The sequence below is a fragment of the Somniosus microcephalus genome, chromosome 2 (assembly GCF_052327205.1).
Source record: "Somniosus microcephalus isolate GS21.2 chromosome 2, FLI_Smic_1.0, whole genome shotgun sequence".
Taxonomy (NCBI): Eukaryota; Metazoa; Chordata; class Chondrichthyes; order Squaliformes; family Somniosidae; genus Somniosus; species Somniosus microcephalus.
Genome location: NC_140988.1, coordinates 385,978,527 through 386,050,121, shown reverse-complemented (window position 1 = coordinate 386,050,121; position 71,595 = coordinate 385,978,527). Strand labels below are relative to the sequence as shown.

The 71,595-nt window shown below is 52.2% G+C and overlaps 1 protein-coding gene and 1 pseudogene across 1 annotated transcript; one reads left to right on the top strand and one right to left on the bottom strand.

The window, feature by feature from the left end:
- The first annotated feature begins 17,129 nt into the window (after nt 1-17,129).
- LOC147123843 (uncharacterized) lies at nt 17,130-20,647 on the top strand (annotated as a pseudogene).
- Nucleotides 20,648-24,241: 3,594 nt separating this feature from the next.
- On the bottom strand, nt 24,242-71,280 carry LOC147123842 (protein TEX261-like). Its single transcript, XM_085967431.1, has 6 exons — nt 71,265-71,280; nt 46,618-46,697; nt 36,758-36,911; nt 35,426-35,493; nt 25,987-26,089; nt 24,242-24,761 (listed from the first exon to the last, which is right to left on the bottom strand). The coding sequence occupies exons 1-6, from the start codon at nt 71,278-71,280 to the stop codon at nt 24,646-24,648; spliced, it is 537 nt and encodes a 178-aa protein (XP_085823557.1). The 3' UTR covers nt 24,242-24,645.
- Nucleotides 71,281-71,595: the final 315 nt, after the last annotated feature.

The window sequence follows — 71,595 nt, the reverse complement described above, 5'->3', positions numbered from 1 at the left end:
CGTGTCGCCTAGAAACACAAACAAATTGAGTTTTTGTTAAACAGTGAGGATATTGCACCTTGAGATCCAATCCATGTGCTGCCGTCAAAAATGGGTGAATAGTTTAGGGTCTGGTCATTACAAGGACAATGTTGAAGGATAAAGGACCGGCTGAAAGGTTGCTGCTGAATTTAGCAAAGACCAACTTTCCAATGTTGATACCAGGTAAACAATAGCACAAGGCAAGTTTGATTTACGCCCTCCAATTTCTCAGTAGTGCATCAAGAACTTGCATTGATAGACCTTTCACAACATCAGGACATCCCAAAGCACTTTACAGCCAATGAAGCACTTCCTTAAAGTGTAATCGCTGCTGCAATGTCGGAAACGCAGCAGCCAATTTGTGCACAGCAAGCTCCCACAAATAGCGATGAAATAATGACCAGATAATGCTTTTTTTTAGTGATGTTGGTTGAGGGATAAATGTTGGCCCAGGGGAACTCCCCGACCCTTCTTCAAAATACTGGCCATGGGATCTTTTAAGTCCACCTGAGAGGACAGATGGAGCCTTGGTTTAACGTCTCATCCGAAAGACGGCACCTCCGACAGTGCCGCACTCCCTCAGTATGGCACTGAAGTGTCAGCTTAGAGTACGTGCTACCACTGGGCCACGCAGGCACCTAAATCAAACAGCTAGATGATTTTAAAAGCACGGGATAATGGAACAAGAAACCTGAATGGGTTTCAAGAAGGAACTAGACAGGTTCTTATCAACAAATGGGATTCAGGGTTATTAGAAATGCACCAAGGGAATACAGTGGATAGGTGGGCTCATCAGAACATAGGTGTGGTAAACCACTGTTATAGTTATCACTGTATATTGTTCTCACTGTTCTCACTGTCACATCACTACACGAGGTCGCCTCTTGTCGCACTGTTATACCTGGGCTGACCACCTCCGACTCCGCCCATTACCTGCCCAGGTATAAAGGTAGCTGACTGGCTAGTATTCCTCCCTGTTGGATCGGATCACCCACGAGGGTGGGCTCTGTTATTTAGCCAATAAAAACCTTCAGTTACGTTCTTAACTCGTCGCCTTTTATTGGACTAATTGATAGGCATATCAATTTTATTGACTAAATTTTAAAGATGTCTGATAATGAACAGCAACAGCAAGGAGCTCGCCCAGCAGCACAGCAACAGCAGCCTCCAGACAACGGGCCACACCAGCCGGCTTGGCTGCAAGCCTTGAAACCACCATACCTGGATCTAAACCCACAGGCACCAAACTCAGCCAACGACTTCAAACACTGGCTGGACTGCTTCGAATCGTACCTGGAGGAAGCCGTCGTCCCTCAGAGATCCAAACTAAGAGTCCTGAAAGCCCAAGCGAGCCCGAGAGTATATACACTCATCCAGGACATGACTACGTACGACGACGCCATCAACCTACTGAAACAGCAGTACCGGAGCCCGGTAAACTACATGTACACTAGGCATCTCTTAAGATCTCGCCAGCAACAGCCAGGAGAATCGATAGCTGAATTTTCACGAGCGCTGAGACAACTCGGCAGGAACTGTGACTTTAAAGCGGTGACGGCTACTGCGAACATGGAAGACAATGTCCGCGACGCCTTGGTGAGAGGCCTACGTTCCGACTACACACGGCAAAGACTGCTTGAAGCTAAGGACATAGACCTGGACAAGGCCGAAGCCCTCGCCCTCACCCTAGAGGCCACCCAGCAAGACCAGGAAGCGTTTGCCAGGTACTATTCGCGACCCTGGGACTCGGGCCCGACCCCCACCCCACCACCCTTCACAGCGCTGCCCCCGGGACCTACCTCAGCGTCTGCATCACGGATCCGACCGGGCCCGCTAGCCCCGGTACCGGCCCCGACATCAGGCAACCCCGATCGGGCCGCTGGCTGCTTCTTTTGCGGCCAGGAGAAGCATCCGAGGTCGCGCTGCCCAGCCAAAAACTCGACCTGCAAAACCTGCCTCAAGAAAGGCCACTTCTCCAAGGCCTGCAGAAGCAAATCCTCAGAAGCCAGCAGTGCCTCATGCGAACCCTGGGGGCGGCCATCTTTGTGCGGGGCAGCCGAAGCCTGCAGAGCCTCATGGGAAAACCAGGGGCGGCCATCTTTGTGCGGGGCAGCCGAAGCCTGCAGAGCCTCATGGGAAAACCAGGGGCGGCCATCTTTGTGCGGGGCAGCCGAAGCCTGCAGAGCCTCATGGGAACAGCAGGGGCGGCCATCTTTGTGCGGGGCAAACGATTTAAACAGAGCCTCATGTGAACTACGGGGGCCGCCATCTTCGCCGCCATCTTGTCATGACAACGACGCGCTCATCTACACCCTAGCTTCCGTGACCCTGGATCAAGCCCGCCCGCACCACCTGGCCAGCTCAATGATGGACATCAAAGTCAACGGCCACGCCACGACCTGCCTGTTCGACAGCGGAAGCACGGAGAGCTTCATCCACCCAGACACGGTGAGCCACTACTCCCTCCCCGTCCTGCCAACGCGCAGCCGCATCTCGATGGCATCGAGGTCGCACGCCACAGACATCAGCGGCTACTGTGTCGTGACATTGTCGGTTAAAGGGACAGAGTATAAAAATTTTAAACTCCTCGTACTCCCCCAGCTGTGCGCTGCCGTCATACTAGGGCTGGACTTCCAATCCCACCTCCAAAGTGTAACCCTAGCATACGGTGGACCCCTCCCCCCACTCACAGTCGACAACCAGCGAAAGTTAAACCGCCCACCGCGTAACACCTGCAGCCTATCCACCCTCAAGGTACCGCCACCTTCCCTGTTCGCTAACCTCACCCCCGACTGCAAACCTGTCGCTACTAAGAGCAGGCGGTACAGCGCTGGGGACAGAGCCTTCATTAGCTCTGAGGTGCAGCGACTCCTGAAAGAGGGCATTATTGAGGGGAGCAGCAGCCCCTGGCGTGCCCAGGTGGTGGTAGTCAAGACCGGCGACAAAAATCGCCTGGTTATCGACTACAGCCAGACCATAAACAGATACACCCAGCTGGACGCATACCCCCTCCCCCGCATATCGGACATGGTCAATGAGATTGCACAATACCGCGTATTCTCGACCATCGACCTCAAGTCGGCCTACCACCAACTCCCCATCAGCCCGGAGGACAGCCAGTACACCGCCTTCGAGGCGAATGGCCGCCTCTACCAATTCCTTAGGGTCCCCTTTGGTGTCACCAACGGGGTCTCGGTTTTCCAACGGGAGATGGACCGGATGGTTGACCAGAACGGACTACAGGCCACTTTCCCCTATCTCGATAACGTCACCATCTGCGGCCGCAACCGGCAGGACCATGACGTGAATCTGGAGAAATTCCTCCGTACGGCCCAACGGCTGAACCTCACCTACAATAAGGAGAAATGCGTGTTTAACACAGCGCGCCTTGCCATCCTTGGCTGTGTAGTAGAGAACGGAGTCATCGGCCCCGACCCCGAAAGAATGCGCCCCCTCATGGAGCTACCCCTCCCCCACTGTCCAAAAGCACTTAGGAGAACCCTGGGGCTTTTCGCCTACTATGCCCAATGGGTACCCAATTATGCGGACAAAGCCAGACCCCTCCTGAAAACCACATCCTTCCCCCTCACGGAAGAGGCGTGCGCGGCCTTCTCCCTCATTAAGGGAGACATAGCCAAGGCCACAATGCACGCAGTGGATGAGTCAATCCCCTTCCAAGTGGAGAGCGATGCATCCGACTTCGCCCTAGCCGCTACCCTTAACCAGGAGGGTAGGCCGGTAGCCTTCTTCTCAAGGACCCTACAGGGCCCCGAGACCCGACACTCGTCGGTCGAGAAGGAAGCCCAGGCAATTGTGGAGGCAGTACGGCGCTGGAGGCACTACTTGGCAGGCAAACGATTTACCCTCCTCACCGACCAACGCTCGGTTGCCTTCATGTTTAATAACAAGCTGAGGGGCAAGATCAAGAACGACAAAATCTTGAGGTGGAGAATCGAGCTTTCCACCTATGATTATGAGATCTTGTACCGGCCCGGTAAACTGAACGACCCCCCTGATGCTCTTTCACGCATTACATGCGCCAGCGCGCAAAGTGATAGACTTCAGACCCTCCACAATGACCTCTGCCACCCCGGAGTCACCAGACTCTACCATTTCATTAAGGCCCGCAACCTGCCATACTCCATCGAGGAGGTCAGGACCATGACCAGGAACTGCCAGATCTGTGCTGAGTGCAAACCGCACTTCTATAAGCCGGACAGAGCAAGCCTGATCAAGGCCACCCGCCCCTTCGAGCGTCTGAGCATCGACTTCAAGGGGCCCCTACCGTCATCCGACCGTAATGTGTACTTCCTCAACATCGTTGATGAGTACTCCCGTTTCCCCTTTGCCTTCCCCTGCCCAGACATGACCAGTAACACGGTCATTAAATGCCTGAACAAACTCTTCGCCTTGTTCGGGTTCCCGAACTATATACATAGTGACCGGGGCGCCTCCTTCATGAGCGAGGAACTCCGTCAGTTCCTATTGGAGAGGGGTATTGCAGCAAGCAGGACCACCAGCTACAACCCCCGAGGGAACGGCCAGGTGGAAAGAGAGAACGCGACGGTATGGAAGGCCACCCTCTTAGCCTTAAAGTCTAAGGGCCTCCCAACCTCCCGCTGGCAAGAGGTCCTCCCGATTGCGCTGCACTCCATCCGGTCACTACTTTGCACTGCCATTAACACCACCCCCCATGCTCGAATGTTTGTCTTCCCCAGGAAGTCGACTACGGGAACCACCCTACCAACCTGGCTGACCTCTCCGGGACCCGTCTTGCTGCGAAAGCACGTGAGGGCCCATAAAACGGACCCCCTGGTCGAGAAGGTGAACCTCCTGCACGCCAACCCCCAGTACGCCTATGTGGCTTACCCAGACGGACGGGAGGACACTGTCTCCTTACGAGACCTCGCACCCTCACCCCCCCCTCCCAACCCCCCGAGTCCAGCCGAGGTAGACGGCATGCCGGAACCCCACGAGCCTTTGCCGACTACGCAGACACCAGCTTTAACACCGGATAATGTAACACCGCCGCTGCGACGATCGGAGAGGCTAACGAAGCCTCCGGACAGACTGACATACCAGAGCTGGTAATACACTTCACCCCGCCGGACTCTAATCTAAACAAGGGGTGAATGTGGTAAACCACTGTTATAGTTATCACTGTATATTGTTCTCACTGTTCTCACTGTCACATCACTACACGAGGTCGCCTCTTGTCGCACTGTTATACCTGGGCTGACCACCTCCGACTCCGCCCATTACCTGCCCAGGTATAAAGGTAGCTGACTGGCTAGTATTCCTCCCTGTTGGATCGGATCACCCACGAGGGTGGGCTCTGTTATTTAGCCAATAAAAACCTTCAGTTACGTTCTTAACTCGTCGCCTTTTATTGGACTAATTGATAGGCATATCAATAGGAACATAAGATGTAGGAGCAGGAGTCGGCCATTCGGCCCCTCGGGCCTGCTCCGCTGTTCAATAAGATCATAACTGATCTGATCTTGGCCTCAACTCCACTTCCCTGCCCGCTCCCCATAACGCTCGACTCCCTTATCGTTCAAAAATCTGTCTATCTCCACCTTCAATATATTCAATGACCCAACCTCCACAGCTCTCTGTGGAAGAGAATTCCAAAGATTCACGACCCTCTGAGAAGAAATTCCTCCTCATTTCCGATTTAAAAGGGTGCTCCCTTATTCTGAAATTATGCCCCCTAGCAGGCAGGTAGTGCAGGGGTCCCCTGTGACCATCCCCCTGTCAAACAGATATACCGCTTTGGATATTGGTGAGGGAGATGCTTATCAGAGGAAGGCAGCAGCAGCCAACTTCCTGGCACCGTGGGTGGTTCTGCTGCACAGGACGGGAGGGAAAAGAGCGAGAGAGCTATAGTGATAGGGGATTCTATTGTAAGGGGAATAGAGAGGCGTTTCTGCGGCCGCAAACAAGACTCCAGGGTGGTATGTTGCCTCCCTGGTGCAAGGGTCAAGGATGTCTCGGAGCGGCTACAGAGCATTTTGGAAGGGGAGGGTGAACAGCCAGTTGTCGTTGTGCATATAGGTACCAACGATATAGGTAAAAACCGGGATGAGGTCCTAAAGGCTGAATATAGGGAGTTAGGAGGTAAATTTTAAAAAGGGCCAGGTCTCTCCAGACATTGCCGATAACCCAGACCCTTGAATCTGGGAATTCGATTCGTGCCTCTTCTCAGCATCATCGGCAGCACTTGAATATCTTCCTTGTGTCTCGGTAACCAGAACTGGACACAGTGCTCAAGGTGGGTCTGACCGGAACTGGACACAGTGCTCAAGGTGGGTCTGACCGGAACTGGACACAGTGCTCAAGGTGGGTCTGACCGGAACTGGACACAGTGCTCAAGGTGGGTCTGATCGGAACTGGACACAGTGCTCAAGGTGGGTCTGACCAGAACTGGACACAGTGCTCAAGGTGGGTCTGACCAGAACTGGACACAGTGCTCAAGGTGGGTCTGACCAGAACTGGACACAGTGCTCAAGGTGGGTCTGACCAGAACTGGACACAGTGCTCAAGGTGGGACTGACCAGAACTGGACACAGTGCTCAAGGTGGGACTGACCAGAACTGGACACAGTGCTCAAGGTGGGACTGACCAGAACTGGACACAGTGCTCAAGGTGGGTCTGACCAGAACTGGACACAGTGCTCAAGGAGCTGTCTGACCAGAACTGGACACAGTGCTCAAGGTGGGACTGACCAGAACTGGACCCAGTGCTCAAGGTGGGTCTGACCAGAACTGGACACAGTGCTCAAGGTGGGTCTGACCAGAACTGGACACAGTGCTCAAGGTGGGTCTGACCAGAACTGGACACAGTGCTCAAGGTGGGACTGACCAGAACTGGACACAGTGCTCAAGGTGGGTCTGACCAGAACTGGACACAGTGCTCAAGGTGGGACTGACCAGAACTGGACACAGTGCTCAAGGTGGGACTGACCAGAACTGGACACAGTGCTCAAGGTGGGACTGACCAGAACTGGACACAGTGCTCAAGGTGGGACTGACCAGAACTGGACACAGTGCTCAAGGTGGGACTGACCAGAACTGGACACAGTGCTCAAGGTGGGACTGACCGGAACTGGACACAGTGCTCAAGGTGGGACTGACCAGAACTGGACACAGTGCTCAAGGTGGGACTGACCAGAACTGGACACAGTGCTCAAGGTGGGTCTGACCAGAACTGGACACAGTGCTCAAGGTGGGTCTGACCAGAACTGGACACAGTGCTCAAGGTGGGACTGACCAGAACTGGACACGGTGCTCAAGGTGGGACTGACCAGAACTGGACACAGTGCTCACGGTGGGACTGACCAGAACTGGACACAGTGCTCACGGTGGGACTGACCAGAACTGGACACAGTGCTCACGGTGGGACTGACCAGAACTGGACACAGTGCTCACGGTGGGACTGACCAGAACTGGACACAGTGCTCAAGGAGCTGTCTGACCAGAACTGGACACAGTGCTCACGGTGGGACTGACCAGAACTGGACCCAGTGCTCAAGGTGGGTCTGACCAGAACTGGACACAGTGCTCAAGGTGGGTCTGACCAGAACTGGACACAGTGCTCAAGGTGGGTCTGACCAGAACTGGACACAGTGCTCAAGGTGGGACTGACCAGAACTGGACACAGTGCTCAAGGTGGGTCTGACCAGAACTGGACACAGTGCTCAAGGTGGGACTGACCAGAACTGGACACAGTGCTCAAGGTGGGACTGACCAGAACTGGACACAGTGCTCAAGGTGGGACTGACCAGAACTGGACACAGTGCTCAAGGTGGGACTGACCAGAACTGGACACAGTGCTCAAGGTGGGACTGACCAGAACTGGACACAGTGCTCAAGGTGGGACTGACCGGAACTGGACACAGTGCTCAAGGTGGGACTGACCAGAACTGGACACAGTGCTCAAGGTGGGACTGACCAGAACTGGACACAGTGCTCAAGGTGGGTCTGACCAGAACTGGACACAGTGCTCAAGGTGGGTCTGACCAGAACTGGACACAGTGCTCAAGGTGGGACTGACCAGAACTGGACACGGTGCTCAAGGTGGGACTGACCAGAACTGGACACAGTGCTCACGGTGGGACTGACCAGAACTGGACACAGTGCTCACGGTGGGACTGACCAGAACTGGACACAGTGCTCACGGTGGGACTGACCAGAACTGGACACAGTGCTCACGGTGGGACTGACCAGAACTGGACACAGTGCTCAAGGAGCTGTCTGACCAGAACTGGACACAGTGCTCACGGTGGGACTGACCAGAACTGGACATAGTGCTCAAGGTGGGACTGACCAGAACTGGACACAGTGCTCAAGGTGGGACTGACCAGAACTGGACACAGTGCTCAAGGTGGGACTGACCAGAACTGGACACAGTGCTCAAGGTGGGACTGACCAGAACTGGACACAGTGCTCAAGGTGGGACTGACCAGAACTGGACACAGTGCTCAAGGTGGGACTGACCAGAACTGGACACAGTGCTCAAGGTGGGACTGACCAGAACTGGACACAGTGCTCAAGGTGGGTCTGACCAGAACTGGACACAGTGCTCAAGGTGGGTCTGACCAGAACTGGACACAGTGCTCAAGGTGGGACTGACCAGAACTGGACACAGTGCTCAAGGTGGGTCTGACCAGAACTGGACACAGTGCTCAAGGTGGGTCAGACCAGAACTGGACACAGTGATCAAGGTGGGTCTGACCAGAACTGGACACAGTGCTCAAGGTGGGACTGACCAGAACTGGACACAGTGCTCAAGGTGTGACTGACCGGAACTGGACACAGTGCTCAAGGTGGGTCTGACCTGAACTGGACACAGTGCTCAAGGTGGGTCTGACCTGAACTGGACACAGTGCTCAAGGTAAGTCTGACCAGAACTGGACACAGTGCTCAAGGTGGGACTGACCAGAACTGGACTCAGTGCTCAAGGTGGGTCTGACCAGAACTGGACACAGTGCTCAAGGTGGGACTGACCAGAACTGGACACAGTGCTCAAGGTGGGACTGACCAGAACTGGACACAGTGCTCAAGGTGGGACTGACTAGAACTGGACACAGTGCTCAAGGTGGGACTGACCAGAACTGGACACATGCTCAAGGAGCTGTCTGACCAGAGACCCTGTACAGTGTGACCGTTGTAGTGGCGCTTCTTAGTTTCCAAACAGGCAGGCCACTGGGCTGTGGGGCTTTTAACATCGAGTAGACGCGTGTCGAAATAAAACGTTCCCAAACGTAGCTTTGTCTTTTAAACGGTTTACTATAACACTTAACAAACAGAATTACAAAGCAAACACGTATAAACGAACACGGTCAAAAACTGTACTGCTCCAAACCTCACAGCTTCTGCCTCTTTCACCACGTGCAGTTTAAAACTGTAAAATGGCTGCACCCATGTGTGGCTTAGGGACTGTTCCATTGTGGCAAGAATGAAGGGGGTGTCGGACTATACTACTGGAGCAAGAAAATAGGGGGTTTCTTAATACAATAAGTCGTTCAGGTAAATTAACTGTATTATGCCATTTAGCCACTATTTTAAAGTATTTTCTTAAGCTTTTATGGCTCTTACATTCCGGCCCCTAATTGACTAGGCACATGAAGCATATCAATTACTCAAACATTAAGAGTCATAAACTAATGAGTTCAACATATTTACAATACAAGTGTTCTCTTTTTTCTTTCGTTCAGGAGCTTTTCACGCTGCTTCTTGTAGCAGGCAGAGCTTGGTGATCGGTCTCTCCAGGGTACTGGTCTTGGTTTGCAAACAGACGCGACGAACGACGCCTCTGGAGTCTGGCATGGTCTTAATTATTTTTCCCATCAACCAAGAATTTCTAGGGGCTGAATCATTCACAATTAAGACAATGTCTCCGACGATGAAGTTCCTCTTTATTTTGGACCATTTTTGACGCTCCTGTAGCAGAGGTAAGTATTCTCTTGTCCATCTGGTCCAGAAGAGGTCTGACATATACTGAACTTGCCTCCACTTCCGACGGGCATACAGATCTTCCTTTTTGAAGACTCCCGGGGGCATGGCTGGCTGTGTTTTCAACAACAACAGGTGGTTCGGAGTCAGGGCTTCGAGGTCATTGGGATCATCTGATGTCTTAGTTATCGGTCGGTCATTAATGATGGCTTCGACCTCGCACAGAACGGTTTGGAGTCCCTCGTCGTCCAGCGCTTGCTGCTTCAGTACAGAACTGAGTAGTTTTCTTACGGTGCGTATCTGTCTTTCCCAGACACCTCCGTGGTGGGATGCAGCCGGAGGATTGAAGATCCACTTAATTCCTGTTTGCATCATGGCTTCCTGTATTTTAAGCTGATTCCAACCTTCAATAGCTTCCCGTAGTTCTCTTTCCGCTCCGACGAAATTAGTGCCATTATCAGAACGCATAATGGACACCTGTCCTCTTCTACAGACAAAGCGCCGCAAGGCGTTAATACAGGAATCAGTGTCAAGCGTGTGTGCCACCTCAATATGAACTGCTCTGATGGTCAAACAAGTGAAAAGCACACCATATCTCTTGACAAGGCTCCGTCCTCGCTTTACCTCGAAAGGCCCGAAATAGTCCACCCCTACGTTTGTAAATGGGGGCTTGTCTGGTAACAAACGGTCTTCAGACAGGTCTGCCATTTTCTGCTCCCCAGCTCTAGCGTGTAACCGTCTGCAAACAATACATTCAGAGAGTATTTTTCTTATTACGGAATTAGCTCCTGGAATCCAGTATCTTTGTCTTAGCTTCGCAAGCACGTGATTCCTCCCACTGTGTCCAATACTCTGGTGTATATGCTGAAGAATGAGAGTAGCAACCCGGAGGTCCTTAGAAAGGATAGCAGGATGCTTGGCCTCCTCTGGCATAGCAGATTTGTTTAGTCTCCCTCCCACCCTCAGTACTCCATCTTGCAGTGTAGGGTCCAGCTTGTAGATATGACTACCTTTCTTGATTGGAGTATTTTGCTGTAGAGCTTCGGTTTCTTCTGGGTATCTTTGTCTTTGACTGAAGCAAACTATCTCCTTCTCAGCCTTGGCCAAATCCTCCACGGTCAATGAATTCTTGCTCAATGTGGCCTTGTGCTGATGCATATACTGCTGTAGAAGCATTCTCTGCTTATCAGGGTTACTTTCAGACTGACTGATAGTGGCTCGGTACTCTTTTCTCTTACCGCTCAGGTGTAGCAGCAACTCTTTCAACCTTAGAAACCATGCAACTGCTTTCCTCAACTGGTGCCATCCTGAGAAATGGTTAACAAGCTTGTTCACTGTGTCAAAGTTCTCTTTCGCAGTTATGAAATTTACTGTGACTGATCTCTTGACTTCGACGTCGTCTTCAGTAATCTGACTTGGCATATCTGGTCTTTCTGGCCATGATCTCTCTGTTTCCAGCAGATAACTTGGGCCTTGTATCCAAGTTTCACTCCTCATGAAGTTTTCAGCCTTCAATCCCCGTGAGGCTTGATCTGCTGGGTTTAATGAGGTGTTTACATACCTCCATTGAGATGGTTGTGTAGCTTCTCTAATGGATGAGATTCTGTTTGCTACGAAGGTCTTGAAGCGTATCTTCTCATTCTCTATATACTTCAGCACCGTCGTGCTATCCGTCCAGAAGACAGATTCTTCTAATGGGAGCTGTAACTCTTTACGCATCACCTGGTCAACTTTAACTGCAACAACCGCTGCCGTCAATTCCAGTCTCGGGATGGTGACCTGCTTCAGTGGAGCCACCCTGGATTTTCCCATGAGGAAGGCACAATGTTTCTGGCCCTGTTGATTTGTCAGCAAGAGGTAGGTAGCCGTGCCATAGCCGTCCTCACTGGCGTCCGAGAAATGATGTAGTTGAGCCGCCTTTGTAACTCCAAAACTCGCGGGCTTGATGCATCAACTGACGTTGAAGCTAGAAAGTTGTTGCAAATCTGTCAGCCATCTGTGCCATCTCTGAGCTTGACCTTCTGGGATATCTTCATCCCATCCTCTCTTGTCTCTACACAGCTCTCGTAGCATCAGCTTCACCGGCAGAATGAGTGGTGCCAGGAATCCGAGAGGGTCGTAGATGGAACTGACCACGGAGAGAATCCCTCGTCTTGTGGATGGTCTTTCGTTCACCATTATCCTGAAGTTGAACGTGTCTGACTCGATGCACCATTGTACACCAAGAGCTCTCTCGATAGGAAGGACATCGTGGCTCAGGTCCAGATCTTTGACTTCAGTGGCTCTTTCCTTTTCTGGGATAGAAGCTAGAACTGCTCTGCTGTTGCTTATCCACTTAGTCAGATGGAATCCTCCATTCGAACACAGAGTTCTAAGGTCTCTTGACAGTGCGATGGCATCGTCTTCTGTTGACACGGACTTCAGACAGTCATCGACATAAAAGTTTCTGAAGATTGTCTCCACAGCCTAGGATGGTGCTTTGCCCTTGCCATCTTCTGCAGTTTTTCTGAGAGCGTAGCTTGCACAGCTGGGAGATGATGTGGCTCCAAACAGGTGTACGGCCATTCTACATTCCACCATCGCTTCACTAACGTCGCCATCTGGCCACCAAAGGAAACGCAGAAGATCAGCATCTTCGTCAGGGATTCTGACTTGGTAGAACATTGATTCTATGTCTGCCATCATGGCAACGAGCTCTTGTCTAAACCTAGTCAAGACGCCAATGAGGGTATTAGTAAGATCAGGACCTTGAAGCAGCTGGTCATTCAATGAAGTTCCTCTGAATGAGGCGGCGCAGTCAAACACTACACGGATCCTTTTCTTCTTTGGGTGATACACCCCGTGATGAGGAATGTACCAGACCCTTCCATCATCTCTGTTCAACTGTTCTTCGGGCACTTTTACAGCATAGCCTTTCGCTATGATGTTTCTCATGAAGTCTTTGTAGTCTTCGTGAAAGTCGGTGTTCTTGTTCAGCTTTCTCTTTAGACTGATGGCGCGTTGCTCTGCTATGCAGCGATTGTTCGGCATCTTCGCGGTCTGTCTTCTCAGTGGCAAACCAATGTGATAGTGGCCATCAATGAACTGTGTAGACCTTGTCATCAAACCCATGAACTGATGGTCTTCTTGTGACATCTCTGTCTTTTCCTCACAGCTGCGTTCTGAGAAGTCTGCGTTGAACTGCTGTATCAACAGCTCTTCAATGCTTGCGATAGAGATGCGATTAACTGTGACGTTTTGTCGTTCCTCCTTGTTCGACTTGTGGCCATCATCTCTCCTTACCGGTCCATTGATTACCCATCCAAGGGCTGTCCTGATGGCGTAGGGTCCGTCATCCTTGCTGTTTATCACCTGCCATGGCTCCATAGTTTTGTAGGCATTGGTTCCAATTAATAGGCCAATTTCTGCTTCAATGTATGGGAGACGCACCTTTTCTAGGTAGGGCCATCTATCCACATTCTTCTGCAGGGCTAGGTTCCCTATTCTAACAGGAATCTCCCTCTGTGTGAAAACATTAGGCAGGTCTATGAAGTCCTTCTCTTCAAGTCCACACACTTCTAGGTCTGACAGGATATAGCTTTGCATTGACTTCTCATGACCCATGGTGCGTAATAGGATTTCTGTTCTTCTGCCTCTAACGTTCAGCTGTCGCATGAGTGATTCTGTGCAGAACGTTGCTGAACTACCTGGATCCATGAAGGCGTAAGTCTCCACAACCTTCTCACTCCTCTTAGACTTGATCCTTACTGGTACGATGGCAAGAATACAGTCACTGTCACCGGCCCCAGTGAGTCCACAAGTCTCTGGTTCTAGCGACACCAGAGCACTTGAAACAACCTTCTCGTCGGTATTGTTTTCTTCACTCTTCTTAGAGACTTGTTCTTCTTTATGGATATGCAGCAGACTGGGATGCTTCCGAGTGCACTCTCTGCATGTTGTTCTTTGCTTACAGTTTCTACTCAGGTGCCCCTGAGAGAGACATCCAAAACATAGGCCGTTGTACTTCAGGAATTCGATTCTGTCCTTATGTGGCTGTGCTTTGATGTCGCTGCAGAAATCCAATGTATGATTCTTCTGGCAGAATAAGCATGGCTTCTGAAAGGCATTAGCAGGCGTCACTGTGCTGCTCTTTTTGGGAGATGAGTTCTGGGGCCTTTCTTCCTCGGCCTGAGTGACGATAGTTGCAAAGCTGCTTCCCCTGGAACCACCTTTCCTGAGAGTCTTTGATTCAGCAGGCTTGGCTTTCACTCTTCCATCGGTGGTCGGGCTGACATCCTGGATGTTTCCAAACAATGGGTCCCTAGCAATTTTAGCCTGTTTGTCTATGAAATTCACTAAGTCTGCAAACCTGGCTCTACTTTTCCGTCTCTCCATTATCTCAAAGGCTGTTCTTCTCCATTGTTCTCTCATCCTGTAAGGAAGTTTAGAGATGACGATTCTCATAGTCTTAGGATTGTCCATCTCTTCCATGAATTCGACATCCTCCATGGTGTTGCGACATCCTATGAGGAAGAGAACATATGCGTTCAATGCCTCTCCGTCTTCCGATCTGATCTGTGGCCACTTGGTAGCCTTTTCGATATATGCAGTGGCTATCTTCAGCTCGTTACCATAGTGCTCCTTCAGCAACTTCCTGGCTTCTATGTATCCCCGGTCCGGTCTCATGTGTTCACAGCTTCTGACCAGGTCTTGTGGTTTACCACTGGTGTACTGTCCCAGGTAGTACAACTTATCACTGCTGCTCTCTATTTTGGAATCAATGGCTTGTTCAAAGGATCTGATGAAGGGCTTATACTTGAGTGGGTCGCCTTGGAACACTGGTATGTCTCTTTGAGGGAGTCGAAACAGATTCTGTTGTTTTACAAGCATCTCTGTAATTTCGTTCTGACGTTGCATCACTCGGTATAGGCTTCTCCCTGTGTCTTCAGGCCTCTGGTGGTCATCAGCAGGGTCTAGTCTAGACCGTCTGACGTCTGGGGTAGCATCACGTGCTCCTGTTAGTGGAGAGGCCACTCTTCCACGCTGTAATGCCGGGGAATTGCTTTCGGGCTCTGTTGTAACTCTTGAAGGTGCCCTGGATCCAACTCTATGTGGCAACGTTGACTGGCAGTGGCTCCCGCCGTCCCGTGAGCCTTCATAATCTTCGTACGCACTCAACCTGGCATCTGAGACCTCGATAGCTGTTTTCATCTCCAGCCGTTCTTTCTTTGCCTGCACCTGGGCCCGCTGGGCCTGCACTTGGGCCTGTTGGGCCTGCAGTTGGGCCTGCAGTTGGGCCTGTTGGGCCTGCAGTTGAGCCTGCAGTTGGGCCTGTTGGGCCTGCAGTTGGGCCTGCAGTTGGGCCTCTTGGACCTGCAGTTGGGCCTCTTCCCGTTCAAGAGCTTGCTTCTCATCTAAAGATGCTGTGCGCGCCATCAACGCCGCCCGTTCAGCCTCCGCTCTCATGCGTCGCGCCGAGCTTGTGGTAGAAGCGACTGACCTGCGTCCAGAAACAGAGCTACCTTCTTTTCGATTTTTGCTCGGTCTGGCGGAAGTCTCTGAAATGCTATCGTCTGGTCCGACTTCATCGTCAACCTTATCTTTCTCTGCTGTATCAGCATCTTGACGAATTTTTAACATCCACTGCTCCGTGGCCTTGATATAGTCCTTAATGCTGGTTGATTTAAGATCAAACCAGTCGTGCTGATCAGTGTTTCCCTCTTCTTCAGACAGAAGTGCTAATACATCTTCATTGAGTATATTAAATTCTTCATGCAGCTTGGAGAAATCGTAATACATCATGTCTTCAGCTTTCTTAATATTAGCATTATCTTCCATGAGACGATCAATTATCTTCATTTTTCCAGTTATCTGAACTAATTTAGCCTTCCTTGCACCTATGCTTCTATGTAACTTCTCTTCCCTTGCCTTTGGGGTGAGCTTTATTTCCCTCTTTTGGCCAGCAATCCTTCTGGCTGGGGGAAGCTCCTGGCTCCGTAAGGCCTCGGCCATTTTACCCGCAGCTCTTATTTAGCTTCTCAACAGAATGAACAAAGCAGGTAACAGTCACTGTACCTTCGCTTTCTTAAATTGTCGTCTGGCTCCGTGACCATTCATGTATACGTTCGCCGACGATTCCGTCCCTTCCTTCTTAGGGAGCTAGTTTTTGACTAATGTAGTGGCGCTTCTTAGTTTCCAAACAGGCAGGCCACTGGGCTGTGGGGCTTTTAACAACGAGTAGACGCGTGTCGAAATAAAACGTTCCCAAACGTAGCTTTGTCTTTTAAACTGTTCACTATAACACTTAACAAACAGAATTACAAAGCAAACACGTATAAGCGAACACGGTCAAAAACTGTACTGCTCCAAACCTCACAGCTTCTGCCTCCTTCAGCCACGTGCAGTTTAAACTGTAAGATGGCTGCACCCATGTGTGGCTTAGGGACTGTTCCATTGTGGCAAGAATGAAGGGGCTGTCGGACTATACTACTGGAGCAAGAAAATAGGGGGTTTCTTAATACAATAAGTCGTTCAGGTAAATTAACTGTATTATGCCATTTAGCCACTATTTTAAAGTATTTTCTTAAGCTTTTATGGCTCTTACACTGGTCAACATATTACGGGCTTTGTTCACTGTTCCTCTGCATTGGTTGGACATGTTGGCTGTCCATTCGACGGAGACTCCTAGGTCTCATTCAGCATCATCCTTATCTGTTTTAATACCATTCATGAAGTATGTGTTTTATCTACTTTTCCTTCATGTTTACTGTACCTTACACTGTAAATTCCACCTTCCGTTGTTCTGCACACTTGCAAATTATGTCCACCTCATTCTATCATTTCGGAGCTGCCCCCTCCAACTCCCGAGCTCCTCCTAGTTTGATATCATCATCAAATTCAACCAGTTTACATTGAGTTTCTGCATCCAAGCCATTGACGCAAGTTCGAGACAGTAATAATCCCAGCACTGAGCCCTAGGGCACCCCACTCAGTACTTCCGTCCACCTCTAAGAAGTACCACCTGACAGCCAAGGGAAACCTCACAGATCTGTAAAATGGCATGCTGTCTCGAGTTATGTTGGTCTCCTACCCTAGAACAGGTGCCCAGCTCTTTGCTGTAAAGTGCTGATAAAGGGCCTGTGAAGGAAGTAAGTAAGTATTCAGAGGGGAATCATGGAACCTCATGTAATGGGAGTGGTCTGTATTAAGCCAAGTGCATTGTAACACAGCGCTGATACCTCCCACGTGTTATACTCCAGCTAGTAATAATGCTAAGGGCCGCTCCACGGCCCAAAGTTCCTGGGGTGGGTCTTTCCTCTTCCACCCCTCTGCCCCAATCAAAATTTACATGTCATGGCCTGCTCGAATGAAGAGGCCATGTTTGAATGTTACCTGATTGGACCGAACCAGATCTGATCAATTAGGAGAAAATGTTCCTCGTGAATCTGTGCTTATGGTGCCTGTACCCAACGCGAGGCACAGCCTGTACCCAGCGCAAGGTGGTGCCTGTACCCAGCATGGGGCAGTGCCTGTACCCAGCGTGGGGCGGTGCCTGTACCCAGCGTGGGGCGGTGCCTGTACCCAGTGCTAGGCGGTGCCTCTACCCAGCGCTGGGCGGTGCCTGTACCCAATGTGGGCCAATGCCTGTACCCAGCACGGGGCGGTGCCTGTACCCAGCGTGGGGCGGTGCCTGTACCCAGCACGGGGCGGTGCCTGTACCCATCGCGAGGCGGTGCCTGTACCCAGCGCGGGGCAGTGCCTGTACCCAGCGCGAGGCAGTGCCTGTACCCAGCGCGAGGCGGTGCCTGTACCCAGCGCGAGGCAGTGCCTGTACCCAGCGTGACGCGGTGCCTGTACCCAGCACTAGGCGGTGCCTGTACCCAGCACTAGGCGGTGCCTGTGCCCAGCGTGAGGCGGTGCCTGTACCCAGCGTGAGGCGGTGCCTGTACCCAGCACGAGGTGGTGCCTGTACCCAGAGCGAGGCAGTGCCTGTACCCAGCACAAGGCGGTGCCTGTACCCAGCACGAGGCGGTGCCTGTACCCAGCACGAGGCGGTGCCTGTACCCAGCGCGAGGCGGTGCGTGTACCGAGCGCGGGGCGGTGCCTGTACCCAGCGCAGGGTGGTGCCTGCACCCAGCACAAGGCGGTGCCTGTACCCAGCACGAGGCGGTGCCTGTACCCAGCACGAGGCGGTGCCTGTACCCAGCGCGAGGCGGTGCCTGTACCCAGCGCAGGGCGGTGCGTGTACCGAGCGCGGGGCGGTGCCTGTACCCAGCGCAGGGTGGTGCCTGCACCCAGAGCGAGGCGGTGCCTGTACCCAGCGTGAGGCGGTGCCTGTACCCAGCGCGGGGCGGTGCCTGTACCCAGCGTGGGGCGGTGTCTGTACCCAGCGCGGGGCGGTGCCTGTACCCAGCGTGAGGCGGTGCCTGTACCCAGCGCGGGGCGGTACCTGTACCCAGCGTGGGGCGGTGTCTGTCGCCTTCACTTCCCCTCTCCTGAATGTGCTGGCTCTGGCGGGGATTCGGTATTGTTCCACGATGACTGGGCCCTCTCCGATCCTTCACTCATGCGGCCATTCTTAATGCGAGAGTCTAAACAGTGAGGATCACAGGTTATTGAACCATTGGAATTTTCATAGCGAAGCCCAAGCCCATGCTATCACACACATGCACCTTTCCGATGGGGGCACTGGATAGTAATCAGAGCAGCGACCCTGGCTGAGCTATCCTCTCCCTAACCCGGGGCTTTGGACAGTGATCCAAGAGCAGGATCACGGTGTGCACGAAGCTCTGCCAGTTGCTCGAGCTCACGCTGTGAGATTCGGAGCTTGAGGAGCGGCTGGAGTCACTGCAGTGCATCAGGGAGTTCGAGAGTTTCCTGGAAGTGGGTCACCCTACTGCCACAGAAGGTGCAGGAGGTGAGGGAGTGGGTGATCACCAGACAGAGTCGGAGGAAGACTCAGGTAGCGCAGGAATCCCCCAAGCCAGTGGCACTCGCTAACCGGTTTTCAGTTTTGAATACCAGGGAGGTACCAGATCTTGGTCCGTAGCCCTGCAGGTTACGGCACTTCAAGTGCATATCCAAGAACGTTTTAAATGAGGTGAGGGTTTCTGCCTCTACCACCCTTTCAGGCAGTGAGTTCCAGACCCCCACCACCCTCTGGGTGAAAAAAGTTCTCCTCACCTCCCCTCTAATTCTTCTACCAATTACTTTAAACCTATGCCCCCCTAGTTATTGACCTCTCTGCTAAGGGAAATAGGTCCTTCCTATCCACTCTATCTGGGCCCCTCATCATTTTATACACCTCAATAAGGTCTCCCCTCGGCCTCCTCTGTTCCAAAGAAAACAACCCCAGCCTATCCAATCTTTCCTTGTAACTAAAATAGGTTGGCTCCCATTTCATATGCTCCCTTTTTTGTTAACGATGATGGAGATGACCATGGAAGGATCATTCACATCGATCAGCCTGCGAAACTTTTGCCACTTCACACTGTTCTCCAAGTGAAGAGTGCGAAGATATGAAAACAAGCTTTTTACTAAGGTTTAAATGTATTAAAGGGTTCTGATGATTTTATTTGTTTTGATGTAGGAAGAGCAGGATTACTTCACCAATGAGTCCTACACACTGTGGCTAGAGAAGAAGAACCTGCCCAATATAGTGAGGACATCTTCCAGCTTCTACAAGCCGCGCTGGACCACCGCGGAACAGGTGCTCGAACAGCTGAGGGAGTCGGTGAAGACTGGTGAGACCAGCAGCGGCAAAAAGACACTCAAAGTCGTGCAGCTCACAAAGCCCAAGGGTCCCTGCCGATCGGAGGGGGGTCCGGGATGGGTAAAGGCTGGGCTGCTGTGGGTGCGAAGTGGGAAGGAGAGGGGGGGGTTTCCCCGAGATCCCAGGCTCGCAAACCGTGACCTGCAACGCACCTCGCGAGGGCAAGGCCCCCGTCTGTGTGATCAAGCCAATCTGGAACGTCAGTACCAATCCGGCTATGCCCCCGGTGACGGATATCTCCAGACAGGTGGAGGCCAATCCGGATATCAGCCCGGAAATCCTGGTCCAACAGCACGACTTTGGGCCCTTTCACGAGCTGGCGCTGGACAGCGCAGGCCACCCTGAGCTGAGGGCCAAGGTTGGGATGAGATCGGAGCCCCTGCCAACCCTGCCTTTTGATGTCATCAAGAGGGAGTTGTTCCCGGGTTCCAGTTACCATAGGATAAGGATACCCGAGGAATTCAAGCCGGTGCACGTCATCGACCTTCCCAAGAAACGGCACCTGGTCAAGGCAAAGTCCGAGATAGACATGCACCTGCGCGAGTGGGTGGAGCCGAGCACACCCTGCCTCCCCGCTTCCAGCTCACGCTCCATATGCAAAGTGGAGTCTACTATCCCCACTGCAAGTACCAAAAGGACACCTGGGTCTTTGGACAATCAGTATTTATTTGAAGGTAGAACAAGGAGTCAAAGTCTCAACCATGGCTCAGTAAGTAGCATTCTCGCGACTGAATCATTAGGTTGTGGGTTCAAACCCTACTCCAGAGACCTAAGCCCCGTACTCCAGGCTGACACTCCCAATGCAGCACTGAGGGAATGCTGCACTGTCGGAGGTACCGTCTTTTGGATGAGACGTTAAACTGAGGCCCCGCTGCCCTCTCAGGTGGATGAATAAGATCCCATGGCACGATTCGAAGAAGAGCAGGGGAGTTCCCAACGGTGTCCTGGGCAATATTTACCCATCAACCAACATCACTATAGCAGATTATCTCATTGTCGGTATACACTCTATCCTATCATGGACTCTACCCACCCACAGCCCATGGACACTCTCCCCTATCACAGACTCTACCCTCCCATTTAATCTCCTCCCACAGCCCATGTACACTCTCCCCTATCATGGACTCTACCCACCCAATCTCCTCCCACAGCTCATGTACACTCTCCCCCATCATGGACTCTACCCTCCCATTTAATCTCCTCCCACGGCCCATGTACACTCTCCCCTATCATGGACTCTACCCACCCATTTAATCTCCTCCCACAGCCCATGTACACTCTCCCCTATCATGGACTCTACCCACCCATTTAATCTCCTCCCACAGCACATGTACACTCTCCCCCATCATGGACTCTACCCTACCATTAAATCTCCTCCCACAGCCCGTGTACACTCTCCCCTATCATGGACTCTACCCACCCATTTAATCTCCTCCCACAGCCCATGTACACTCTCCCCTATCACAGACTCTACCCACCCATTTAATCTCCTCCCACAGCCCATGTACACTCTCCCCTATCATGGACTCTATCCACCCATTTAATCTCCTCCCACAGCCCATGTACACTCTCCCCTATCATGGACTCTATCCACCCATTTAATCTCCTCCCACAGCCCATGTACACTCTCACCTATCCTGGACTCTAGCCCGATAAGGCCCATTATTCTTCAGCCGGAGTCCAGGCTGGCTTTGAACCGACGCCTCTGCAATAAAATAGAGCCTCACCAATCTCCAGCCAGAGAGAACTGATCCCCATCAAACGCGACGAGATTTGAGTCCACGTTGCAGTGGTGACTCCAGTATCAGCCAGATCCCTGTCATGGTGTCCGGCCTGTATTTGAACCGAGCCGACAGGTTAAAGGTTATACGCTGTCTTAACGGACCGACTGTGCAAAGCAGCAGATTATTCTCATCTTACAAATAAAACCTGTGCGGCTCCTGTTTATTCTGTCCTTCAAAGAAATGGGAGGTGAATTAAAATACACACCACACGGAACACATCCTTAAAGAGGGTGTCTTTCCATCCTGCATTCTTTTGGACCAAAAAATATTGTTGCCGAGTTAGCTGATCTAAGTAGAAAGGAGACAAGATCAGCCAGGGTTCTTGTTCCTGATCATTGCCCAGTAAACCCTCGTGTGATACTCAGAATGCCACCTGGTGATGCTTCCCAGAGTGCAACAGTCTGCCAACACGCGGTCTGATCTCTCAAATGAAGAATAGCCCCCACCCCTCTCACCCTACCTTTCGTCCGGCCCGGGAAACACAAGGGAGAGTCGGACACTGTGGGGAGAGAGTTATCGAGGGAGATGACAGCCCTCGAAACCAGCTAGCGAAACTGAGCCTGCCTCATCAGAACAAGCATTTAATCCAGGACTTGAGTAATGGTGTTTGTGTGAGCCTCAATCTAACTGAGAGTTTAACAGTCGAGATACAGTCAGTTTCAGTAACTACCCCCCGGCACCCTGTTACTGGCTGTATCTCTACTGATGTTAATCCAGCTCCCTCACACTGTCACTCAGTAACCCCTCCCCCAGTGCCCTGTGTTACTGACTGTATCTCTACTGATGTTAATCCAGCTTCCTCACACTGTCACTCAGTAACCCCTCCCCCCAGCACCCTGTGTTACTGACTGTATCTCTACTGATGTTAATCCAGCTCCCTCACATCAGTAACCCCTCCCCCCAGCACCCTGTGTTACTGACTGTATCTCTACTGATGTTAATCCAGCTCCCTCACACTGTCACTCAGCAACCCTCCCCCAGTGCCCTGTGTTACTGACTGTATCTCTACTGATGTTAATCCAGCTCCCTCACATCAGTAACCCCTCTCCCCCAGCGCCGTGTTACTGACTGTGTCTCTACTGATGTTAATCCAGCTCCCTCACACTGTCACTCAGTAACCCCTCCCCCAGTGCCATGTTACTGACTGTATCTCTACTGATGTTAATCCAGCTCCCTCACACGGTCACTCAGCAACCCTCCCCCAGTGCCCTGTGTTACTGACTGTATCTCTACTGATGTTAATCCAGCTCCCTCACACTGTCACCCAGTAACCCCTCTCCCCCAGCGCCCTGTGTTACTGACTGTATCTCTACTGATGTTAATCCAGCTCCCTCACACGGTCACTCAGCAACCCTCCCCCAGTGCCCTCTGTTACTGACTGTATCTCTACTGATGTTAATCCAGCTCCCTCACACTGTCACTCAGTAACCTCTCTCCCCAGCGCCCTGTGTCACTGACTGTATCTCAACTGATGTTAATCCAGCTCCCTCACACTGTCACTCAGTAACCCCTCCCCCAGTGCCCTGTGTTACTGACTGTATCTCTACTGATGTTAATCCAGCTCCCTCACACTGTCACTCAGTAACCCCTCTCCCCCAGCGCTCTGTGTTACTGACTGTATCTCTACTGATGTTAATCCAGCTCCCTCACACTGTCACTCAGTAACCCCTCCCCCAGTGCCCTGTGTTACTGACTGTATCTCTACTGATGTTAATCCAGCTCCCTCACAGTCACTCAGTAACCCCTCCCGCAGTGCCGTTACTGACTGTATCTCTGCTGATGTTAATCCAGGTCTCTCACACTGTCACTCAGTAACCCCTCTCCCCCAGCGCCCTGTGTTACTGACTGTATCTCTACTGATGTTAATCCAGCTCCCTCACACTGTCACTCAGTAACCCCTCTCCCCCCAGTGCCCTGTGTTACTGACTGTATCTCTACTGATGTTAATCCAGCTCCCTCACACTGTCACTCAGTAACCCCTCTCCCCAGCACCCTGTGTTACTGACTGTATCTCTCCTGATGTTAATCCAGCTCCCTCACAGTCACTCAGTAACCCCTCTCCCCCAGCGCTCTGTGTTACTGACTGTATCTCTACTGATGTTAATCCAGCTCCCTCACACGGTCACTCAGTAACCCCTCCCCCAGTGCCCTGTTACTGATTGTATCTCTACTGATGTTAATCCAGCTCCCTCACACGATCACTCAGTAACCTCTCCCACAGTGCAGTGTTACTGACTGTATCTCTACTGATGTTAATCCAGCTCCCTCACACTGTCACTCAGTAACCCCTCCCCCCAGCGCCCTGTGTTACTGACTGTATCTCTACTGATGTTAATCCAGCTCCCTCACACTGTCACTCAGTAACCCCTCTCCCCAGTGCCCTGTGTTACTGACTGTATCTCTACTGATGTTAATCCAGCTCCCTCACACTGTCACTCAGTAACCCCTCTCCCCCAGTGCCCTGTGTTACTGACTGTATCTCTACTGATGTTAATCCAGCTCCCTCACACTGTCACTCAGTAACCCCTCCCCCCAGTGCCCTGTGTTACTGACTGTATCTCTACTGATGTTAATATTACTCCCTTCTAGTGTTAGCCTCAGCACAACACAATGCAAGTTCTGCCGATTGGAAAGCAAAAATTCAACAGAAAGGAAGTGCGGAGGTTTTTTTGGAAGGCGCGGAGGTGGAGAGACACCACATTTTAAGTAGAATTGAAGTGAAATTTGCATTAAACTGAGCAAGGTTTACTGGAAGCATCAATGACCATGTACAGCAATCATCCACTCCATTATAAAATGGCAACGTTTACATTTAATACATCGCGTGGGGAGCTCCGATGGAGACCCCTCCAAATGGAACAAGATTTGTTTTTTGTTGTGTGTTTGAAGTCCTTCTAAATTTCAAAATCTGTGCAAAAATAATGCGTTTAAAATCACCTTCCAACAGAAATTCCTTCAGGGAGGAGGGACCATTTAAAGAAAAAAAAATCAAACATTAATTCCAAATTAAAGTCCAAGGCAGGAGCTCATCATCCTCCGTGTTATTCGGTTTCTTGGTCTCTCTGCTCCCTCCCCTCCTCCATCCTCTCCATCAGTTCTGCTACTGCTCCTGAACGTATACACTCGGTGGCTGTCAGTACATCTTCTGTCGACTGGGCAGGATTGCCTCTTTGATGAAGGTGAAGATCACTAGGATACCCGATCGCTTACTCCTCTTACCCTTTGTGAAGTAGTTCGACACGACGTCATCTGTGGAAAATCAAGGAAACTATAAGCCAACCAATTAACCCACCAAACTATAAACTAACTATTCAACTCACAAACCAATCCACAAACCAACCATTCAATCCATGAACCAATCGATCAATCCACCAACCATTCACCCCATGAACCAATCAACCAATCCACCAACCATTCAACCCATGAACCAATCGACCAATCCACCAACTGTTCAACCCATGAGCCAATCCACCAACGAACCAACCATTCAACCCATGAGCCAATCCACCAACGAACCAACCATTCAACCCATGAACCAATCCACCAACCATTCAACCCATGAACCAATCGACCAATCCACCGACCATTCAACCCATGAACCAATCGACCAATCCACCAACGAACCAACCATTCAACCCATGAACCAATCGACCAATCCACCAACCAACCAGTCAACCCATGAACCAATCGACCAATCCACTAACCAACCATTCAACCCATGAACCAATCGACCAATCCACCAACGAACCAACCATTCAACCCATGAACCAATCGACCAATCCACCAATGAACGAACCAGTCAACCCATGAACCAATCAACCAATCCACCAACGAACCAACCATTCAACCCATGAACCAATGGACCAATCCACCAACGAACGAACCAGTCAACCCATGAACCAATCGACCAATCCACCAACGAACCAACCATTCAACCCATGAACCAATGGACCAATCCACCAACGAACCAACCAGTCAACCCATGAACCAATCGACCAATCCACCAATGAACCAACCATTCAACCCATGAACCAATCGACCAATCCACCAACGAACCAACCATTCAACCCATGAACCAATCGATCAATCCACCAACGAACCAACCATTCAACCCATGAACCAATCGATCAATCCACCAACGAACCAACCATTCAACCCATGAACCAATCCACCAACGAACCAACCAGTCAACCCATGAACCAATCGACCAATCGACCAACCAACCAGTCAACCCATGAACCAATCGACCAATCCACCAACCAACCAGTCAACTCATAAAGCAATCCACCAAACCATAAACCAACCAACCATTCAACCCATGAACCAATCGACCAAACCATAAACTAACCATTCAACCAGTAAATTAACCATTCAGCCCATAAACTGATCAACCAAACTACCATTCAACCCATTAACTGATCCACCAAACCAAAAACCCGCCGACAGTGTTAAGGACGGGCGTCTCGACACTCACCTCCATGCTGAATTGTGGACGGAAGGACGTTCTCTCCAGCAGACAGTGGCACAAAGAAGGAGAAAGGGGTTATCCACAGGCACAGTGTGAAGTAAGCTAGTACCTGGACAGAACACAGGAGAACGAGGCGTTTGAGCAACCAAAATATTAACCGAGTAACCAAACGAGTGACCGAATAACCAACGATAGGTTTCCAATCCAAGGTATCAATGTATAAACCCTTCGCTGTAGCTTTTCCAATGCCAAGGTAACTAGTATCAAACAGGAGCAGGAAAAAGCCACCGGTCCATTCGTTCCACACAATCCGGCAGCAATTCCTCCTCCTGGACTTCACTCAATCGTCCAACCTCCTGACAGAGCCAAACAACCACAGATGGACTTCCAAGATCTCCAGGAACTGCCCCAACACCAACTGGCACTGAGCAAAACATATCTTCATCATTGTAGTGGCGCTTCTTAGTTTCCAAACAGGCAGCCACTGGGCTGTGGGGCTTTTAACATCGAGTAGACGCATGTCGAAATAAAACGTTCCCAAACGTAGCTTTGTCTTTTAAACGGTTTACTATAACACTTAACAAACAGAATTACAAAGCAAACACGTATAAACGAACACGGTCAAAAACTGTACTGCTCCAAACCTCACAGCTTCTGCCTCTTTCACCACGTGCAGTTTAAACTGTAAGATGGCTGCACCCATGTGTGGCTTAGGGACTGTTCCATTGTGGCAAGAATGAAGGGGGTGTCGGACTATACTACTGGAGCAAGAAAATAGGGGGTTTCTTAATACAATAAGTCGTTCAGGTAAATTAACTGTATTATGCCATTTAGCCACTATTTTAAAGTATTTTCTTAAGCTTTTATGGCTCTTACATTCCGGCCCCTAATTGACTAGGCACATGAAGCATATCAATTGCTCAAACATTAAAAGTCATAAACTAATGAGTTCAACATATTTACAATACAAGTGTCCACTTTTTTCTTTCGTTCAGGAGCTTTTCACGCTGCTTCTTGTAGCAGGCAGAGCTTTGTGATCGGTCTCTCCAGGGTACTGGTCTTGGTTTGCAAACAGACGCGACGAACGACGCCTCTGGAGTCTGGCATGGTCTTAATTATTTTTCCCATCAACCAAGAATTTCTAGGGGCTGAATCATCCACAGTTAAGACAATGTCTCCGACGATGAAGTTCCTCTTTATTTTGGACCATTTTTGACGCTCCTGTAGCAGAGGTAAGTATTCTCTTGTCCATCTGGTCCAGAAGAGGTCTGACATATACTGAACTTGCCTCCACTTCCGACGGGCATACAGATCTTCCTTTTTGAAGACTTCCGGGGGCATGGCTGGCTGTGTTTTCAACAACAACAGGTGGTTCGGAGTCAGGGCTTCGAGGTCATTGGGATCATCTGATGTCTTAGTTATCGGTCGGTCATTAATGATGGCTTCGACCTCGCACAGAACGGTTTGGAGTCCCTCGTCGTCCAGCGCTTGCTGCTTCAGTACAGAACTGAGTAGTTTTCTTACGGTGCGTATCTGTCTTTCCCAGACACCTCCGTGGTGGGATGCAGCCGGAGGATTGAAGATCCACTTAATTCCTGTTTGCATCATGGCTTCCTGTATTTTAAGCTGATTCCAACCTTCAATAGCTTCCCGTAGTTCTCTCTCCGCTCCGACGAAATTAGTGCCATTATCAGAACGCATAATGGACACCTGTCCTCTTCTACAGACAAAGCGCCGCAAGGCGTTAATACAGGAATCAGTGTCAAGCGTGTGTGCCACCTCAATATGAACTGCTCTGATGGTCAAACAAATGAAAGGCACACCATGTCTCTTGACAAGGCTCCGTCCTCGCTTTACCTCGAAAGGCCCGAAATAGTCCACCCCTACGTTTGTAAATGGGGGCTTGTCTGGTAACAAACGGTCTTCAGGCAGGTCTGCCATTTTCTGCTCCCCAGCTCTAGCGTGTAACCGTCTGCAAACAATACATTCAGAGAGTATTTTTCTTATTACGGAATTAGCTCCTGGAATCCAGTATCTTTGTCTTAGCTTCGCAAGCACGTGATTCCTCCCACTGTGTCCAATACTCTGGTGTATATGCTGAAGAATGACAGTAGCAACCCGGAGGTCCTTAGAAAGGATAGCAGGATGCTTGGCCTCCTCTGGCATAGCAGATTTGTTTAGTCTCCCTCCCACCCTCAGTACTCCATCTTGCAGTGTAGGGTCCAGCTTGTAGATATGACTACCTTTCTTGATTGGAGTATTTTGCTGTAGAGCTTCGGTTTCTTCTGGGTATCTTTGTCTTTGACTGAAGCAAACTATCTCCTTCTCAGCCTTGGCCAAATCCTCCACGGTCAATGAATTCTTGCTCAATGTGGTCTTGTGCTGATGCATATACTGCTGTAGAAGCATTCTCTGCTTATCAGGGTTACTTTCAGACTGATGGATAGTGGCTCGGTACTCTTTTCTCTTACCGCTCAGGTGTAGCAGCAACTCTTTCAACCTTAGAAACCATGCAACTGCTTTCCTCAACTGGTGCCATCCTGAGAAATGGTTAACAAGCTTGTTCACTGTGTCAAAGTTCTCTTTCGTAGTTATGAAGTTTACTGTGACTGATCTCTTGACTTCGACGTCGTCTTCAGTAATCTGACTTGGCATATCTGGTCTTTCTGGCCATGATCTCTCTGTTTGGCTATGATAAAAATTGACCCTTAGTGTTAGGGAGATTAAATACGTGGGGTTATGGGGATAGGGTGGGATATGTGTAGGGGTTACGGGGATCGGGTGGGATATGTGTCGGTGCAGGCTTGATGGGCCGAAATGGCCTCTATCTGTACTGTGAGGTTTCTGTGATCTGTGATCTGTGATAACTTGGGCCTTGTATCCAAGTTTCACTCCTCATGAAGTTTTCAGCCTTCAATCCCCGTGAGGCTTGATCTGCTGGGTTTAATGAGGTGTTTACATACCTCCATTGAGATGGTTGTGTAGCTTCTCTAATGGATGAGATTCTGTTTGCTACGAAGGTCTTGAAGCGTATCTTCTCATTCTCTATATACTTCAGCACCATCGTGCTATCCGTCCAGAAGACAGATTCTTCTAATGGGAGCTGTAACTCTTTACGCATCACCTGGTCAACTTTAACTGCAACAACCGCTGCCGTCAATTCCAGTCTCGGGATGGTGACCTGCTTCAGCGGAGCCACCCTGGAATTTCCCATGAGGAAGGCACAATGTTTCTGGCCCTGTTGATTTGTCAGCAAGAGGTAGGTAGCCGTGCCATAGCCGTCCTCACTGGCGTCCGAGAAATGATGTAGTTGAGCCGTCTTTGTAACTCCAAAACTCGCGGGCTTGATGCATCTACTGACGTTGAAGCTAAAAAGTTGTTGCAAATCTGTCAGCCATCTGTGCCATCTCTGAGCTTGACCTTCTGGGATATCTTCATCCCATCCTCTCTTGTCTCTACACAGCTCTCGTAGCATCAGCTTCACCGGCAGAATGAGTGGTGCCAGGAATCCGAGAGGGTCGTAGATGGAACTGACCATGGAGAGAATCCCTCGTCTTGTGGATGGTCTTTCGTTCACCATTATCCTGAAGTTGAACGTGTCTGACTCGATGCACCATTGTACACCAAGAGCTCTCTCGATAGGAAGGACATCGTGGCTCAGGTCCAGATCTTTGACTTCAGTGGCTCTTTCCTTTTCTGGGATAGAAGCTAGAACTGCTCTGCTGTTGCTTATCCACTTAGTCAGATGGAATCCTCCATTCGAACACAGAGTTCTAAGGTCTCTTGACAGTGCGATGGCATCGTCTTCTGTTGACACGGACTTCAGACAGTCATCGACATAAAGGTTTCTGAAGATTGTCTCCACAGCCTCGGATGGTGCTTTGCCCTTGCCATCTTCTGCAGTTTTTCTGAGAGCGTAGCTTGCACAGCTGGGAGATGATGTGGCTCCAAACAGGTGTACGGCCATTCTACATTCCACCATCGCTTCACTAACGTCGCCATCTGGCCACCAAAGGAAACGCAGAAGATCAGCATCTTCGTCAGGGATTCTGACTTGGTAGAACATTGATTCTATGTCTGCCATCATGGCAACGAGCTCTTGTCTAAACCTAGTCAAGACGCCAATGAGGGTATTAGTGAGATCAGGACCTTGAAGCAGCTGGTCATTCAATGAGGTTCCTCTGAATGAGGCGGCGCAGTCAAACACTACACGGATCTTTTTCTTCTTTGGGTGCTACACCCCGTGATGAGGAATGTACCAGACCCTTCCATCGTCTCTGTTCAACTGTTCTTCGGGCACTTTTACAGCATAGCCTTTCGCTATGATGTTTCTCATGAAGTCTTTGTAGTCTTCGTGAAAGTCGGGGTTCTTGTTCAGCTTTCTCTTTAGACTGATGGCGCGTTGCTCTGCTATGCAGCGATTGTTCGGCATCTTCGCGGTCTGTCTTCTCAGTGGCAAACCAATGTGATAGTGGCCATCAATGAACTGTGTAGACCTTGTCATCAAACCCATGAACTGATGGTCTTCTTGTGACATCTCTGTCTTTTCCTCACAGCTGCGTTCTGAGAAGTCTGCATTGAACTGCTGTATCAACAGCTCTTCAATGCTTGCGATAGAGATGCGATTAACTGTGACGTTTTGTCGTTCCTCCTTGTTCGACTTGTGGCCATCATCTCTCCTTACCGGTCCATTGATTACCCATCCAAGGGCTGTCCTGACGGCGTAGGGTCCGTCATCCTTGCTGTTTATCACCTGCCATGGCTCCATAGTTTTGTAGGCATTGGTTCCAATTAATAGGCCAATTTCTGCTTCAATGTATGGGAGACGCACCTTTTCTAGGTAGGGCCATCTATCCACATCCTTCTGCAGGGCTAGGTTCCCTATTCTAACAGGAATCTCCCTCTGTGTGAAAACATTAGGCAGGTCTATGAAGTCCTTCTCTTCAAGTCCACACACTTCTAGGTCTGACAGGATATAGCTTTGCATTGACTTCTCATGACCCATGGTGCGTAATAGGATTTCTGTTCTTCTGCCTCTAACGTTCAGCTGTCGCATGAGTGATTCTGTGCAGAACGTTGCTGAACTACCTGGATCCATGAAGGCGTAAGTCTCCACAACCTTCTCACTCCTCTTAGACTTGATCCTTACTGGTACGATGGCAAGAATACAGTCACTGTCACCGGCCCCAGTGAGTCCACAAGTCTCTGGTTCTAGCGACACCAGAGCACTTGAAACAACCTTCTCGTCGGTATTGTTTTCTTCACTCTTCTTAGAGACTTGTTCTTCTTTATGGATATGCAGCAGACTGGGATGTTTCCGAGTGCACTCTCTGCATGTTGTTCTTTGCTTACAGTTTCTACTCAGGTGCCCCTGAGAGAGACATCCAAAACATAGGCCGTTGTACTTCAGGAATTCGATTCTGTCCTTATGTGGCTGTGCTTTGATGTCGCTGCAGAAATCCAATGTATGATTCTTCTGGCAGAATAAGCATGGCTTCTGAAAGGCATTAGCAGACGTCACTGTGCTGCTCTTTTTGGGAGATGAGTTCTGGAGCCTTTCTTCCTCGGCCTGAGTGACGATAGTTGCAAAGCTGCTTCCCCTGGAACCACCTTTCCTGAGAGTCTTTGATTCAGCAGGCTTGGCTTTCACTCTTCCATCGGTGGTCGGGCTGACATCCTGGATGTTTCCAAACAATGGGTCCCTAGCAATTTTAGCCTGTTTGTCTATGAAATTCACTAAGTCTGCAAACCTGGCTCTACTTTTCCGTCTCTCCATTATCTCAAAGGCTGTTCTTCTCCATTGTTCTCTCATCCTGTAAGGAAGCTTAGAGATGACGATTCTCATAGTCGTAGGATTGTCCATCTCTTCCATGAATTCAACATCCTCCATGGTGTTGCGACATCCTATGAGGAAGAGAACATATGCGTTCAATGCCTCTCCGTCTTCCGATCTGATCTGTGGCCACTTGGTAGCCTTTTCGATATATGCAGTGGCTATCTTCAGCTCGTTACCATAGTGCTCCTGCAGCAACTTCCTGGCTTCTATGTATCCCCGGTCCGGTCTCATGTGTTCACAGCTTCTGACCAGGTCTTGTGGTTTACCACTGGTGTACTGTCCCAGGTAGTACAACTTATCACTGCTGCTCTCTGTCTTGGAGTCAATGGCTTGTTCAAAGGATCTGATGAAGGGCTTATACTTGAGTGGGTCGCCTTGGAACACTGGTATGTCTCTTTGAGGGAGTCGAAACAGATTCTGTTGTTTTACAAGCATCTCTGTAATTTCGTTCTGACGTTGCATCACTCGGTATAGGCTTCTCCCTGTGTCTTCAGGCCTCTGGTGGTCATCAGCAGGGTCTAGTCTAGACCGTCTGACGTCTGGGGTAGCATCACGTGCTCCTGTTAGTGGAGAGGCCACTCTTCCACGCTGTAATGCCGGGGAATTGCTTTCGGGCTCTGTTGTAACTCTTGAAGGTGCCCTGGATCCAACTCTATGTGGCAACGTTGACTGGCAGTGGCTCCCGCCGTCCCGTGAGCCTTCATAATCTTCGTACGCACTCAACCTGGCATCTGAGACCTCGATAGCTGTTTTCATCTCCAGCCGTTCTTTCTTTGCCTGCACCTGGGCCCGCTGGGCCTGTTGGGCCTGCACTTGGGCCTGCAGTTGGGCCTGCAGTTGAGCCTGCAGTTGGGCCTGTTGGGCCTGCAGTTGAGCCTGCAGTTGGGCCTGTTGGGCCTGCAGTTGGGCCTGCAGTTGGGCCTCTTGGACCTGCAGTTGGGCCTCTTCCCGTTCAAGAGCTTGCTTCTCATCTAAAGATGCTGCGCGCGCCATCAACGCCGCCCGTTCAGCCTCCGCTCTCATGCGTCGCGCCGAGCTTGTGGTAGAAGCGACTGACCTGCGTCCAGAAACAGAGCTACCTTCTTTTCGATTTTTGCTTGGTCTGGCGGAAGTCTCTGAAATGCTATCGTCTGGTCCGACTTCATCGTCAACCTTATCTTTCTCTGCTGTATCAGCATCTTGACGAATTTTTAACATCCACTGCTCCGTGGCCTTGATATAGTCCTTAATGCTGGTTGATTTAGGATCAAACCAGCCGTGCTGATCAGTGTTTCCCTCTTCTTCAGACAGAAGTGCTAATACATCTTCATTGAGTATATTAAATTCTTCATGCAGCTTGGAGAAATCGTAATACATCATGTCTTCAGCTTTCTTAATATTAGCATTATCTTCCATGAGACGATCAATTATCTTCATTTTTCCAGTTATCTGAACTAATTTAGCCTTCCTTGCACCTATGCTTCTATGTAACTTCTCTTCCCTTGCCTTTGGGGTGAGCTTTATTTCCCTCTTTTGGCCAGCAATCCTTCTGGCTGGGGGAAGCTCCTGGCTCCTTAAGGCCTCGGCCATTTTACCCGCAGCTCTTATTTAGCTTCTCAACAGAATGAACAAAGCAAGTAACAGTCACTGTACCTTCGCTTTCTTAAATTGTCGTCTGGCTCCGTGACCATTCATGTATACGTTTGCTGACGATTCCGTCCCTTCCTTCTTAGGGAGCTAGTTTTTGACTAATGTAGTGGCGCTTCTTAGTTTCCAAACAGGCAGGCCACTGGCTGTGGGCTTTTAACAACGAGTAGACGCGTGTCGAAATAAAACGTTCCCAAACGTAGCTTTGTCTTTTAAACTGTTTACTATAACACTTAACAAACAGAATTACAAAGCAAACACGTATAAACGAACACGGTCAAAAACTGTACTGCTCCAAACCTCACAGCTTCTGCCTCTTTCACCACGTGCAGTTTAAACTGTAAAATGGCTGCACCCATGTGTGGCTTAGGGACTGTTCCATTGTGGCAAGAATGAAGGGGGTGTCGGACTATACTACTGGAGCAAGAAAATAGGGGGTTTCTTAATACAATAAGTCGTTCAGGTAAATTAACTGTATTATGCCATTTAGCCACTATTTTAAAGTATTTTCTTAAGCTTTTATGGCTCTTACAATCGTCACTGAATCAAAATCCTGAGATTCCCTACCTAACAGCACTATGGGAGCACCTTCACCACATGAACTGCAGCAGTTCAAGAAGGCGGCTCACCACCCCAAGGGCAACTTGAGATGGGCAATAAATGCCAGCCTTGCCAGCAACGCCTAAAAACCAACAAAATATAACAAACCCTCTCGCTTGCCCTCAGCATACGGAAGAACACATTGGGAATTCAGACTCTGAGGACACCACACCTGGAACGACTGTCTGCCCATTAGTTTCAAACGGCCGGTAGGTGGTCGGGGCCGTGAGGCTGCTCGCCCAACCCACGTGCTGGGACTCCTGTCGCACGAAGCTCTGGGACAAGCCACACCCCCTCTCTCCACAGAGACAGAGCCTAGCGGCTCAGGCCCCACTGTGCTTTTACCATCCTTCCCTGGTTAACTTATTGGTGGTTATGTTACTGGACTGGTAATCCAGAGCGCGCGAGTTCAAATCCCACCACGGCCCTTTGAGAATCTGAATTCACTTAATAAAAAGCTGGTCTCAGTAAAAGTGACACGAAGCTGTCAGATTGTCGTAAGAAAATTAACTGGTTCACTAAACGCCCTTTAGGGAAGGAAACCTGCCGTCCTTACTCGGTCTGGGCTGATCTGTGACTCCAGTCCCACAACAACATGGTTGATTCTTAGCTGCCCCCTGAAGAGGCCTAACAAGTCACTCAGTTGTTTCAAACTCTGGGCAACTAAAGATGGGCAATAAATGCTGGTCTTCCAAAGATGCTCACATGACAAAAATGATTTTTTTTTTAAATCCACAGCTTAGTTACTTGTTGGGTGATATATTTCCCCTCGACTGACCCCCAACTTCCTCATTTTTAACTTGTGGGATTCGAACCTTATTTGCTTGGGTCTCTTCACAAGCGAGAAGCTTCAATTGGGACTTGTCATTCTGACACAGTTAAAGGAAGCCACTACACTCAGTGCGTTGGGGTATCTGCGACATCCCACCTTCGCCACTGCCCGAGTGACTCGATGGTCTCCAATCCATCGGAGTGGGTCATAAGAACATAAGAAATAGGAGCAGGAGGAGGCCATTCGGCCCCTCGAGCCTGCTTCGCCATTTAATGAGATCATGGCTGATCTGATCTTGGGCTCAGCTCCGTTTCCCTGCCCGCTCCCCATAACCCTTCACTCCCTTATTGTTCAAAAATCTGTCTCTCTCCACCTTAAATATATTCAGTGACCCAGCCTCCACAGCCCTCTGGGGCAGAGAATTCCAGATTTACGACCCTCAGAGAAGAAATTCCTCATCTCAGTTTTAAATGGGCGACCCCTTATTCTGAAACTGCCCCCTAGTTCTAGATTCCCCCAGGGGAAACAATGGCCACTCATTTCAGTCTCTTCACACAGAGCGGCTCAACACAACTCGGACAGACACTGCCGCCCACAGTACACTGGCTTACCTCAGTGAAGGGGTAGTACTCTTCGGCAAAGTGTTGAAATGCCAGGTAATGGTTATAGACCACCAGCACTGTGGGAACAAGTAAAACCGCCATCAACCTCCACACACACGGCACACTAGTTATATTAAATAATATACATGTCCACAGAGACGTCAGTTCACTGTACAACAGGAGGGTACAGTACTGGGGGGGCACAGGTCTGTCACTGTATAACACTGGGGTACAGTACTGGTGGGTACAGGTCTATACTGCCGTGTTATACAGTGACAGACCTGTACAAACCAGTACTGCACCCCAATGTTATACAGTGACAGACCTGTCCCCACCAGTGCTGTACCCCAGTGTTATAGTGAAAGAACTGTACCCACCAGTACTGTACCCCAGTGTTATACAGTGATAGACCTGTACCCACCAGTACTGTACCCCAGTGTTATACAGTGACAGACCTGCACCCACCAGTACTGTACCCCAGTGTTATACAGTGACAGACCTGTACCCACCAGTACTGTACCCGTGTTATACAGTAACAGACCTGTACAAACCAGTACTGCACCCCAGTGTTATACAGTGACAGACCTGTCCCCACCAGTGCTGTACCCCAGTGTTATAGTGAAAGAACTGTACCCACCAGCACTGTACCCCAGTGTTATACAGTGACAGACCTGTCCCCACCAGTGCTGTATCCCAGTGTTATAGTGAAAGAACTGTACCCACCAGTACTGCACCCCAGTGTTATACATTGACAGACCTGTCCCCACCAGTGCTGTACCCCAGTGTTATAGTGAAAGAACTGTACCCACCAGTACTGTACCCCAGTGTTATACAGTGACAGACCTGTACCCACCACTACTGTACCCCAGTGTTATACAGTGACAGACCTGTCCCCACCAGTACTGTTCCCCAGTGTTATACAGTGACAGACCTGTACCCACCAGTACTGTACCTTAGTGTTATACAGTGACAGACCTGTACCCACCAGTACTGTAACCCAGTGTTATACAGTGACAGACCTGTCCCCACCAGTACTGTACCGCAGTGTTATAGTGAAAGAACTGTACCTACCAGTACTGTACCCCAGTGTTATACAGTGACAGACCTGTCCCCACCAGTACTGTACCCCAGTGTTATACAGTGACAGACCTGTCCCCACCAGTACTGTACCCCAGTGTTATACAGTGACAGACCTCTATCCACCAGTACTGTACCCCAGTGGGAAGTGAAGGATAGCGGCATTGAGCGGGTGCCCGTACCCCAGCCACAGTCACGCATTGATGAGCCAATTGGCAAAGAAGAAGACTGGGTCATACACCAAGCACTGAGATGGGTACTTACCGCAGGACAATATAAAATTGGGTGATGTGAGCAGGATGTATGGAAACGTCTGTAAAAGACCAAAGTAGACGAGGTTTGTGAAGAGTCCGACTCCAATCATTAACATGGGGAAATTCTCGAAGAGGTAGAGACCAACCAGCACTCCCGTGGAGAACTGAGGAGTCAAGAAAGAGATTTGAAGACAAACAACAACTTGCATTTATAGATCACCATTAATGTAGAAACACATAGAATTACATCGAGTTACAGCAAGTCTACAGCACAGAAACAAGTCACCCACCGAACTGGTCCATGCCAGTGTTTATGTTCCACACGAGCCTCCTCCCTCCCCTCTTCCTCACACCCCATCAACATATCCTCCTATTCCTTTCTCCCTCATGTGCTTATGAAGCCCTGGACCTTGTCCAACAGGTACGAGGTACTTGCTGCCTGTATGGATGAGGAAAAGGACGACAGGGAGGATGGGCAAACTGACCACGGCACTGTGGTACAGGGGGCCATCCAAGTGGAGGGAGCAGGAAGGAATGTGGTAGTCGTAGGGGACAGTATAGTCAGGGGATAGATACTGTTCTCTGCAGCCGTGAAAGAGAGTCCTGTTGCCTGCCAGGGTTAAGGCTATCTCCTTGCGGCTGGAGAAGAACTTGGAGTGGAAGGGGGAGGATACAGTTGTTGTGGTCCATGTAGGACCCAACGACATAGGTAGAACTAAGAATGAGGTTCTGCTGAGGGAGTTTGAGGAGCTAGGGTCTAAATTAATTAATAAGCAGAAGCATAAGGGTAATAATCTCTGGATTACTACCTGAGCCACGTGCAAATAATAGGGTCAAGCAGATCAGAGAGTTAAATGCGTGGCTCAAAGAGTGGTGTGGGAAAAAGGGGTTTCAATTCATGTGGCACTGGCACCAGTACTGGGGAAAGAGGGAGCTGTTCCGTCAGGACAGGCTCCACTTAAACCGGGCTGGGACCAGCGTCCTGGCGAATCGAATAACTAGGGCTGTAGATAGGGCTTTAAACTAAAAAAAAGGGGGGGGGAGGGGTCAGGTGAGGGGAAATTTAGAAATCTAAAGAGAAAGGTCAAGGCAATAGAGCAGGGTCGCGATTTGGGTAAAAATAAGCAGAGTGTGACAGGAAGGGACAGAGAGTTTAACGGTAGCAGTGCAGCAGGGAATAAGGTCAAAGCAGGGAATAATGGTAAAAAAAAAAATTAATTAAAGGCTCTTTATCTGAATGCACGAAGCATTCGTAGCAAAATAGACGAACTAGAGGCACAAATAGAGATAAATGGGTTTGATCTAATAGCCATTACAGAGACGTGGTTGTAAGATGACCAAGGTTGGGAACTAAATGTTCCAGGGTACTTGACATTTCGAAAAGACAGGCATAATGGAAAAGGAGGGGGAGTAGCCTGATAATAAAGGATGACATAAGGACAGAAGCGAGAAAAGATCTCGGCTCGGAAGATCAGAAAGTAGAATCAGTATGGGTGGAGATAAGGAATAACAAGGGGCAGAAAACACTGGTAGGGGTAGTATATAGGCCTCCTAACAGTAGCTATACCGTTGGACAGAATATTAATCAAGAAATAGTAGGAGCTTGCAACAAAGGTAATGCAATAAACGTGGGGGGACTTTAATCTTCATATAGACTGGACAGATCAAATTGGCAAAGGTAGTCTGGAGGACAAGTTCATGGAATGCATTCGGGACAGTTTCCTAGAACAATGTGTCATGGAACCAACCAGGGAACAGGCTATTATAGATCTTGTATTGTGTAATGAGACAGGGTTAATTAGCAATCTCATAGTAAAGGATCCTCTGGGGCAGAGTGATCATAATATGATAGAATTTCACATTAATTTTGAGAGTGACTTGCCTAAGTCTGAAACTAGAGTCTTAAACTTAAATAAAGCCAATTACATAGGTATGAGGGGTGAGTTGGCTAAGGCAGATTGGAAAAATAGATTAAAAGGTATAGCGGTAGGTAAGCAGAGGCTAGCATTTAAAAAATATTTCATAATTCTCGAGGGGCCGAATGGCTGACTCCTGCTCTTACTTCTTTATGTTATGTTCCCTTTAAATGTATCTCTGCTATTCTCCTCAACCACTCCCTGTGGTAGCGAGTTCCACATTCTCACCACTCTCTGGGTGAAGAAGTTTCTCCTCAATTCCCGATTGGATTTATTAGTGACTATCTTATATTGATGGCCCCTAGTTCTGGTCTCCCCCACAAGTGGAAACTCCTTCTCTACGTCTACCCTATCGAACCCTTTCATAATCTTAAAGACCTCTATCAGGTCACCCCTTAGTCTTCTCTTTTCTAGAGAAAAGAGCCCCGGCCTGTTCAGTCTTTCCTGTTAGTTATAACCTCCCAGTTCTGGCATCATTCTAGTGAATCTTATTTGCACCTGCTTCAGTGACTCTACATCCTTTTTGTAATATGGAGACCAGAACAGTTCACTATACGCCAAGTGTGGTCTAACGGCCCAACGCACTTCACAGCGGGAGAAATGGGCACAAAGCAGCATTGAGAGAGCGAGGCCGAGGCAGCGCAAGGCTCTGCCCGCAACTGTATGGTGATAGGACAGGGAGGGGATGCAAGGGAGAGCAACCGAGGGCATGGGGTGGCGTGTAAGGGCCAGGAGACTGCAGCGGTAGGATGGGACAAGGCCTTGGAGGGGTTTGAATTTGACGTGTTTGGAGCAAGTGGGAGGGAATAGGCTTATAGGCGCGGGGGACGGAGTGCAGACAGGTCACGAGTTCTGGATGGTCGGGTTTTGCGTAGGGCGGGGGGAGGGGGGAGGGGGCCATCGAGGTGGGCGCAAAGGAACTAAAGTGTCAGCTGAGGATCGTGCGAGGACTGAGGGTTGGTGTGGTGGTGGATAGTATGTGGTTGGAAGCTCTGTTGTGGATTGAACCAGACACCCAGGTTAGGCAGCACCTGGTTCAGCCTCAGCAGGCAGCTTTGCCGGTGTTGGTGGCAACGAATTTCATGGGTGCCGAAGAGGTCAAGTGAAAGAAACACAGAAGACAGGAGCAGGAGTAGGCCATTCGGCCCCTCGAGCCTGCTCCACCATTCAATGCGATCATGGCTGATCATCCAAATTCAGTACCCTGTCCCTGCCTTCTCCCCATATCCCTTGGTCCCTTTAGCCTTACGAAATATATCCAACTCCTTCTTGAATATATTTAATGAATTGGCCTCCACTGCCTTCTGTGATAGAGAATTCCACAGGTTCACCACTCTCTGGGTGAAGAAATTCCTCCTCATCTCAGTCCTAAATGGCTTACCCCTTATCCTTAGACTGTGACCCCTGGTTCTGGACTCCCTGGCCATCGGGAACATCCTTCCTGCATCTAGTCTGTCTAGTCCTGTTAGAATTTTATAGGTTTCGATGAGATCCCCTCTCATTCTTCTAAACTCCAGCGAGTACAAGCCCAATCGACCCAATCTCTCCTCAAACGTCATTCCTGCCATCCCAGGTATCAGCCTGGTGAATCTTCGCTGCACTCCCTCCATGGCAAGAACATCCTTCCTCAGATAAGGCGACCAAAACTGCACACAATACTCAAGATGTTGTCTCACCAAGGCCCTGTACAAGTGCAGCAAGACATCCTTGCTCCTGTACTCGAACCCTCTCGCTACGAAGGCCAACATACCATTTGCCTTCTTAACTGCCTGCTGCACCTGCATGCTTACCTTCAGCGAGTGGTGCACAAGGACACCCAGGTCTCGTTGCACTTCCCCTTCTCCCAATCTATTGCCGTTCAGATCTGCCTTCCTGTTTTTGCCACCAAAGTGGATAACCTCGCATTTATCCACATTATACTGCATCTGCCATGCTTCTGCCCAATCACCCAACCTGTCCAAACCTGAAAGGAGGGTCAGAGGCCACGACCAGGGATGGGTCACAAAAATCAGCCTTGCCAGCGACATAGACAGATTGGTGAAATGGGCAGACACATGGCAGATGCAATTTAATGCGGGTAAGTGTGAAGTGATGCACGAGAGGCAGTATAATCTAAATGGTACTGTTTTGAGGGGTGTGCAAGAACAGAGGGACCTGTTCACAAATCTTTGAAGGTGGCAGGGTAAGTTGATGAGGCAGTTAAGAAAGCGAATGTGATACTTGGTTTTGTAAATAGGGGCATTGAATACAAAAACAAGGAAGTCATCAAAACCTTCACAAATCACTGGTTGGGCCCCAGCTGGAGTATTGTGGACAATTCCGGGCACCGCACTTTAGGAAGGATGTCAAGGCCTTGGAGAGGGTGCAGGGGAGATTTACCAGAATGGTACCGGGGATGAGGGATTTCAGTTATGTGGAGAGGCTGGAATTATTCTCCTTAGAGCAGGGAAGATTAAGGGGAGATTTAATAGAGGTATTGAAAATTATGAGCAGTTTGGATAGAGCAAGTTGGGAGAAACTGTTTCCTCTGGCACGGGGTCAGTAACCAGAGGTCATCGACTTAAAATAATTGGCAGAAGAACGAGAGGAGAAATGAGGACATTTGTTTTCCACACAGAGGGTTGATATGATCTGGAATGCACTCCCTGAAAGGGTGGTGCAATTGGATTTCATAGGAACAGAAGCCGGCCATTCAGCCCCTCGAGCCTGTTCTGCCATTCAGTGGCTGATCTGTGACCGAACTCCATAGACCCGCCGTTGCCCCATGATATACCTATCAATTCGTCCAATGAAAAGCGACGAGTTAGGAAAGTAACTATAGGTTTTTATTGACTAAATAACAGAGCCCACCCTCATGGGTGATCGGATCCAACAAGGAGGAATACCAGCCAGTCGACTACCTTTATACCTGGGCAGGTAGGTGGAGCCATGGGCGGAGTCAGTGATGGTCAGCCCAGGTATAACAGCGTGACAAGAGGCGACCTCGTATAGTGATACAACAGTGAGAACAGTGATAACAATATAACAGTGATAACTATTGTGTAACGATAGTGAACGATAAAAGTGGTTTACCACATTCACCCCTTCTTTAGATTTGAGTCCGGCGGGGTGAAGTGTACTACCAGTTCTGGTATGTCAGTCTGTCCGGAGGCCTCGTAAGCCTCTCCGATCGTCGCAGCGGCGGTGTTGCATTATCCGGTGTTAATGCTGGTGTCTGCGTGGTCGGCGAAGGCTCGTGGGGTTCCGGCATGCCGTCTACCTGGGCTGGAATTGGGGGGGTGGTGGGGGGGGGTAAAGGTGGTGTCTCCGGAGTGCCCGAGGGTGCGAGGTCTCGTAAGGAGACAGTATCCTCCCGCCCGTCTGGGTAAGCCACGTAGGCGTACTGGGGGTTGGCGTGCAGGAGGTTCACCCTCTCGACCAGGGGGTCCGTTTTATGGGCCCTCACATGCTTTCGCAGCAAGACGGGCCCCGGAGAGGTCAGCCAGGTTGGTAGAGTGGTTCCCGTAGTCGACTTCCTGGGGAAAACAAACATTCGTTCATGGGGGGTGGCGTTAACGGCAGTGCAAAGTAGTGACCGGGTGGAATGCAGCGCTGTCGGGAGGACATCCTGCCAGCGGGAGGTTGGGAGGCCCTTAGACTTTAAGGCTAAGAGGACGGCCTTCCATACCGTCGCGTTCTCTCTTTCCACCTGGCCGTTCCCTCGGGGGTTGTAGCTGGTGGTCCTGCTTGCTGCAATACCTCTCGCTAGTAGAAACTGACGGAGTTCCTCGCTCATGAAGGAGGAGCCCCGGTCACTATGTATATAGTTCGGGAACCCGAACAAGGCGAAGAGTTCGTTCAGGCATTTAATGACCGTGGTACTGGTCATGTCTGGGCAGGGGAAGGCAAAGGGGAAACGGGAGTACTCATCAACAATGTTGAGGAAGTACACATTACGGTCAGATGACGGTAGGGGCCCCTTAAAGTCGATGCTCAGGCGCTCGAAGGGGCGGGTGGCCTTGATCAGGCTTGCTCTGTCCGGCCTATAGAAGTGCGGTTTGCACTCGGCACAGGTCTGGCAGTCCCTGGTCATGGTCCTGACCTCCTCGATGGAGTAGGTCAGGTTGCGGGCCTTAATGAAATGGTAAAGTCTGGTGACCCCAGGGTGGCAGAGGTCGTTGTGGAGGGTCTGAAGTCTATCAATATGCGCGCTGGCGCATGTAATCGTTGAAAGAGCATCAGGGGGTTCATTCAGCTTACCTGGCCGGTACAAGATATCATAATCGTAGGTGGATAGCTCGATTCTCCACCTCAAGATCTTGTCATTCTTGATTTTGCCCCTCAGCTTGTTATTAAACATGAAAGCGACCGAACGCTGGTCGGTGAGGAGGGTAAATCGTTTGCCTGCCAGGTAATGCCTCCAGCGTCGTACCGCCTCCACGATCGCCTGGGCTTCCTTCTCGACCGACGAGTGTCGGATCTCAGGGCCCTGTAGGGTCCTTGAGAAGAAGGCCACCAGCCTCCCCTCCTGGTTAAGGGTAGCGGCTAGGGCGAAGTCGGATGCATCGCTCTCCACTTGGAAGGGGATGGACTCATCCACTGCATGCATTGTGGCCTTGGCTATGTCTCCCTCAATGAGGGAGAAGGCCGCGCACGCCTCCTCCGTGAAGGGGAAGGATGTGGACTTCATGAGGGGTCTGGCTTTGTCCGCATAATTGGGCACCCATTGGGCATAGTAGGCGAAGAGTCCCAGGGTTCTCTTAAGTGCCTTAGGACAGTGGGGGAGGGGTAGCTCCATGAGGGGGCGCATTCTTTCGGGGTCGGAGCCGATGACTCCGTTCTCTACTACACAGCCGAGGATGGCAAGGCGCGAGGTGTTAAACACACATTTCTCCTTATTGTAGGTGAGGTTCAGCCGTTGGGCCGTACGGAGGAATTTCTCCAGATTCACATCATAGTCCTGCCGGTCGCGGCCGCAGATGGTGACGTTATCTAGATAAGGGAACGTGGCCTGCAGTCCGTTCTGGTCAACCATCCGGTCCATCTCCCTTTGGAAGACCGAAACCCCGTTGGTGACACCGAAGGGGACCCTAAGGAAGTGGTATAGGCGCCCATTCGCCTCAAAGGCGGTGTACTGGCGGTCCTCGGGGTGGATATGGAGTTGGTGGTAGGCCGACTTAAGGTCGATGGTCGAGAATACGCGGTATTGTGCAATCTGATTGACCATGTCAGATATGCGGGGAAGGGGGTATGCGTCCAGCTGGGTGTACCTGTTTATGGTCTGGCTGTAGTCGATGACCAGGCGATTTTTATCGCCGGTCTTAACGACCACGACCTGGGCACGCCAGGGGCTGCTGCTCCCCTCGATAATGCCCTCTTTCAGGAGGCGCCGCACCTCATAGCTAATGAAGGCTCTGTCCCCGGCGCTGTACCGCCTGCTCTTGGTAGCGACGGGTTTGCAGTCGGGGGTTAGGTTAGCGAACAGGGAAGGTGGCGGGACCTTGAGGGTGGATAGGCTGCAGGTGTTACGCGGTGGGCGGTTTGACATCCGCTGGTTGTCGACTGTGAGTGGGGGGAGGGGTCCACCGTATGCTAGGGTGACACTTTGGAGGTGGGATTGGAAGTCCAGCCCTAGTAGGACGGCAGCGCAGAGCTGGGGGAGGACGAGGAGTTTAAAGTTTTTATACTCCGTACCCTTAACCGACAGGGTCACAACACAGTAGCCACCGATGTCCGTGGCGTGGGACCTCGATGCCATCGAGATTCGGTTGCGCGTTGGCAGGACAGGGAGGGAGTAGTGGCTCACCGTGTCTGGGTGGATGAAGCTCTCCGTGCTTCCGCTGTCGAACAGGCAGGTCGTGGCGTGGCCGTTTACTTTGATGTCCATCATCGACTTGGACAGGTGATGCGGGCGGGCTTGATCCAGAGTGACGGAGGCTAGTGTGTAGCTGAGCGAGTCGTTGTCGTCTGCGGGTGAGGCGGTCGTCGGGTCCGGGGGCACGGTGGCAGTCGAGCGTGGTGGGTAAAATGGAGTCTCCCACGAGGTTGGACAAAATGGCGGAGGAGATGGCTGCCCCCATAACTCACATGAGGCACTGTTGGTGTCGGTTGCCTTGATCAAAGATGGCCGCCCCCATGACTCACGTGTGGGGATGCTGGCCTCTGTTGCCTTGAAGGAAGATGGCCGCCCCCACAGTTCGCATGAGGCACTGCTGGCCTCTGAAGATCCACTTCTGCAGGCCTTAGCAAAATGGCCTTTCTTCCTGCAGGTTGAGCAGGTGGAGTTCCTAGCTGGGCAGCGCGACCTCGGGTGTTTCTCCTGGCCGCAGAAAAAACAGCCGCGGGGGTCCGATGTCGGAGCCGGTACCAGGGGTGGCGGTCCCGATCGGGTCCGGGACGCCGACGCTGAGGTAGGTCCCGGGGGCGGCGCAGTGAAGGGTATTGCGGTAGGGGTCAGGCCCGAGTCCCAGGGTCGCGAACAGTACCTGGAAAACGCCTCCTGGTCCCGATGGGCCACCTCCAGGGAGAGAGCGAGGGCTGCAGCTTTGTCCAGGTCGAGGTCCTTTGCTTCCAGTAATCGCTGCCGTGAGTAGTCGGACCGTAGGCCTTTCACGAAGGCATCGCGGACGTTGTCTTCCATATTTTCTGCCGCCGTTACTGCTTTAAAGTTACAGTCTCTGCCGAGTGCTTGTAGCACCCGTAAAAATTCCTCCACCGGCTCCCCTGGCAGTTGCGGGCGGGACCTTAGGAGGTGCCTGGTATACATGGAGTTTACCGGGGTTTGGTACTGTCTTTTCAGCCGGTTGATGGCGTCCTCGTATGTTTTAAGGTCCCGGATGAGCGCGAATACTTTAGGGCTCAGTTGGGCGTTCAGAACTCTTAGCTTGGATCTCTGAGGCACGCTGGACTCTTCCAGGTAGGCTTCAAAGCAGCTCAGCCAGTGATCGAAGTCGAGGGCTGAGTTTGCTGCCTGTGGATTTAGATCCAGGTACGGTGGTCTGAGGGCTCGCAGCCAAGCCGGCTGCTGTGACTGTTGTAGTTCGGCGTCTGAAGGCTGCTGTGGCTGTTGTAGCTGGGCGTCTGGCTGGTTAGACATCTTAAAATTTAGTCAATAAAATTGATATACCTATCAATTCGTCCAATGAAAAGCGACGAGTTAGGAAAGTAACTATAGGTTTTTATTGACTAAATAACAGAGCCCACCCTCATGGGTGATCGGATCCAACAAGGAGGAATACCAGCCAGTCGACTACCTTTATACCTGGGCCGGTAGGTGGAGCCATGGGCGGAGTCAGTGATGGTCAGCCCAGGTATAACAGCGTGACAAGAGGCGACCTCGTATAGTGATACAACAGTGAGAACAGTGAGAACAATATAACAGTGATAACTATAGTGTAACGATAGTGAACGATAAAAGTGGTTTACCACACCCCATATCCTTCAACACCTTTGGTTAACAAAAGCTATCAATCTCCGATTTAAAATTAACAATTGATCTAGCATTGATTGCCGTTTGCGGAAGAGAGTTCCACACTTCTACCACCCTTTGTGTGTAGAAGTGTTTCCTAATTTCACTCCTGAAAGGTCTGGCTCTCATTTTTAGACTCTGCCCCCTCGTCCTAGAATCCCCAACCAGCGGGAATAGTTTCTCTCTATTTACCCTATCTGTTCCCCTTAATATCCTGAAAACTTCGATCAGATCACCCGTAACCTTCTAAACTCCAGGGAATACAACCCTAGTTTGTGTAAGCTCACCTCATAACTTAACCCTTGGAGTCTGGGTATCATTTCAAAAGGCAACTGGACATGCACTGTGCCCAGCTACGAGGGAATTCCTGCCCAGTGATCAGGAGAGGGAACCCAGTTACCCTGTCTGCTGTGTCCCACAATCCCAGTGTAAACAAGGATCCCGCCCACCCACCCCCAGTGCTCACAGCCCCAGCCCTCCCCCCGCAGTCACGTGCGAGACACTCACCCATATCATATACTTGATGATACGACTGGTGATGACCGTGTATTCTTCGATTAATTCTGCCAGATAGTACAAGCCTGCAGCTGTTGACAGAGAGAGACACACACGTTACATACCGGCAACCCGATCCAATGCAAAGGGGGGGGGGGGAAACGAGAGAGAAGGGGGGGGAGCCAGCGCGAGAAGGGGGGGAGAGCGAGCGCGAGAAGGGGGGGAGCGAGCGCGAGAAGGGGGGGAGCGAGCGCGAGAAGGGGGGGAGCGAGCAGGAGAAGGGGGGAGAGAGCGAGAAGGGGGGGAGAGAGCGAGAAGGGGGGAGAGAGCGAGAAGGGGGGAGAGAGCGAGAAGGGGGGGAGAGAGCGAGAAGGGGGGAGAGAGCGAGAAGGGGGGAGAGAGCGAAAAGGGGGGAGAGAGCGAGAAGGGGAGAGAGCGAGAAGGGGGAGAGAGCGAGAAGGGGGGAGAGAGCGAGAAGGGGGAGAGAGCGAGAAGGGGGGAGAGAGCGAGAAGGGGGGAGAGAGCGAGAAGGGGGGGAGAGAGCGAGAAGGGGGGAGAGAGCGAGAAGGGGGGAGAGAGCGAGAAGGGGGGAGAGAGCGAGAAGGGGGAGAGAGCGAGAAGGGGGGAGAGAGCGAGAAGGGGGGAGAGAGCGAGAAGGGGGGAGAGAGCGAGAAGGGGGGAGAGAGCGAGAAGGGGGGGAGAGAGCGAGAAGGGGGGAGAGAGCGAGAACGGGGGGAGAGAGCGAGAAGGGGGGAGAGAGCGAGAAGGGGGAGAGAGCGAGAAGGGGGGAGAGAGCGAGAAGGGGGGAGAGAGCAAGAAGGGGGGAGAGAGAGAGAAGGGGGGAGAGAGCGAGAAGGGGGGAGAGAGCGAGAAGGGGGGAGAGAACGAGAAGGGGGGAGAGAGCGAGAAGGGGGGAGAGAGCGAGAAGTGGGAGAGAGCGAGAAGGGGGAGAGAGCGAGAAGGGGGGAGAGAGCGAGAAGGGGGGAGAGAGCGAGAAGGGGGAGAGAGCGAGACGGGGGGAGAGAACGAGAAGGGGGGAGAGAGCGAGAAGGGGGGAGAGAGCGAGAAGTGGGAGAGAGCGAGAAGTGGGAGAGAGCGAGAAGGGGGGAGAGAGCGAGAAGGGGGGAGAGAGCGAGAAGGGGGGAGAGAGTGAGAAGGGGGGAGAGAGCGAGAAGGGGGAGAGAGCGAGACAGGGGGAGAGAGCGAGAAGTGGGAGAGAGCGAGAAGGGGGGAGAGAGCGAGAAGGGGGGAGATAGCGAGAAGGGGGGAGAGAGCGAGAAGGGGGGAGAGAGCGAGAAGGGGGGAGAGAGCGAGAAGGGGGAGAGAGCGAGAAGGGGGGAGAGAGCGAGAAGGGGGAGAGAGCGAGAAGGGGGGAGAGAGCGAGAAGGGGGGAGAGAGCGAGAAGTGGGGAGAGAGCGAGAAGGGGGAGAGCGAGAAGGGGGGAGAGAGCGAGAAGGGGGGAGAGAGCGAGAAGGGGGGAGAGAGCGAGAAGGGGGGAGAGAGCGAGAAGGGGGGAGAGAGCAAGAAGGGGGAGAGAGCGAGAAGGGGGGAGAGAGCGAGAAGGGGGGAGAGAGCGAGAAGGGGGGAGAGAGCGAGAAGGGGGGAGAGAGAGAGAAGGGGGGAGAGAGCGAGAAGGGGGAGAGAGCGAGAAGGGGGGAGAGAGCGAGAAGGGGGAGAGAGCGAGAAGGGGGGAGAGAGCGAGAAGGGGGGAGAGAGCGAGAAGGGGGGAGAGAGCGAGAAGGGGGGAGAGAGCGAGAAGGGGGGAGAGAGCGAGAAGGGGGGAGGGAGCGAGAAGGGGGGAGGGAGCGAGAAGGGGGGAGAGAGCGAGAAGGGGGGAGAGAGCTAGAAGGGGGGAGAGAGCGAGAAGGGGGGAGAGAGCGAGAAGGGGGGAGAGAGCGAGAAGGGGGTGTTCAGAAAAAGGGAGAGACGTTCAAATAAATGGGGCTGGCATCTATCTCAGATCCTGCAACGTGCTTGTATGAGACTGGAGGCCGCACTCCTAATAAAAGAGAGAGACTTCAATTGATGCTCATTACATAGAACGTACAACACAGAAACAGGTCATCCGGCCCAACAGATCCTTGCTGGTGTTTATGCTCCACACGAGCCTCCTCCCACCCCTCTTCATCTCACTCCATCAACATATCCTTCTATTCCTTTCTCCCTCATGTGTTTATCCAGCTTCCCCTTAAATGCATCTGTACTATTCTCCTCAACCACTCCCTGTGGGAGCGAGTTCCACATTCTCACCACTCTCTGGGTAAAGAAGTTTCTCCTGAATTCCCTATTGGATTTATTAGTGACTATCTTATATTGATGGCCTCTAGTTCTGGTCTTGTCTGCAAGTGGAAACATTCTCTCTGCCTACCCCATCGAACCCTTTATCTTAAAGACCTCTATCAGGTCTCCCCTCAGTATGAGCCCCAGCCTGTTCAACCTTTCCTGATAGTTACAACCTCTCAGCTCTGGTATGATCCCTGTAGATCTTTCTTGCACCTATTTAAAGACTCCATGGTTCTGGTCTCGCCCGCATGTGAAAACCATGCCTCGAGTCACAGAAACGTCTTGAGGTGCTTTACGCACAATGAATGAAATTGGACTTTAAAAAAATCTTCTCGGCATGTTGGTGAGGCCGCCATTTACTGCCCGTCCAGGATCTCAGCCCGAGACTGTGGCGAAGCGACAGACCCCGAGGCTGTGGGGAGGGGCCTGGGCCCGAGGCTGTGGGGAGGGGACGGGCCCCGAGGCTGTGGGGAGAGAACAGGCCCCGAGGCTGTGGGGAGGGGCCTGGGCCCCGAGGCTGTGGGGAGGGGACGGGCCCGAGGCTGTGGGGAGGGGCCCGGGCCCCGAGGCTGTGGGGAGGGGACGGGCCCCGAGTCTGTGGAGAGAGAACAGGCCCCGAGGCTGTGGGGAGGGTCCCGGGCCACGAGGCTGTGGGGAGGGGACGGGCCCAAGGCAGTGGGGAGGGGCCTGTGCCCCGAGGCTGTGGGAAGGGGCCCGGGCCCCGAGGCAGTGGGGAGGGGACGGGCCCGAGGCTGTGGGGCGGGGCCCGGGCCCCGAGGCTGTGGGGAGGGGCCCGGGCCCCGAGGCTGTGGGGAGGGGCCCGTGTCCCGAGGCTGTGGGGAGGGGCCTGGGCCCCGAGGCTGTGGGGAGGTGACGGGCCCCGAGGCTGTGGGGAGGGGCCTGGGCCCCGAGGCTGTGGGGAGGGGCCTGGGCCCCGAGGCTGTGGGGAGGGGCCTGGGCCCCAAGGCTGTGGGGAGGGGACGGGCCTGAGGCTGTGGGGAGGGGACGGGCCCGAGGCTGTGGGGTGGGGACGGGACCGAGGCTGTGGGGAGGGGACTAGCCTGGGCCCGAGGCTGTGGGGAGGGGCCTGGGCCCCGAGGCTGTGGGGAGGGGCCTGGGCCCCAAGGCTGTGGGGAGGGGACGGGCCTGAGGCTGTGGGGAGGGGACGGGCCCGAGGCTGTGGGGAGGGGCCCGGGTCCCGAGGCTGTGGGGAGGGGCCTGGGCCCCGAGGCTGTGGGGAGGTGACGGGCCCCGAGGCTGTGGGGAGGGGCCTGGGCCCCGAGGCTGTGGGGAGGGGCCTGGGCCCCGAGGCTGTGGGGAGGGGCCTGGGCCCCAAGGCTGTGGGGAGGGGACGGGCCTGAGGCTGTGGGGAGGGGACGGGCCCGAGGCTGTGGGGTGGGGACGGGACCGAGGCTGTGGGGAGGGGACTAGCCTGGGCCCGAGGCTGTGGGGAGGGGCCTGGGCCCCGAGGCTGTGGGGAGGGGCCTGGGCCCCAAGGCTGTGGGGAGGGGACGGGCCTGAGGCTGTGGGGAGGGGACGGGCCCGAGGCTGTGGGGTGGGGACGGGACCGAGGCTGTGGGGAGGGGACTAGCCTGGGCCCGAGGCTGTGGGGAGGGGACGGGCCCCGAGGCTGTGGGGAGGGGACGGGCGTGGGCCCCGAGGCTGTGGGGAGGGGACGGGCCTGGGCCCCGAGGCCGTGGGGAGGGGACGGGCCCGAGGCTGTGGGGAGGGGACAGGCCTGGGCCCCGAGGCCGTGGGGAGGGGACGGGACCTAGGCTGTGGGGAGGGGACGGGCCCCGAGTCCGTGGGGAGGGGACGGGCCCCGAGGCTGTGGGGAGGGGCCTGGGCCCCTAGGCTGTGGGGAGGGGCCTGGGCCCCAAGGCTGTGGGGAGGGGACGGGCCCAAGGCCGTGGGGAGGGGCCTAGGCCCCGAGGCTGTGGGGAGGGGACGGGCCCCGAGGCTGTGGGGAGGGGACGGGCCCCGAGGCTGTGGGGAGGGGCCTGGGCCCCGAGGCTGTGGGGAGGGGACGGGCCCGAGGCCGTGGGGAGGGGCCTGGGCCCCGAGGCTGTGGGGAGGGGACGGGCCCCGAGGCTGTGGGGAGGGGACGGGCCCCGAGGCTGTGGGGAGGGGCCTGGGCCCCGAGGCTGTGGGGAGGGGACTGGGCCCCGAGGCTGTGGGGAGGGGACGGGCCCGAGGCTGTGGGGAGGGGACGGGCCCGAGGCTGTGGGGAGGGGAAGAGCCTGGGCCCAAGGCTGTTGGAAGGGGACGGGCCTGGGCCCCGAGGCTGTGGGGAGGGGACGGGCCTGGGCCCCGAGGCTGTGGGGAGGGGACGGGCCTGGGCCCTGAGGCCGTGGGGAGGGGACGGGCCCGAGGCTGTGGGGAGGGGATGGGCCTGGGCCCCGAGGCCGTGGGGAGGGGTCGGGCCCCGAGTCCATGGGGAGGGGCCTGGGCCCCGAGGCTGTGGGGAGGGGACGGGCCCGAGGCTGTGGGGAGGGGACGGGCCCCGAGGCTGTGGGGAGGGGACGGGGCCCCGAGGCTGTGGGGACGGGCCTGGGCCCCGAGGCCGTGGGGAGGGGTCGGGCCCCGAGTCCATGGGGAGGGGCCTGGGCCCCGAGGCTGTGGGGAGGGGACGGGCCCGAGGCTGTGGGGAGGGGACGGGCCCCGAGGCTGTGGGGAGGGGACGGGGCCCCGAGGCTGTGGGGACGGGCCTGGGCCCCGAGGCTGTGGGGAGGGGACGGGCCCCGAGGCTGTGGGGAGGGGCCTGGGCCCCGAGGCTGTGGGGAGGGGCCGGGCCCCGAGGCTGTGTGGAGGGGACGGGCCCGAGGCTGTGGGGAGGGGACGGGCCTGGGCCCGAGGCTGTGGGGAGGGGACGGGGCCCCGAGGCTGTGGGGAGGGGACGGGCCCGAGGCTGTGGGGAGGTGATGGGCCCGAGGCTGTGGGGAGCGGCCTGGGGCCCGAGGCTGTGTGGAGGGGACGGGCCCGAGGCTGTGGGGAGGGGACGGGCCTGGGCCCGAGGCTGTGGGGAGGGGACGGGCCCCGAGGCTGTGGGGTGGGGCCGGGCCCCGAGGCTGTGGGGAGGGGACGGGGGCCCGAGGCTGTGGGGAGGGGACGGGCCCGAGGCTGTGGGGAGGTGACGGGCCCCGAGGCTGTGGGGAGGGGACGGGGCCCCGAGGCTGTGGGGAGGGGACGGGCCCGAGGCTGTGGGGAGGTGATGGGCCCGAGGCTGTGGGGAGGTCACACACCATCCTGTCTTAGAAATACATCGGCCGTTCCTTCACCGTCGCTGGGTCAAAATCCTGGAACTTCCTCCCTAATGCCACTGTGGGAGCACCTTCACCTCAGATAAGGCGACCAAAGCTGCACACAATACTCAAGGTGTGGTCTCACCAAGGCCCTGTACAACTGCAGCATAGTTTGTCTATTATGTAGGATTCAGCAACCGCAAGACAGGTGGCTGTCATGAGTTCCCTAATATATACTAGAGTATATATTTTTTTTTGGTGAGTTAACATTAACTAATAATCATTAAATCTTTATGTACCTGGTCCATTGCGGGTGAATATCGTGAGCGATGACTTTGCTTTAAACTGGGCTGTGCTGTACGTGAGGGCTCACCACACAGACCAGATGAGGGGATTTGGATGAGGGAAAGTTCCTGAAACGGGGTTTTGAAAAGAGTGATTCTCTTTCACTGGGGGTTACAAGATCACAAGATAGTTATGGATGAGTTATGGATCCATGCAGAAACTTTAATGTCCCCCGCTCGCAGCATTCCATTGTCACTTCAATAATTTCACTGATTTTGCCTCCACTCCCCGATCTGGGTCTTCATCCCATGTGTTGTTCACTCTTATGTGAAGATCTTCGTACTACCAGTCCTAAGTTTCCCAATTACTAGTGGACTCTTGTCTTAATCTCACAATTTCAAGAGTGAAGTTAGGAAACACTTCTACACACAAACGGTGGTAAAAGTTTGGAACTCTCTTCCGCAAACGTCAATTGATGCTCGATCAATTGTTAATTTTAAATCAGAGATTATCTTTCTGTTAACCAAAGGTATAAAGGGAAATGGGGCAAAGTGGGTAGATGGTGTTAGGTCGCAGATCAGCCATGATCTCAGTGAATGGCGGAGCAGGCTCGAGGGGCTGAATGAAACATAGAAACATAGAAGATAGGAGCAGGAGTAGGCCATTCGGCCCCTCAAGCCTGCTCCACCATTCAATGAGATCATGGCTGATCATCCAAATTCAGTACCCTGTCCCTGCTTTCTCCCCATATCCCTTGATCCCTTTAGCCTTAAGAAATATATTTAACTCCTTCTTGAATATATTCAATGAATTGGCCTCAACTGCCTTCTGTGGTAGAGAATTCCAGAGATTCACTACTCTCTGGGTGAAGAAATTCCTCCTCATCTCTGTCCTAAATGGCCTACCCCTTATCCTTAGACTGTGACCCCTGGTTCTGGACTCCCCCGCCATCGGGAACATCCTTCCTGCATCTAGTCTGTCTAGTCCTGTTAGAATTTTATAAGTTTCAATGAGATCCCCTCTCATTCTTCTAAACTCCAGCGAGTATAAGCCCAATCAACCCAATCTCTCCTCATACGTTATATCTGCGATCCCAGGTATCAGTGGTGAATCTTCGCTGCACTCCCTCCATGGCAAGAACATCCTTCCTCAGATAAGGCGACCAAAACTGCACACAATACTAAAGGTGTGGTCTCACCAAGGCCCTGTACAACTGCAGCAAGACATCCTTGTTCCTGTACTCGACCCCTCTCGCTACGAAGGCCAACATACCATTTGCCTTCTTAACCGCCTGCTGCACCTGCATGGTTACCTTCAGTGACTGGTGCACAAGGACACCCAGGTCTCATTGCACTTCCCCTTCACAGAATCACAGAATCACAGAAACCCCACAGTGCAGATAGAGGCCATTTCGGCCCATCGAGCCTGCACCGACACATATCCCACCCGATCCCCGTAACCCCTACACCAACACATATCCCACCCTATCCCCGTAACCCCACGTATTTAATCCCCCTAACACTAAGGGTCAATTTATCATAGCCAATCAACCTAACCCGCACATCTTTGGACTGTGGGAGGAAACCGGAGCACCCGGAGAAAACCCACGCAAACACGGGGAGAATGTGCAAACTCCACACAGACAGTCACCCGAGGCCGGATTCGAACCCGGGTCCCTGGCGCTGTGAGGCAACAGTGCTAACCACTATGCCACCGCCCCTTCTCCCAATCTATTGCCGTTCAGATAATAATCTGCCTTCCTGTTTTTGCCACCAAAGTGGATAACCTCGCATTTATCCACATTATACTGCATCTGCCGTGCATCTGCCCAATCACCCAACCTGTCCAAATCATCCTGTAGTTTCTCGGCATCCTCCTCACAGCACACACGCCCACCCAGCTTTGTCTGCAAACTTGGAGATATTACATCTAGTTCCCTCGTCTAGATCATTAATATATATTGTGAACAGCTGGGGTCCAAGGACCGATCCCTGCGGTACCCCACTAGTCACTGCCTGCCACTCGGAAAAAGAATCGTTTATTCCAACTCTTTGCTTTCTGTCTGCCAACCAGTTCTCTATCCAAGTCAATACCTTGCCCCCAATCCCATGTGCCTTAACTTTACACGCTAATCTCTTATGCGGGACCTTATCGAAAGCCTTCTGAAAGTCCAAATACACCACATCCACTGGCTCTCACTTATCTATTTTACCAGTGACATCCTCAAAAAATTCCAGTAGATTAGTCAAGCACGATTTAGCTTTTGTAAATCCATGTTGACTTTGTCCGATCCTGTCACTGTTTTCCAAGTGCTCTGCTATTACATCTTTTATAATGGACTCTAACATTTTCCCCACTACCGATGTCAGGCTTACCGGTCTTTAATTCCCCGTTTTCTCTTTACCACATTTTTTTTATAGTGGCGTAACATTAGCTACCCTCCAATCCATGGGAACTGTTCCAGAGTCTATAGAATTTTGGAAGATGTCCAGCAATGCATCACGGTTGAGTCATCTTTCTTGTTTTATTTTTATGCCAAACTGGGATGAACAAAATCTGTAGTTCCTCCATGCGATCTTTAAATGTTTGTCATTGCCTATCCATCGTCAACCCTTTGAGTAACATTCCCCAATTAATCCTACCCAACTCGCGCCTCATACCATCATAGATTCCTTTATTTAAATTCAGGTACCTAGTCTCTGAGTCAATACTTCACTCTCCATCTTAATGAAGAATTCTATCATATGATGATCGCTACGCCCCAAGGGGCCTCGCACAACAAGATTGTTAATTATTCCTTTCTCATTACATAATACCCAGTCTAAGATGGCCTGATCTCTAGTGGGTTCCTCGACATATTGGCCCAGGAAACCATCCCATATACACTCCAGGAATTCCTCCTCCACAGTATTGTTACTAATTTGGTTAGCCCAATCTATATGTAGATTAAAATCACCCATGATAACGACTGTGCCCTTATTGCATTCAGCTCTAATCTCCTATGTAATGAGAAAGGATTAATTAGCAATCTTGTTGTACGAGGCCCCTTGGGTCGGAGCGATCATAATATGATAGAATTCTTCATTCAGTTGGAGAATGAAGTAGTTGACTCAGAGACTAGGGTCCTGAATTTAAATAAAGGAAACTACGATGGTCTGAGGTGCGAGTTGAGTAGGATTGATTGGGTAATGTCACTCAAAGGGTTGACGGTGGATAGGCAATGGCAAACATTCAAAGACTGCATGGATGAACTACAGAATTTGTTCATCCCAGTTTGTCATAAAAATAAAACAAGAAAGATGACTCAACCGTGGCTAACAAGGGAAATTAGGGATAGCATAAGATCCAAGGAGAGGACATATCAGTTGGCCAGAAAAAGCAGTAAACCTGAGGATTGGGAGCAGTTTCGGATTCAACAAAGGAGGACAAAGTGATTAATTAAGAAGGGGAAAATAGAATATGTGAGTAAGCTTGCAGGGAACATAAAAACTGACTTAAAATCTTTTATAGATACGTGAAGAGAAAAAGATTGGTGAAGTCAAGCGTAGGTCCCTTGCAGTCAGAATCAGGGGGATTTATAATGGGGAACAAAGAAATGGCAGACCAATTAAATACATATTTTGGATCTGTCTTCACAAAGGAGGACACAAATAACCTCCCAGAGATGTCGGGGAACATAGGGTCTGATGAAAGGGAGGAACTGAAAGAAATCAGTATTTGTAGGGAAATGGCATTAGGGAAATTGACGGGATTGAAATCCGATAAATCCCCAGGGCCTGATAATCTACATCCTAGGGTACTTAAGGAAGTGCCCTAGAAATAGTAGATGAATTGCTGATCATCTTCCAACATTCGATGGAATCTGGAACAGTACCCATGGATTGGAGGGTAGCTAATGTTACCTCACTATTCAAAAAAGGTGGTAGAGAGAAAACGGGGAATTACAGACCGGTAAGCCTGACATCGGTAGTGGGGAAAATGCTAGAGTCCATTATAAAAGATGTAATAGCAGAGCACTTGGAAAACATTGACAGGATCGGACAAAGTCAACATGGATTTACAAAAGGTAAATCGTGCTTGACTAATCTACTGGAATTTTTTCAGGATGTAACTGGTAAAATAGATAAGGGAGAACCAGTGGATGTGGTATATTTGGACTTTCAGAAGGCTTTCGATAAGGTCCCGCATAAGAGATTAGCGTGTAAAGTTAAGGCACATGGGCCTAGAAATTCAGTTGGTTGCGCCAGCAGTTAGCGCCTTAAGAGAAGTGAATTTCGGGCGCTATGCGTGTAGCGCCCGGGCGCAGCGCAGTTTGCGCCTCGCCCCAAATTAAGTTGACCCTTAGCGCCGGTGCAAAGTTTAGCGCCCACCCGGCTGCGCGCGCAGAAAATGACGTCACATCCTCGTGCAACGCCCTTTGCGCGCCCCGATTCCAAACTTCAGTCGGACCGCCCCATTGTGCGGCTGGCGTCCGGAGCGTTTGAAAAAAGGAACGCAACACAGCCAGCGCGGGCCCCGGGGGGGGCGCAAATTAAAGGGGACGTACCCTCCAGTATAAAGGCCAGCCATTTTGCAGCAAACACTCTTGTGCAACGCATTTCTGGACACACAACAAGGAGGATAGCTAACTGGTTTCAAGCAGCAACAGCTCAGGTATTTTTGGACTCAGGCCAGAGCGCTGCAAGTGGCCTTTTGGAAATTTGAGTGTTTGCCAGGATTTGATGGGGGTTGCATGGGGTGCCAACGCGGAGCTGCAGCGCCATGTCCGTAGGGCTCGCAGACGCATTGAAACATAGAAACATAGAGATAGGAACAGGAGTAGGCCATTCGGCCCTTCGAGCCTGCTCCGCCATTCAATGAGATCATGGCTGATCTTCGTCTGAGATCATAGCTGATCTTACCAGTTCAGTACCCCGTCCCCGCCTTTTCTCCGTAACCCTTAATCCCCTTAGCCTTCAGAAATATATCCAATTCTCTCTTGAAAATATTTATTGAATTAGCCTTCACAGCCCTCTGTGGCAGGGAATTCCACAGGCTCACCACTCTTTGAGTGAAGAAATTCTTCCTCATCTCTGTTTTAAATGATTTGCCCGCTATTTTTAGACTGTGGCCCCTGGTTCTGTGCTCCCCTGCCATTGGAAACATTCTCTCTGAATTCAGCCTGTCCAGGCCTGCCATAATTTTATATGTTTCGATGAGATCCCCTCTCAATCTTCTAAACTCCAGTGAGTACAAGCCCAAACTTTTCAATCTCTCCTCGTAGGTCATTCCCGCCATTCCAGGTATCAGCCTGGTGAATCGCCGCTGCACTCTTTCCATGGCAAGAACATCCTTCCGCAGATGGGGCGACCAAAACTGTACACAATACTCCAGATGCGGTCTCACCAGCACCTTGTACAGCTGTAGTAAGGTATCCCTATTCCTATACTCGAACCCCCTTGATATGAAGGCCAACATACCATTTGCCTTCTTAATCGCCTGTTGCACCTGCATGCTCTCCTTCAGTGACTGGTGCACAAGAACACCCAGGTCCCTCTGCACTTCCCCATCTTCCAATCTATTGCCATTTAGATAATAATCCACCCTCCTGTTTTTACCCCCAAAGTGGATAACCTCGCATTTATCCACATTATAGTGCATCTGCCACGTATCCGCCCATTCCCCCAACCTGTCCAAATCGCACTGTAGCCTCCTGACATCCTCATCAGAGCCCACCCCTCCTCCTAGTTTAGTGTCGTCAGCGAATTTGGAAATATTGCATCCAATTCCCTGATCCAGATCATTTATATATATTGTGAACGGCTGGGGTCCCAGGACAGATCCTTGCGGCACCCCGCTGGTCACAGCCTGCCACTCCGAAAACGTGAGAGGGGCAGCCTTGGCTAGAGGCAGAGGGGGCTACAGGCGTCGGCCACGTAGGCCTTACCCAGTCAGGCTATACCGCCAGCAGCGCTCCTACCTCAACATGACTGACGCGCGATGTGTTAGAAGGCTCCGATTCCGAAAGGAGGTGGTTGCAGAGATCTGCCACCTGCTTCGCAGAGATCTGCGTCCAAAGCTCAGGTGCAGGACGTCTCTGTCGGTGGAAGTGAAGGTGACGCTGGCATTGAACTTCTATGCCACCGGCTCCTTCCAATCCGCTGCTGGGGACATAGCTAACATCTCCCAGTACGGCGCACATCGCTGCATCCGCCAGGTGACCGAAGCACTGTTCAGAAGGAGAAGCCAATTCATCTCCTTCCCCATGGCCCTGGAGGGCCAGCATCAGCGCGCCTTGGGATTTGCAAGACTCGGGGACTTCCCCTTGGTGCAGGGCGCCATTGACTGTACGCATGTGGCTTTGCGGGCCCCTCTGGAGCATGGCGAGCAGTTTCGCAACAGGAAGGGCTACCATTCTCTGAATGTGCAGCTGGTGTGTGACCACAAGCAGCGCATCATGGCTGTCAATGCCAGCTTTCCAGGCAGCAGCCACGATGCGTTTATCCTGCGGCAGAGTACTGTGCATGACATGTTCGAGGCACAGGCTCCCCCAAGAGGATGGCTACTCGGGGACAAAGGCTATCCTTTGTGTACCTGGCTCATGACCCCGCTCCGCGCGCCCAGGACCGCTGCTGAGGAGGCATACAACGAGAGCCATCAAACCACCCGCAACATCATCGAGCAAACTATTGGGGTCCTCAAGCAGCGGTTCCGCTGCCTTGATCGCTCCGGAGGAGCTCTGCAGTATTCGCCGGACCGGGTCTCCCAATTTGTGGTAGTTTGCTGCATGCTACACAACCTGGCTATCCGCAGGACTCAGGCACTGCCACCTGACGTTGGGGCAGCACCTCAGGAGGAGGAGCAGGAGGAGCAGGAGGAGCAGGAGGAGGAGCACGAGTACGTTCCCAGGAGGGAGCGACCAGGGCCAAGGGCCGCGCGACGCCACCTTATTACACGGTACTTCTAAGCCCCCTGTCAGGGAATGCCTTGTGGCCAGGAGGGAAGATGAATGCAGCCGCTCCGCATGCCCTCAGCCGGCGAAGCCAACAAACACCAACAAGAACAACTGATGTGCCTCAATAATTCCGAGACTCGAAGGTAGCAGAACAAAACAAGGCTTTTATTAACTTAGAACGAAACACGTAAGCGAGAGAGATGTCGTCCTTCTGGAGATTGGGGCTAGACTGAAGCTAGCTTACAAACGGGGCCAGGTATGGGCGGAGCCCTACACACAGCACATTCCAGCACATTCCAGTATACAATACAGCACATTCCAGTACACAATACAATGAGGTCTGGGGGAAGGGAAATGACACTGAAACCGATCTCAGTCACAGGCAGTGATGAATGGAAATATTTCATCACATTCACCCCTTCTATAGATTTAGTCTGTTCGGGGATTTGATAGTCCTCTGCGACCGACGTGGCTGTTGCGGTGCCGCGGGTGTCGGCTGGGTGTCCCCGGTAGCCTCCTGAGTCTCTGCCGGGGGTGCCGCCAGGGTTGTTGAAGGGGTAGTTGGTGGGGGTGCCGTTGGTCGGTGTTCTTCCGGGGGTGATGAAAGAGTAGTGGGTGGGTAAGAGTTGCTGTGATCGTCGTTGCCGCTATTGCCGTGGTTGTTGTCGATGCCGGCTGGGGCGACGTCTTTTATGGACATGGTGTCCTCCCTTCCGTCGGCGTGCCGGACATATGCGTATTGGGGGTTGGCGTGGAGTAGGTGTACTGGCTCCACGAGAGGGTCCGTCTTGTGGCCCCTCACATGCCTTCGCACGAGTACCGGACCTGGGGTGGAGAGCCATGACGGCATGGATACGCCTGAGGTGGATTTCCGGGGAAAGACAAACATTCGTTCATGAGGTGTGGTATTAGTGGCCGTACACAATAGCGACCGTATCGAATGGAGCACATCCGAGAGGACTTCCTGCCAGCGGGAGATAGGGAGGCTCTTGGTCCTTAGAGCTAGAGTGACTGCTTTCCATACTGTCCCGTTCTCTCGCTCCACTTGGCCGTTACCCCGGGGGTTGTAGCTGGTGGTACGGCTCGTGGCGATCCCCCTGGACAGCATGTACTGGCGTAGCTCTTCACTCATGAAGGACGCCCCCCTATCCGTATGGATGTAGCTCGGCATACCGAACAGGCAGAACAGGCTGTTGAGGCATTTAATGACCGTGGCGCTGGTCATGTCTGGGCAGGGGAAGGTGAATGGGAACCGGGAGTATTCGTCCACAATGTTCAGGAAGTAAACATTGCGGTCGACGGACGGGAGGGGGCCCTTGAAATCTAAGCTGAGCCGCTCAAAGGGCCGTGTAGCTTTGATTAAGTGGGCTCTATCTGGGCGGTAGAACCGAGGCTTGCACTCAGCGCAAGTGCGGCAGTTCCTGGTCAGGGACCGAACTTCCTCAATCGAGTAGGGTAAGTTACGGGACTTTATGAAGTGGAACAGCCGCGTGACCCCTGGGTGGCAGAGGTCGTTGTGGAGGGTCTGTAGCCGATCCCCGGTGGCGCTGGCACACATCCCTCGTGAGAGGGCGTCAGGGGATTCGTTAAGGGCCCCTGGCCGGTAAATGATGTCGCACTCGAAGGTGGAGAGCTCGATCCGCCACCTAAGAATCTTATCATTTTTAATCTTCCCCCTCTGTTTATTATTGAACATAAACGCTACCGACCGCTGGTCGGTAAGTAGGGTGAAGCGTTTGCCGGCTAGGTCGTGGCGCCAGTGGCGCACTGCCTCCACGATGGCTTGGGCCTCCTTTTCCACGGAGGAGTGTCTGATCTCGGGCCCTTGGAGGGTCCTCGAGAAGAAAGCTACGGGCCGCCCCGCCTGGTTGAGGGTGGCCGTCAAGGCGAAGTCAGACGCATCACTTTCCACTTGAAATGGAGTGTTCTCGTCCACTGCCTGTAGCGTGGCCCGCTCAATATCCTGCTTAATGCTTTTGAAGGCGGCGTGGGCCTCAGCAGAGAGCGGGAAAGAGGATGCTTTCAAGAGGGGGCGGGCTTTGTCGGAGTAGTTGGGGACCCATTGGGAATAATAAGAAAATAACCCCAGGCATCTTTTCAGGGCTTTGGGAGTGTTGGGCAGGGGCAGCTCCCGTAGGGGGCGCAATCGGTCGGGGTCTGGTCCGATTTCCCCATTCTCCACCACGCTGCCTAGTATGCAGAGGCGCGTGGTGTTGTAAACGCACTTGTCCTCGTTGTAGGTGAGGTTGAGTTTTTGTGCGGTTTTCAGGAACCTCTCGAGGTTCGAGTCGTGATCCTGCTGGTTGTGACCGCAGATGGTGACGTTGTCGAGGTAGGGGAAGGTTGCCTGCAAGTGGTGGTCATCGACCATGCGGTCCATCTCCCTCTGGAAGACCGAGACCCCATTCGTCACCCCAAAGGGGACTCTGAGGAATTGGTAGAGGCGTCCGTTCGCCTCGAAGGCGGTGTACGGGCGGTCCTCTGGTCTGATAGGGAGCTGGTGGTACGCTGACTTGAGGTCGATGGTGGAGAACACCCGGTATTGGGCGATTTGGTTCACCATTTCTGATATGCGGGGTAGCGGGTAGGCGTCTAGTAGGGTGTACCTGTTGATCGTTTGACTATAGTCGATCACCATCCGTTTCTTCTCGCTACCCCTTACCACTACCACTTGGGCGCGCCACGGGCTGTTGCTGCGTTCAATAATGCGCTCTTTCAGGAGCCTGTCTACCTCGGTCGCGATAAACCGCCTGTCCTCCCAGCTGTACCTCCTGCTTTTGGTCGCTATTGGCCGGCAGTTAGGGGTAAGGTTCGCGAATAGCGAAGGCGGCTTTACCTTCAGGGTAGCCAGACCGCACACTGTGAGGGGCGGCTGGGACCCACCGTACTTGAGCGTGATGCTTTGGTGGTTGCACTGGAAATCCAGGCCCAAGATCACGCTCGCACATAGGTTCTTCATGATTAATACTTTAAAATTATCATATACAGTTCCGTTAACGCACAATTGTACCGTGCAGTAACCCAGAATGGTCGATGTCTGGGTTTTGTCAGCCATAGAGATGGTACCCTGAGTAGGGACCACCTTTAGGGAGAGTTGTTGTGCCAGTTCTGGGTGGATAAAGCTCTCCGTGCTTCCACTGTCAATTAAGCATTTAACCCAGCACCCGTTTACCTCGATGTCCACCATTGATCTGGATAGCGGGTGCGGCCTGGTCTGGTCCACTGTGACCGATGCCACTGTAGGGCCCTGATCAATACAAGATGGCGTCCACGCTGTCTGCTCACAAGATGGCGGACCCCATGAGGTCGGGCAAGATGGCGTCCAAGATGGCCGCTCCCACGGCGCACACGCGGCGGTGGCGGGTTTTCCGGCGGGGTTCCCTCTGCACACCTTCCCGAAGTGCCCCTTCTTACCGCACTTAAAGCAGGTGGTGCCTTTCGCCGGGCACAGGTTTCTGGTGTGCTTTGGCTGCCCGCAGAAGTAGCAGTTGGGTCCCTGACGCGTCGCGGCTGTCGTAGGGCTTCTGGGGGGAGAGCGGGGCCCAGCCGGTGTCGGGCTGTCGGGCGGGGAAGATGCCTTCCAAGATGGCGGCGCCCTCGGTGCACACGTGGCGGCGTGGACGGCGCGGGCTGAAGAGTAGGCGTCCGAGTTTCTCTGGGCCACATCCAGGGATCGCGCGGTGTCCGCAGCCTGTTTCAGGTCCAACCCCGTTTTTTCCAGCAGTCTTTGCCGGATGTAAGTGGAGCTGAGGCCTGTGATGAAGGCATCGCGAACAAGCTCGTCAGTGTACACCGCGGCTTTTACATCTCGGCACTTGCAGTCTTTGCCAAGCATTTTCAGGGTGCTTAGGAACTCCTCCACCGATTCCCCAGGTCGCTGTGCGCAGGTGGCGAGCAGGTGCCTAGCATACACCTCATTCGTAGGCTGCTGGTAATGCGCCTTTAAGATGTCGCAGGCGGCCAGGTATGTCTCGGCGTCTTGGATGAGGGGGTAAACCCGGTGGCTTACCCAATTCCGCAGAATTCCGAGCCTCATCCTTGCAGCGTCCGTAGCGTCTTTGACGGCTGCGGAATTGTCCAGGAAGAATTCCATACACTCAAACCAGTGTCCGAAGCATGCTGATGCGTCCGGAGCATGTTGATCCAAATCCAAACGTTCGGGTTTCAGGAGTTGATCCATAGTGTTGAAAAAATAAGTTAATAAAATTGATGTGCCTCAATAATTCCGAGACTCGAAGGTAGCAGAACAAAACAAGGCTTTTATTAACTTAGAACGAAACACGTAAGCGAGAGAGATGTCGTCCTTCTGGAGATTGGGGCTAGACTGAAGCTAGCTTACAAACGGGGCCAGGTATGGGCGGAGCCCTACACACAGCACATTCCAGTATACAATACAGCACATTCCAGTACACAATACAATGAGGTCTGGGGGAAGGGAAATGACACTGAAACCGATCTCAGTCACAGGCAGTGATGAATGGAAATATTTCATCACAACAACCATGGAGACTCTATGAATAAAGATAATTATTTATTACACAAAAATGAAAACCCTTTCCCACATGAATCCCCAAAAACAATCAACGGGCCCCACAAAAAGCCCAACAAACGACTCACTCCCACAAACTGGGCAGGAGTAACTCCACATTTGTACAAACCTGGCCTCAACCTCGGCCTTAACGCAAAAAATAAGCCCACGAACCAAACAACCATGGGCAAAAGAAAGATGGCCACCGCCATATAAAACGAAAGCTGGCCACACCCTCTACTGAGTGGCCCGCGAGGGCGAGACCTTGTCCAGCCTTTTGCCTCCCCTGCCCGGCCTGCTGCTCCTTCGCAAGCTCTGCCCAGTGGCTGCTGCGAGGCTGGGGGAAGGCGCCTGAGGCTCAGATGTCCTTCCGCCAGATGCCCTTGGGGGGCGGCCTACACGGCCTTTGGACCTCGAGGGGCCGGCTGCTGAGTGGCGCACCTGAGCCTGGCCAACATCAGCTCCAGCCGCTTGCCCTTGACGCCCCAGTGGGGGAGTGGCGGCGACGGATGGCGCAATGTGGGCAAGCTGGCGTCTGGGATGCGCTGGCTGGTGCTGTGGCGCGCTGGCACTCGGCCGGGCCCGCACTGCAGGATCCGCAACAATCAGCCGAGGGGCGGCTCGCTGGGATGCTGCAGCGCGGCGGGTGCCCTGGCGATGCCTGCCTGAGACAGCGCGTGTGGCAGCAGTGAGTGCCCCTGTTGTCCTGGTGTGCGCCCGCATCACACCCGCCAGGGACTTGATGGCATCAGTGAGCATGCGGCCACTCGCGGCAGTTGATGCCCCGAACTCGCGCACACTGGTCGCCAGCGACTCGATGGCCTCAGGCATGCGCCCCACCACACGCATGAGCTCCGTGTGGCGCCGGTCCGAATCCTCGGCCATCTTGTCCAGCTTCCGCGCCTCCTCCGAGGTGAAGGTGTCCGGACTGGAGTCGGGACTCTCCCGCTGGGGAGCAGGGGACCGAACTAGGGGAACCTTGCCACGTTGGTGGCGGCGAGTGTCCCGATCAACTGCACTCCCCTCTGATCCTTCCCCCCTTTGGGGGGAAGGCCGCGGCCCATGCGCAGGGCTCCTGGGTGGCTGGACGCCACTGGTCCCAGAAGCTGCAATCCCCTGCGACAGTTGGTCCAGGCACTCATCCAGTGAGGACGTGTCAATCATTTCGTCCTCTCCTGCGGGACCTGAGTGTTCCCCTGATGGTCCGGCTTGCTCTTGCTCCTCCTCCTCCTCCTCCTCCTCCTCCTCCTCCTGCTCGGAGGGGCTGTCACTGGCAGCTTCACGGACCTGGTCGTCACCAGCTGAAAGCAGGAATGCACAAGAGTAGCTTCAGAGTGAGGAGACGGCGTCAGCGAGGGAGTCAGGACTGGTGGCATTCAGCGCATTGGTGGGACAGTGGCAAAGGAAGTAGCTCGGATGCGCAAGTGCGATGCGAGAGGGCCAAAAGGCGAGGTCCTTACCATTGCCGGGCAGTGGAGGGTCGGCTACTCCGCACGCTGTGGGCACGATCAGCCGGGCTCCCATGAGCCCACTCACGTGCTCCTCCAGGCGAGTGAGCTTCTGCAGCTTGGCGCGGCCTCCCCTGGTCCTGGCACGGGCCTGGCGATTATAGGCAACTTTAGCCTGCAAGAGAAAGGACGGGCTGTAAGTACGGAGTGTAGCCCTGATGTAGTGTGCACTGCCTCCCATGGTGGAATAGCTTGCCCAGAGTGTAGCCCTGATATACTGTGCACTGCCTCCCATGGTGGAATAGCTTGGCCAGAGTGTAGCCCTGATGTACTGTGCACTGCCTCCCATGGTAGAATAGCTTGGCCAGAGTGTAGCCCTGATGTACTGTGCACTGCCTGCCATGGTGGAATAGCTTGGCCAGAGTGTAGCCCTGATGTACTGTGCGCTGCCTCCCATGGTGGAATAGCTTGGCCAGAGTGTAGCCCTGATGTACTGTGCACTGCCTCCCATGGTGGAATAGCTTGGCCAGAGTGTAGCCCTGATGTACTGTGCACTGCCTCCCATGGTGGAATAGCTTGGCCAGAGTGTAGCCCTGATGTACTGTCCACTGCCTCCCATGGTGGAATAGCTTGGCCAGAGTGTAGCCCTGATGTACTGTGCACTGCCTGCCATGGTGCAATAGCTTGGCCAGAGTGTAGCCCTGATGTACTGTGCACTGCCTGCCATGGTGGAATAGCTTGGCCAGAGTGTAGCCCTGATGTACTGTGCACTGCCTCCCATGGTGGAATAGCTTGGCCAGAGTGTAGAGTGCAGAATGGGCAATTGATGCTCATGACTGTCCCAAAGCTGCTGGCTGAGGGCTGGCCATTAGGACTTTCAGCTCCCTTTGCCCATCATGTCAGGTGTACATGCAAGAATGAGAAGGAGACTGGAAAGGGTACTCACCCTGACAATCCTGGTCAGGTCGTTGTATTTTTTCCGACATTGTTTGTGGGTCCTGGGGGCATCGCCGGTGAACGTCACCCTGTTGGCGATCTGCTTCCAGGCTCTGGTGTATTCTTGGTGGTTCGGATTCCTCCCAGTCTCTGGGAAAAAGATCCTGCGCCTCTTCTCCAGAGCTGTCACCATTATTTCCAGATCACGCTCTGAGAAGTGCAGGGCACGCTCACGGGCCTTCTCTGGCGTTGCCATGACTCCCTGGGGCTGAGCAGCAGTGTTGAGGCCTATTTGCAAAGCTGCAGTGTGCAGGGCGTGGCAGCAGACCAATTCGTCCCTTCCCCCTTTAAGAGCTGGTCGGCGCCACGGGGTCTGCTGTCAATCAAAAAATGACCGCACCCGCGCTGCGCCCCGCCTCGGCGCTATCCCTCTGCACCGCCGGCTTAGCGCCTAAAGATAGTAGTGCAACGCTTCTTTTAGCGCTCCAGCAACCTCTTAGGGCGAAGCCACTGAATTTCCGGCAAGGGGGCGCAACTTTGGGGCGGGCGCTAACTTCAGGCGGGCGCTAACGTTAGCGCCCCAAAACTGGCTATACTGAAATTCTAGGCCATGGGATTGGGGGCAAGGTATTGACTTGGATAGCGAACTGGTTGGCAGACAGAAAGCAAAGAGTTGGAATAAACAGGTCTTTTTCTGAGTGGAAGGCAGTGACTAGTCGGGTACCGCAGGGATCGGTCCTTGGACCCCAGCTATTCACAATATATATTAATGATCTGGACAAGGGAACTAGATGTAATATCTCCAAGTTTGCTGATAACACAAAGCTGGGTGGGCGTGTGTGCTGTGAGGAGGATGCCAAGAAACTCCAGGATGATTTGGACAGGTTGGGTGATTGGGTAGAAGCATGGCAGATGCAATATAACGTGGATAAATGCGAGGTTATCCACTTTGGTGTCAAAAACAGGAAGGCAGATTATTATCTGAATGGCAATAGATTGGGAGAAGGGGAAGTGCAACGAGACCTGGGTGTCCTTGTGCACCAGTCGCTGAAGGTAAGCATGCAGGTGCAGCAGGCAGTTAAGAAGGCAAATGGTATGTTGGCATTCGTAGCGAGAGGGTTTGAGTACAGGAACAAGGATGTCTTGCTGCAGTTGTACAGGGCCTTGGTGAGACCACACCTTGAGTATTGTGTGCAGTTTTGGTCGCCTTATCTGAGGAAGGATGTTCTTGCCATGGAAGGAGTTCAGCGAAGATTCACCAGGCTGATACCTGGGATGGCATGAATGACGTATGAGGAGAGATTGGGTCGATTGGGCTTATACTCGCTGGAGTTTAGAAGAATGAGAGGGGATCTCATTGAAACTTATAAAATTCTAACAGGACCAGACAGACTAGATGCTGGAAGGATTTTCCCGATGGTCGGGGAGTCCAGAACCAGGGGTCACAGTCTGAGGATAAGGGGTAAGCCATTTAGGACATAAATGAGGAGGAATTTCTTCACCCAGAGAGTGGTGAACCTGTGGAATTCTCTACCACAGATGGCAGTAGAGGTCAATTCACTAAATATATTCAAGAAGGAGTTGGATATATTTCTTATCGCTAAAGGGATCAAGGGGTATGGGGAGAAGGCAGGGACAGGGTACTGAATTTGGATGATCAGCCATGATCGCATTGAATGGCGGAGCAGCTTCGAGGGGCCGAATAGCCTACTCCTGCTCCTATCTTCTATGTTTCTATGATTCCTGTTTAATGCCATCCCCAACCTCCGCATTACTGTTTAGGGGTCAGTATACAACTCCCACTAACGTTTTCTGTCCGTTGGTATTTCTCAGCTCTACCCATACAGATTCTGCATCATCAGAGCTAATATCCTTCCTTACAATTGTGTTAATCTCCTCTTTATCCAGCAATGCTACCCCACCTCCTTTTCCTTTTTGCCTGTCTTTCCTGAATATTGAATACCCCTGGATGTTGATTTCCTAGCCCTGATCACCCTGGAGCCATGTTTCCGTAATCCCAATCATATCATATCTGTTTACATCTATTTGCACAGCTAATTCATCCACCTTATTACGAATGCTCCTCGCATTAAGACAGGAACAAGGATGTCTTGCTGCAGTTGTACAGGGCCTTGGTGAGACCACACCTTGAGTATTGTGTGCAGTTTTGGTCACCTTATCTGAGGAAGGATGTTCTGGCCATGGATGGAGTGCAGCGAAGATTTATCAGACTGATACCTGGGATGGCAGGAGTGACGTATGAGGAGAGATTGGGTCGATTGGACTTATACTCGCTGGAGTTTAGAAGAATGAGAGGGGATCTCATTGAAACTTATAAAATTCTAACAGGACCAGACAAACTAAATGCTGGAAGGATGTTCCGGATGGTCAGGGAGTCCAGAACCAGGGGTCACAGTCTAAGGATAAGGGGTAAGCCATTTAGGACTGAGATGAGGAGGAATTTCTTCACCCAGAGAGTGGTGAACCTGTGGAATTCTCTACCACAGAAGGCAGTAGAGGCCAATTCATTAAATATATTCAAGAAGGAGTTAGATATATTTCTTAAGGCTAAAGGGATCAAGGGATACGGGGAGAAGGCAGGGACAGGGTACTGAATTTGGATGATCTGCCATGATTTCATTGAATGGCGGAGCAGGCTCGAGGGGCCAAATGGCCTCCTCCTGTTCCTAAGTTGATCAAGAGATATCAATCAAAGACAGGTAAATGGATTTGAGGTGCAGAGCAGCCATGGTCTAATTGAATGCTGGAGCAGGCTCGCGGGGCTGAATGGCCGACTCCTGTTGCTTTAAATGTATGCAATTACTTAACATAATTGGTAGAAGGCAAACAATCCCATCACTGCCCATCGCCCACGCACCCTGTGCTCTGGGTCGTGACCACATGGAAACCTGTTATTGCTTTCTAGCGAAACAAGTCAGTTTAACCCAAAGGTTAAATGGTCGGGCTGAGCTGTCCCACAGTAAAGCCCAAAGGTTTTTCCCAAATATGGTTTCAAGGTGAGGTCAATCCATGACATCACAGAGTAAGCCCCACCCTCACACTGCGCATCACACTGAGATGAGGCATCACAACAGCTTTGTAAAGTAGATAAAAATGAGCCAGGACGAGATACAACAGTTTGTGTAGGCAAGGGAGCTGCATTGAGTCTGAACAACTGGCTGCTCTTTCCAGGACTGAATGCGGTCGGCTCGAACATCTGAACAGCTTTGCTCTGTGAAGACAACACGAACAATTGAAACATCATCAACCAGCAGCTTGGACAGAATTCGTGAACTTTGAAAGGTTTGTCTTTCTGGGATGGCAGGAATGACGTATGAGGAGAGATTGGGTCGATTGGGCTTATACTCGCTGGAGTTTAGAAGAATGAGAGGGGATCTCATTGAAACTTATAAAATTCTAACAGGACTAGACAGACTAGATGCAGGAAGGATGTTCCCGATGGTGGGGGAGTCCAGAACCAGGGGTCACAGTCTAAGGATAAGGGGTAACCTATTTAGGACAGAGATGAGGAGGAATTTCTTCACCCAGAGAGTAGTGAACCTGTGGAATTCTCTACCACAGAAGGCAGTTGAGGCCAATTCATTAAATATATTCAAGGAGTTGGATATATTTCTTGAGGCTAAAGGGATCAAGGGATATGGGGAGAAAGCAGGGACAGGGGACTGAATTTGGATGATCAGCCATGATCTCATTAAATGGCGGAGCAGGCTCGAGGGGCCGAATGGCCTACTCCTGCTCCTATCTTCTATGTTTCTATGTCTTAACCTGTTTATCTTGTATTATTAGTGAAAGTCATAATGAGTAATAGGAACAGTTTATCAGATACAGTAATATTGATGCACAGTCAGGTGAAAGTAGTTGTCTACTTGTACAGTATCAGGAGTTGAGCATTAAGACCCAGGACTGGGAGGAGCCGGTCCAGGTGAGGGTGTGGGGTCTCACCCACACCTCACTGACCGGCTCCTCCCAGTCCTGGGGTTTAATGCTCACTCCCTGATCTGTAAATGTAGACAACTATTTACTGACTGTGACTAACTGTGTTTGGAGCTGTACTTCCAGCTTGTATCATTCCCTGTGAAAGTCAGAGTCAGTTACAGCAAAATCCGTGCAGATATAAAGGCTCAAATCCTGGAAACTGAAAGCAGGTCAGTACATGCTGGTTGTTCTGATCAACTTGTCCTGGACACGAGGATAGTCTGTGGGACAGCTCAGCCCGACCATTAAAAAGTCAAGAGCGTCCCTCTTGAAACCGCTGATTGGTGTTGAATGAACGGGTCTAAATAAGAGGAGAGGCTGACAGGGAGAGTGAACAACTGAATAATCAGTTTCTCAAAGTGTTCACCAGTACTGAGAACTCAGGGTTAAGACTCGAAGAATGTACTCCTGGGCAGTAATGCCACTGGAGCTGCCTTGACCGAGCTTGGTACCTGCCCACACAGCTCGACGCTGGTACAGGTGTTGACTTTTTAAAGGGAATTTGATAAATCCTTTTACAGGTTATATGGTTTACTATACGAGGGGAGCGATAAAATGCCTGTCGTTGTCCTTGTTGCAATCCAGTGATTTTTATCATTTCTTCTTCTGCCACAGGTACAGGTTGGTGTCAGGACGAGTGAGAGGAAATGGACGGTTTCATCAAACTACCAACAGACTAAAGTTGTCAGTAACAAAACCACAAAGACAACTGGATCACACATCCTGACATCACATCAATGCCAGCAGAGATACCACAAAGGAGGAAACAGCAACACTGAAATACCCCTCAACCCATCCATTTCTTTAGTGTCAACTGTACATCTTTTAATTTCTTTATTTGACGGCCAATAACAGGTCCATTTAAACTCGCAGCCAATGATTGGAGGTGGTGTTAAACCAACTCTTTCCCTTCTGGCACGTTTCTTTCCCATTTAAAAAAATTTCCCACGCCCCTCTCCCTCCTCCCTAGTTCTCCCCTGGGCTGGACCTTCACGTCCAGCCCTCACGTCCTCGCATCGGCATCAAGCACCAACCCTGCTCCAACTCCAGGCTCAGTTCGGCATTGCTCGGGGTTAACTGCACTGGCACTGGATAGGGCCCAGTCCATACAGTCATCTCCGACCGATGTCGACCGGTGGTCCAAGTGTTGGGACTGAACAGGAAAGTCTCAAGTGTGGACGCTCCGGTTGTTGCCTCGATGGCGTGGAATGGGACGAGCTGGTTAAAGCCAATCCATCCCAGTCAACTACATCGGGTGAAACCCCGGTACCACTTGTACTGAGGCCTCCCAGGATAGAGGAAGAGTCCTCCTCTGGCACCAGCTGGTTCGGAGGTGTC

Excerpts from the sequence above, each read along its gene's own strand:
- LOC147123842 (XM_085967431.1), bottom strand. Across the intron at positions 36,912-46,617 it reads TCATCAAGTATATGATATGG|TTCTCCACGGGAGTGCTGGT; the intron begins GTGAGTGTCTCG and ends TTGACTCCTCAG. Across the intron at positions 35,494-36,757 it reads CAATTTTATATTGTCCTGCG|TGCTGGTGGTCTATAACCAT; the intron begins GTAAGTACCCAT and ends TTGTTCCCACAG.